General features: G+C 39.8%; 1 protein-coding gene across 1 annotated transcript; it reads left to right on the top strand.

Annotated features, from left to right (window-relative positions):
* The first annotated feature begins 43,466 nt into the window (after positions 1-43,466).
* CHN2 (chimerin 2) lies at positions 43,467-68,145 on the top strand. Its single transcript, XM_008920411.3, has 7 exons — positions 43,467-44,158; positions 50,261-50,345; positions 52,720-52,893; positions 54,703-54,780; positions 61,586-61,723; positions 62,680-62,785; positions 66,293-68,145. The coding sequence occupies exons 1-7, from the start codon at positions 43,721-43,723 to the stop codon at positions 66,462-66,464; spliced, it is 1,191 nt and encodes a 396-aa protein (XP_008918659.2). The 5' UTR covers positions 43,467-43,720; the 3' UTR covers positions 66,465-68,145.
* The last annotated feature ends 2,441 nt before the right edge of the window (positions 68,146-70,586 follow it).

Here is a 70,586-nt window from a genome sequence, read left to right as displayed (position 1 = left end):
AAGAGTCTGTTATTAAACTGAATGAAAAATTCAGTTGTAACCCTAGCTACAAACTCACTGCCCCTCACAGGTGCATATCCTTGAAAATACATCCATTCCTTGCTTAGCTGTGTCATTCAAAACCTGCCCGCGCAAGTCTTAAAGACACTGTGGGTTAGTGGCAAGAGGACAAGATACTCAGTTGGGTTTTAACAAATCAAACTCATTGGCAATAGTTTGCCAATTTTTATAGCATTATTACTTCTGTGAGACATGAACAAACTAAAAGTCTGCATTTTTACCCTTCTGCTGGTAAACTAGGAGGAAAAATCCTTTAAGGACTTACCCCAAGTGTCTGTGATACAGTGCTGAAATCATGCTTAAAATTTGTATTGATGTGCAGATGGTAAAGCTGGAAAAGCTAGTGAGTCATGTCAACTAAAAAGTGGTGTAAATTAAAACCAACTTCTGTCAGCTGAAAAAGAACAAACACAATTTTTTAGGGTTTTGGAGAGAGATTTCAAAATAAAATGTTGAAAAATATACTAAAGGATGAGAATTGTGGCAAAATGCCTATTGTTTTGATGCAACAGCATGATTTCTAAGCCCATCTGGATAATAATTTGTAGAATCAAAAACTGAATTTGATTATAAATTAGGAATTCATATGAAAAATGTGGGTGAAAAATAAGAGACTTAAACACTTTGATTTGAATTCCTAATAAAGTATGCAGAGACATGCAGTTTTGATGCAATATAAGGACCGTTTAACCCAATATCATATCTTTGAATCCTTTAAGCAATAGTGGGATTCCAACCTCAGTGTTGCAAACTGAATGTGCTACTACAGCACTCTGATTTTTAAAACACTTTAAAAAAACCCCAATAGATTACACCTGCCATAAATAGGACCAAAGTTTTCCCACATAACTTTAGGTATTTAATTGGGCCCTGAATTAGGAGCTTGGTGTCCCTAGCTTCCTCAGAGAGCGTGATTCAGGCCCTTAGAATTTGAATTACTTGCTAGAGATGCCCATCTCTCTTCATTGAGTGTAAATATGCCCATGGTGGTTAAGCATGGGCTTTCTGCACCTCAAAAATGATTCAGGATGGAAAAGCCTTTAATACAGTTATGCATCCCAGTGTAGGGCCTTGTCAGTGCAAAATGCCTTTTCAATTGCTGTGCTAGTTCCCATAGGAGTTAGATTTAATCACGTACATCTGGGTCACGTAGCTTGTTGAGGAGACTTGGCCTCAGCTCTGTGGTCCAGTCCATGTGCTGCAGTCAAGTTTGGGTTCAAACTTGGGTTGGTCTCTCCACAGAGATCCAGTTGCAGCTGTGTGCATGTTCCATATGTAATCCAGACATATAGGTTTGTCAGTGAAATCATCTCCTGAGTGTTTTGCCAGTCTGAATTCTCTCTCTCTTTCTTCTCTCCCTCCACTTTTTTTTTGGTGTTTGCAGATTTGGTAATCAGACCCTAAACTACAGGTTGTTCTATGATGGGAAGCACTTTGTTGGGGAAAAAAGGTTCGAATCAATCCACGATCTGGTTACAGATGGCTTGATAACATTGTATATAGAAACAAAGGCTTCTGAGTATATTTCCAAAATGACAACAAACCCCATATATGAGCACATTGGATATGCCACTTTGCTTAGAGAAAAAGTGTCTCGGAGGCTGAGCAGAACAAAAAATGAATCCTCAAGAAAAGCAAGTGTAACGAGTGAAGAAAATACTCCAGTTGAAAAGGTAAGTATTCAGTTTAAAATTTGGGGAATTAATACCAGTCTTTCTATCAAATCTGAGAGGAATACTTTGATAAGTATTGCTATCTCACTGAAAAGTTTACATCCTGTTAATATGATATTGGCTCCAGACTCATATTTGACTGGAGCTTATGGTGAAAACTTTCCAATAAGTACCAAATGCAAATGTTTTCACCATGAAAATATAATGGTATATACCATTTAACTTAAGAACTGCATCTAAAATTGATCACAAGTTATATTTATCCATGTATGCTCAAGCATTTTCCACAGTAGGATTGTGAATCTGGTTCCCACTGACCCTTCACCACAGCTCAAGTTTGTTATCTTTCTGTACATGGTCCAAAGCTCCTCTTCTCTGCCAAGCCTTTGGTGGATGGGTCTCAAATTGGAATACTGTGTGTTTTCTTCCTTTTCTTCTCATGGATCTTAAATTGGGATGTTATCTGTTTGCTTCCATTTCTTCTTGCTCTTCTCATTTGAAGTGGGCTTTCCTTGATCTCCTTCTGTCATGCACCTGTATCCCATAGCATTGTATGGACTAGGACTTATTTATAGGATGATAAATTGAGAATTCTGTGCAATTAGGAACCATCTGAAGATGTAAAATTAGGAATTATTTTACATATGAGAAGCAGCCTTGTAAGCAGTGACGTGGATGTTTTCATTTCCCGGGTGGTAAGGCAGTAAGAACTGTCAAAGAAAACTTTTTTTTGAGTCTGGTCCTTGTGCTGAATTGACTTACTGACATTTGTTAAGTGCACTTCTGCAGCATGACTGTTGATTTTAGTGTTCAGTACGGTGGCTAGCTAGTTGGGAATTAGAGGCAGTTTGGGAAGCAGGGAGTGAATTTGCTGTCATGCAGTCATGAAGAACATGAAAAGAGATCAGCTTCTCTGTATGTATCCTCATCTCTCTTGGACATTTCTGGCAGAATTATCTGTTGGGTTCACATATCTACATTGGCTGATTATGTACTGGTTTGGATTTCTCAGTGATAATAATTGCTTGAATGACATGTAAACATCCTCTGTAACAAATGAATTCCATTAACAATGACATTTTTTAGGAAAGGTGTACTGACACAGGGAAGGCCTTTGGAGAGTGGTACAACAACAACTTCTCCATTCACGTTTTATTTCAAAATTTATCTACTGATGACAATAGCTTTTGGTTCAATTGAATGGTATTTTAGTATCTAAGAGGAGTAGATGCCATTAAAACATCCAATGCTCCTTCAGTTGATTCCTCTGATTGGACACTAATTGATATTTAATTCTGTAACAGACATAAGAAAGGGAATTTTTGCTTTATTTAAGGCACAATAAGAAATAGACATAGTGCAGTGTGACAAACTTTTTTTGTGTTGGTGTTTTTGTGTAACAGAATGGTCCAGAGGTCGTTCTGGAACTGGACCATCACTGGGATGATTGTAAATATTATTACATTACTGTAGTGTAATAAAGCAATCCTGACAATCGAAGATCATGCTGCATTCTCTAGGAAATCAGGAGAATTTGTTTTGTGCAAGGAAAAATACAGTTTCGAAATTGTTTCATTTTACTTGCAGTTCTTGCAGTTGAGGAGCAATGGTCTTTTGTAATTCTCAAAGGCCTCAGAGGGGTTTGCTCTAGTACTGTGTATTTCACAACAGATTGTCTTTTCTGTTGTGCTCGGGGTTGGATGTCATTCTTAAGTACTGTGGTACATTGGTACTGTAAAAACTCTTTTAGGCCAACAGAAGGCAAACTGTTGCTGAAGGGACCTGTGCCCTCTCTCCTTCATCACCGCCTCTTTGCTGACCTACTGTTTTATGCAGCTACACAATAGGTGATATCAAAAAATGGCTCTAGATTAAAACTGACCCAGCTAGAAGAAAAAACACATGAATTTTCAGCCAGATCTGCTACCTGATCCACCTCACATGAGTGGAAATGCAGCACAGAGGAGAAAGTAAGACTCTTCTCTCATTACAGCTCAAAAAAATTATCATCTTGGCTTAAAGTGAGTGGAGTGCTGCATTCTTAGTTCCAGATACCTGTGCTTGAAAATGTTTGGACTTGTAACACACTGTCAATAGTGAAAACACATCTCTGGACCTCATTAGTGATTGTATTAGGTCTTCTTTTGCATTGTAGCTGAATGAAATTTAAATGTTTAGAGTATTATTTACCTCTGAGGTGGTTCATGATATGAAAGGCAGTACCCCAGGTCCTTACCCTGCAAGGACTGGTGCTCATATAGATTTCTGTATGTGCAGGCAGTAGCAGCCTGCAAGGCTGGGCTGTATGGCTGTGCTGTCATGTAAAAATAGCTGGCTTCAGTTAAGCCACTATATTGTTGGCAACCCTTTCTGCCTTCTTCCCACTGAGGGGAAGAGCAGAAGGAGGAATAGCAGCTGTTTCTAACATATTTTCCTTGCCAGGAGAAGTAGGAGCAATCACAGCTATAAGAGGAGTGGGCTAAATAGGCAAGGGAATCTACTGACAAGCTGAAGACCTGGTGTAGCAGCTGAAGCCTATGTTGATGGTCAGGACTCCCAGTGGGCTTCTCTATTGGTACCAGTTCTTTTCTAGCATCTCATGTGAAAAAAAGATCACATCAACTAAATTATTAGCAACTGAAAAAAAGCTCACAGAAGTCTGTATGGTGAAGCCTACTGTAGCTGCTCTTGATTCATGTGTTCCTGGGGGAAGCTCATGATATGTTTGATAGCAGACAAAGACTCAGGGGTCATCTTCCCATTTGTTCCTTTCAGTAGACTCAGATAAAGTATGGACTGGGCTTTGGAATAAACCAGTGAATTTTTGAGCATTTGTTAGTACTAACATATAGGGACTAAGGAGGATAAAGGGAATGTAATGTTTGTTTTTATATAAACTTTAGAAGTCCTCAAATACAACAATATTATGGGGAAGTAATAGTTCAGTGAGAGCTGTATCAGATGTTTTGCTTGAGGCTGCCGTGTGTTGTACAGCATTTTAGGCAAAGGCCATGGTTTGTCCACAAATCACAACCTTCACTCACTTCAATTACTGCAATAAATTTCAGACCCCTAGAAGTAAGTGAATGAATATTCAGCATGACGTTTTTCTGCAAAGCAAATTCTTTGCTGCATGTGTGAAAAATCATTGATTTTTTTTTTCTCTGGCCAGTTTAACAGGTAAAATGTTGTTTTTCAATTACTGAGCTGGTTTATTTGAAAGTGCTAGCTAGAGTATTTTGAATGTTTCAGAACTGGTGGGAGAAAGCCATACATGCAGGACAGAAACTTTCATTATATCTCAGGAATAAGATGAGAATTCAATGCTTTAAGGTTAAGCATCAGTACTCCTCTTACCGATTAGGCTCTTTTACAAGTGAGATTTTGTTTCATACTGAAACAAATTCCAGAGTGTGAAAGTGCAGCTGAAGGCATTCATCTCCTTAGTGGGTTTGTTAACGCCATCCAGGGAGTCTGTTCGTTCTGTCACCTCCCATGTTGACAGCGGAGATTATTCGATGTCTCAGTCACTCCAGTGCCACCGCTCCCTATGGGGTAGGTCAGTGGAGAGGGGCCACCAAGGCACAGGCTGGCAGGAGGAGCCAGCATTCAGATCAAATGTCTTGGTACTGCCTGGGGTACCTGTCTGTTCCCATAATGATAATTTCTTTGAGGTTGTAATTAGTGGAGTCATGCCCATTCCAGAAGGGAGATGTGATAATTGGGCTGGATTAAGCTGTTGTTGTTCATGTCTTCTTATCCAACGCTTTTTGCAATAGGCCTAAGAAAACATTTATGCTTTAAAGTATTTAATGCGGGTGTTTCATCCAGAAGTTATTTCTGTCTGACTTTAGGAAGCTGCTTGATTTTTAGACACAGATTCCAAATTTTGGTCTGAATAGTTTAACAGATGTTTAATCTGAAAGGAGCCATGATGATTTTAAGGAATGAAGTGCTGTGGGAGAACAGGGTGCTGCAAATACTTTCTTACTGGTGTAGGCACTTGTCATTTTAATGGGATCCAGCTTCAACAAGGATTTTGGATAGAGAAATTGGGTTTTTTTGCAAAGAACATTTGAAGATCACATGTTGTCTGTTTAGGGTTATGATTTAAACTTGGGCAAGTTGTGATCACCTGCTTTATGTTTGTTCTGCTTATGGAATGCTGTACTTGCGTCAAATAAACACATAATAGAAGATGTAGAGCAGATAAGTACCTGGTACTGGTACATACTGTAATTAATTGCCAGTAGTTTAAGTTAATGGTGAATGTAGAAGAATTGTAACTTGCTGTAAGCAATTAATCTTCACATTTAGGCGAGAAAAAATTGCAGTAGACTGTCAGTAAAATATGTAGTTCTGAAACATTTATCGCTGTTACATTTTCCTGCAAATGCTGCTCTTAACAGCGTCAGCGGTCTTTGTGTCCCAGACAAGGGGAAAAAAAATCTTCCATTCTAATGTAATCCTACCTCAGCAAGTGTAATTTGGGAAAATATATTCAAAGAATTGAAATGTTGGAAGTAAATGCAAGCTGGAGTTTCATGAATGCTCTGATCAGGTAAAATCTGTGGCAGTTGCTGATGAGAAGTCGTCATGGTTCCCTGCTCTTGCACTTTTGATCCCACTCCTGTGACCTGCCCTGTGCACTACTGCAGCCATCCCTTGCCTTGGGTGGGACCTGGATGCCCTGTGTCAGGCAAAGGCTGTGCCCCACACCTTATTTCTTTGCTAAGCTGGTCTGATGAAAACAGTAAGCTGGAGTTAAAGAAAACCTTTGGCAGCATTTGAGCTTAATGTGTTTGCAAAAAGAATGATCTTAACCTATCTGACAGGGGACAAACTGTTGGTAAATGCAGTAAAGATTAAGGAAGGCTTTTTCAGTGCCAGGTCTCTGCTTACATGGATCCTGGCAAAGCTCCCATCAACTTCTCTCCTAGTCAGATCTGGCTCAAACATACCAGCTCAAAAATACTGGCTCAGTTCAAACATACCGGTTGTACATGAAATATGAGTTTGCTTGAAGCCTGGACTGGAGTGTTTGTTCTGCTCTCTGGATGCAAGTATATGCCAGAAGCAGCACGAGACATTTAATGATGATGGTCTGTACAGAACAGAGTAGCAGTTTGAGCTAAACCAAGAGCAAGCTGTATGTGGAGTCTACACTTCACAGAAGGACAATGCAGAAAACTGTTGCTGTTTGACATGATAACCTCTGTATCTGTTTTGCTGTAACTCATAACTGGACCTTGAAGTGCAAATGACAGAGCCCATAGCTAATACTGCAGCTAGAACTAAAGAGCTGAAATGATAAGCATATTATGGAGTCTGGGAGGCTGTAGATTTCCTTGGCAGAAAATCCAACACCAGTAATAGACAGATAAGAAAGCTATTCCTGTTAAGGCAAAGGTGACAGAAAAGGAAGAATAACTTTGCTAGCAGTTGTAGTTGATATTACTGTCCTCATTAGTTATGCTGCTCACACACAGTTTCCCACAGAAGAAAATGCAGGACTTCCAGGAAAAAATATTTTCTAACATCCCTTAATTGGAGATGTAATCTGGTTTGGAAACTATATTTTAGGGGCACTGCAGGTTTTCTTACATCAAAACTCTACAAGAGACAGTCAATTTTAAGACAACCTCTGGTTTCATTCAATTTTTGTAAGTATTTGCACTTCTACATTGTTATTCACACCACGTTCCTTTCTGAAGGGTTTTTACCCTCATACTTGCCACTCCAATTTTGTATCTTCATTGAATTTTCTAACTGCTGTTAGCCAATAATAAAGAAATCTTTTCAGTCTTCCATTTATTCATTATTCTTCCAATTCTGCAGCTCCTCTAAACTTCTAATGGTCCTATTACAGGTTGCTAGATAGTGTTTAATTCTCTGCTGGGATGTCTATCCAGATGCTGAGCATTTCCTTCCACAGGAGGGCTGCAGGGTACTGTGCTGTCCCAGCAGCAGATCTTGGGGTTAAGAAGATAATGAGCAGAAACATCTGTTCCTGCAGACTCTGGGCTAGAAACACACTGATAATTTGACATGGTGTGTTTTACATTGCCTTCAACTCCCTGCTTTTTGCAGCATGCTTGATCAGAACAAATTAAAATGCTCAGTTCTACATGGTCATTAACAACTGACCATCGTCTTTTATTAGAGGCTATAATCTCATTCCTGTATGCACAACCACAGAATTCACAAGGGACTTCTCCCTGGCTGTACTGATTTTGCCTAGAAGATACTCAGACACCACACTGATAAAAGCAACATAAAGCCTATACACAGAGGTGGCCTTTATCTGCAGAGTTAAGTAATACATGCAGGGATAAAAGGTGTGTGGCATTTTTGCTGCTAGAAGCAACAAACTAATACATCAAAATGACTTTGGGAGTAGTGAATTCCTCTCATCAGTCACTCAGGCTTGTCCTGCAAAAGTAATATTCTACACACAGGTTACTTACATGTACATACTTAATTGTAGCATGTCCTGACATGAGTACTTAACTACATACCTGACTGTCTTCTTTAAATAACTGTTAGCAATTCAGCAGTGATTCCATCCAGAATATTCTTTGGTATTATACCACAGCGAGAAGGAGTTTATATTAATACAGTAGATCTACTAGCATATGTATTTTAGTAAACAGTTTTGTATTTCAAATGACAAATATCATCACACTGAAAATATAGTCAGCTGATAGTTTTCTTTTGCCATTCAATATTGGCATTCTGTTGTGTTTTCCAGCTGTGTGTTTTTACAGCTTTTTGTTTGTTTAAAGCATCATAAATATAAAATGGGCAATATATAAGACATAAAAATAAGAAAGCTACCTTAGTACAATCATGGAAAGCATCTTTCAATTCCTTCCCTCTAGCTGTCTATGTTTGTGCACAGTATAAGGGACACTGCTTTGTAGTTGACTGCGGCACTCCTATTACCTAATATTTTGCCTCATTAAGCAAGGATTTTTGAAAGGAATAATTTGGATTAATTTTAACAGTACTGGAAATCGAGGGAATCAAGAGAAAGAGAGGTTCCATTGCAAAGTATTTGCTTACTTTGCTTCCCTGAACTGTTAACATCTCTCCAGGTTCCTGGTTTATGTTATGTTATTACTGTCAGCTTAGAATTCATTTTTGCCTTAAGCATATAAGTGATATGATTATGCCTGAAGAGAGCTTGTAAGTTGGAGACAATACTGATTTACACAAATGACATGATGCAGTGGGTATAATCTGATCCAAATACTACTGAATTAAGGGGAAGACCCCTAAGGATTTCACTGAGTCTTGGAGCAATTCAGGGCATCGCTAAGCATATGGAGCGAAGGTAAATATGAAGTTTGTTACTACCAAAGTGCTTCCCAATCCAGAGTTTTTGAAAGGTAGTTGAGTGGAAGTGATGTGAAATCTTCATGTCTGAATACCACAACTGTAGATTGAAATTTTCTCGAATGAGAATGTCAGTTTAGTACTAAAAAATTATTCGATACACCAGAAGCGCTTATAATAGTCTTAAGGCAAATGCCACTTGGCTCTTCAAGTACAGTACTATATCTGCAGCTAGGCTCTGCTGAATACATAAATTAATCTTTTTCTCCTGGGTATTTTCCTGTTATGAGCATGTTAATAATTCTACCAAAGCTAAATGTTTGTTGCATAAAACCCATGCTTGCTTCAATGTATTAAAAATAAAAGCTTACATGAGGGTATTTTATCTTAGCTTTTATATTCTTTACACAGTTTGATTGCATTAAATTCGTATAAACAAACTTCCATAGGGATTGGGGTGGAGCCTTCAGCATAAACATTTCATTTGTCTAGCCACTGGAAAATGAAAAGACATTTTTTAAGTAAAAATCTATATTTGATTATCTTGCATGAATCTTGAGACACTGTGTAGGAATAGGCACTAAAATTTTATAAGCACCTTTGAACTGCCATGTTTTGATCTTGGAAGACAAGTGTTCCACTTCTTAAGTATAAGAGAGGTATTAATTTTTGGTGGTGGTGGACTTTGAATTAGTGTCAAAAGGAAAGTATTTAAATAGTGACTAGTATTTTTTCTTTATATTTTGATTAGAAAATTTTTAGTCACGTGCATGTTTAGGTTATACATTTTCTTGGCTAATCATAAGGAAAAAATAATCTGTCCTCTGTGTTCCTGATGGACATGACAAGAGATGATAGAACTGAAATACAGTGACATGGACATTGCAGGTTAGCTATTAAGGGAGGGCAAAAAAACCAACAGTGAAACACTGGGAAAGCGCGCCTGGGAGGGGGTAACAAAATCACCCTCATTGTAAGGCATAGAAACATGTTAGAAAACATCTGGAAGAAATGGCATGGATAGCATGTGTACCTGAGGCAGACAGGAGAAAAACTGCCTACAGTGTCTTCTAGTCCTTTTCTCTCTGTTTTTTTTAGGTGTGAAAATACATTATTTAGGCTCTGATTCATCTTGACTAGATCAAGACATCTTACTAATAAAGCTAAGGAGCAATTATTTGATTCCTCCCAATGCGAGAAGGGTACATTCCACCTTCAATTCAGAATTGCCACTGCACTAGACAGGAATTAATGGCAGCCACAACCCTAATGTCCAAGACTTCCACAAAAGGCTTAATGCTACCCACGATACACTAAGTTCTTCCTCTTCTATATCCTCTGCAGACCTGCCAAGGAAAGCCTGGTTTTCTATGTCCCTATGAGCTGACCAGCACTTCTCCCATCATGCTCTAGATATTATCCTTTCTGACCATAAAATGTGTATGTCATATTCACAGAGTGTCTTCTTCCATACTCCAGGTGCAGTAGGTTTCACCCCTGAGGCATGTGGGTACTTTGCAGAGCCCCAGCAAATGCCCTCTTTTTGTCTGGGCTCTCACCACAGTGAGCCAGGTTAGGAGCCTGCACTCACACCCTGCAGCTGGGATACTGGGAATCCAGGTGTAGGTATCTCCCTGGTCACCTTCAGGCTGGGTCAGCAGCTGTCAGTCGGGCACGGTCTCAGGTAGTAGAACTCAACAGTGATGCCAGGCAGGAGAAGGCAACAGCCTCAGCAGAATGACAGCTAGTACTGACCATAGAGAAGCATGTGCTGTTGACTGTTCTCAGCTGAGTTTTGACTACAAAGGTCAGGAACCAGTGTTTTTTATAACTTCTCATATTTGGAGAAGAGGACTCCGTGGTGTGAGAAGTACAAATCGTAACAGGGGGCTCTTTCTTGTAATGTATTCTCAGCCCTGGAGAACAGTGGGACTGCTCACAGTCATCAGCATGGCTTATAAAGAATGAATACTGCCAGTTAGACTTGATTGCCTTTTTGGTAGATTTACAAAAGTACGGAATGAAAAGAATGGAGCAGATGCAGAATAATTGGATTTTTAGCAAAGTAGTACAATGTCTCATGAAATCGCACTCTTGACATTAATTCAAATTGGTTGGCTCATGAACATGGTTTCATGGACCAAAAATAGGTAGAGGAATTTCAAGCAAAGAATAGAGATAGACAACAACGTGATAAGCTGGGGAAAGGTGGCTGATGAAGTACTGCAGGGACAGGAGTTTCATTTAAGATTTTTATTGATCTGGAAAAAGTGCAAATAAGATATTACCAAAAACTCAGGATGGTTTGGCCTATGATGTCACTCAGTATAAGAATTTAATCCCTAGGAACATAATACATGTATATGACAGAAATATCAAGAGAATCTCAATTAGAATTTGTAAGAAGACAATTTGGCATGTTTTAAGCACATAGAAAGGAGCCAAGCCACATACCTGCAGTAGCTTTTCTTTGGGGAGAGTCATTTGCATTTAAGCCAGGTGTGCCACTATTAAGCAGGGGCTGGAGGTGACAAAGGGGAACATTGCCATACCTTCAGGAGAAATTGTCTCCACTGCTTGTGGAGATGTTACACTTTGAAAGCCTCTTTCCCTGATTTTCTGCTGGTTCATCCATCCATCAAAACAGTACCTATTGCTGCAGTAACTCATCCCCTTTTGGCAAGCTGTAAGCCAGAAATAGTGCTTCACCTTCTCGGGTTAATTGTGCTCAGTACCTGTAGGCAGGGAGAGGTGGAAAGTCCAGGCCAGGTGCCATTTGGCTGATAGTACAAGGCAGCTTTTCTGAAGTCTATAAGGCTTGTTTGGGACCTTGACAGCAGGAGTGACTCTCCAGGGTCAATTTTCAGTGCCTTCTGGATTTCTCATGGCAGTCTGAGCTGTGGACTCCTCGAAAAAGAAAGATGGGCTGGGAGTGTAGCTTGGCCATTTGTCAGAGTCCATCAGGAACAAAATATTCCCTCAACAAGAAGTTGAGATGGAGCTTTTTGGGGAGGGGAGGGATGGGACAAATCTGAAGAAGGCTTCTCCATATAACTCTGCTAGACTCTATACAATCTAGACTTGCGGGGAACAGCTTGGGAGGAATCAATCAAGATGATTTGTGAATGAAATTGTCCCAATTAAACACTAGGTGGCATATTTACGTTAGAGTTTCCAGGGACTGAATTAGGTGCTGACACCCATTTGTGCTTGTGCAATGAGTGGTTTCATGGGAACATGACCATCTGATGCCTTTTTTTAACAACAAGCATTCATCTTGTTCTTAAAAAATGTGACACGAAGACACCATTGCTTACTTCAGCCTTAAAGTTAGTCTTTAGCTTCTGAAAGTCACTTTTGTTTTAAAACACAGATTATGAAATGTGCAATCGGGAATAGGTATGTACACAGCAACAGTCAACAGAAGGGCCCAGTCTGAAAGGACTTGTGTAAATAGTGAGAGGGGTTAATATGCAAAGACATAGTATGATTTACTTGTTTTGCTTGTCTGAAAGACTGGATATATAATGCACATATAATGCATTTAAAAATTCAAATGAAGAAAACCTAATATTAATCCTTATGTGAATGAAAAGCACAGCTTTTGATTTCAGAGCTGGTGTTTTAAGGTGATGGCATCCAGTGGTTAGGGCTAAATGCTCATTGGCAGAAAATATGCCTTTATTCTGCATGTCTGTGTGATACTTGCTTCATCAACCGGGCTGCAGTTTTATGTACGTTGTTGCTTCTCCATCAGTGAAAGAATAAAAGCAGCTCTCTTTTGTTGTGTGAAGAAATGCCTTTTCACAAAGTTCATTGTTGAGAAAAGCCAATGTCACAGCCATCACCAGCGCAGAGCACTTAGCCTCTATCAAAAAAATCCTGAGTTTAGTATACCTGGTCTGAAAATTCTTATTTCTTGTTATCGATATTTTAAGAAGACAAATAGATACTTTAGACTAATTGCAGATACTGTGTAGTTAAACTTCCTTAGTACAAGAGATATCTGTATTGCTGCTTGCACAGGTTATTGCAGCTCTCCCTGGAAGGGAGTTGTAGGTTGCTGACCCACATCCCCCACCAGCCAGAATTCTGGGTTGAACCCTGCCATCTGTCAGCCTGCTTTGCCATAACTCATGTATGGATCTCTTGAGTTGACAGAACTGGTTATAGCTATTTAGTGTGAGCTCTTACAAACAAAATTGACCATGTAAAAAGGGGGCTAAATATATAGGTCTGAGCTGGGGTATGCTCATGCCAGTGCTGAGGAGTGTGGCAAATAGACCTTGCCATGGGAACAGGATTATGAGGATACATCCTTGTCTTGCCTAACACTAATTGTACCCCAGACATGCCTGTCCCCTTCAAAGGTAAAACTTTTCCATCCTCTCCTCATGTGCAATAAGTCTGTAGCTATTACACTATGTGATGCCAGGGAATGTGGTAGGGCAAAAGCTGGACCTAATTGCAGCCTGCCAATACCTGAAGAGAGCCTACAAGAAAGATGGAGAGAGACTATAAGGGCATGTAGTGACAGGACGAGGGGGAATGGCTTCAAACTGATTAGATATTAGGAAGAAATTCTGTACTGTGAGGATGTTGAGACACTGATAGAGGTTGCCGAGAGAAGTGGCTGCCACATCCCTTGAAGTATTCAAGACCGAGTTGGATGTAGCTCTGAGCAACCTGGTCTAGTGAAAGGTGTCCCTGCCCGTGACACGGGGCTTGGAATTAGATGATTTTTAAAGTCCTCTCCAACTCAAACCATTCTATGATTCTGTGATTCTACGATTTTAACAGCTTGCCTTAGGACATCAAAACTGTGTCCAAAACATCTGTGCTCTGGCATCGGGAGAGTCTGGTCAGGTTTGTACCACAAAAATGAATTGATGCCTACTTCATTTTCAGTAGTTTTGATGCCAGTGTTCTCTAAGGTTTTTATGGCTGTTGTTTTTGCAGGTCTCAGAAAAATACTAGTAGACCAGCATGTAGTTTGGGCAGTGAACAGCTGTCCTACATGCAGTGGCTGGATCCCTGGCTGCTGCTGGGCTGCATTCACAAAGCTGTGGTTTACAACCTAAGTACATAGAGAAACACCTGGGCAACTCTTTCAAATAAATTAATTCTATTTATTGATATATTTTAGGAAGTAGGTGAAAAATAATTTCCCTTTCTTTCCCTCTTTCCCTCCCTTTAATTTGATCAATGCAACCAATGCACTTTCCTAAATCCATCTGGTCTATAATGCATTGCCGAATGTGAGGCCAAGTGAATTTACAGACAGAGCTTAAGGCACTTCCAGAATGACTGAAAATGAAGTATACTGCCAGTGATTGGACTAAAGAGAGTGTATTTTCAAGGACATTGTTCATATGATTTGGTTTCTTGTAGACCTCAAAGTACTAGGAATTAAGGGAAAAGTCTGGATTGTGGTTTCTTTGTGGGCTGGCAGAATCCCAGCTGAATAAAGTCAAGTCATCATGTGATATAACTTGCTTTTTATGAGACACTGCATGCAATGCGGGATTTCATGTAACTTCAACATGATACTTTGTAGGGTATTTTTCCATGTGTGGTTTTTTAATGAGCTCTCAGTTCAGTGGCTTGTTTCCTTCTCCACGCGCGAGCAGTGCACAAGCTCTGTATCATCCACCTATAGACAGTGAATTTTGTGAGAAAATACAAAACCTTCTATAATTTCCTTTGTTCTGTTTCTCACTAAATTTTATGTAACAAATTTAAAGGAAAAAAAAAAAGAAAAAAAGTAGCTAGGGTACATGTAGCATTTTTTTCCTTTGCAGGTCACAGTGTATGCTCTCCAACAGAGGTGTGATACTGCCCCAGTTGAAATGAGAGCAAGCCTGCATAGCCATGGGTCGAGGCACATTGTTGTCCCATTAGAGCTGCCCAGAACTAGAAATGTGGACAAGTATGTTGTGATATACACCCACAGAGTCCAGTGCCATGGGGCTGTGGTGAGCCAGCCTGCTAAGCAGTTACAGCACAGGCAGCTCGTACAGCCATTCCAGGCAGCTTGTTCAATCCATCAGCTCAAGTGCAGTTCACAGAGCATGTGGGTTAATGCTCTGACCAGGTTACCTGGAGATTTTGGCACATGCATCTTACTGGGTGACAGTAATGGAGAGATTAAAGCACTGCACATTAGAAGTGTCTTTTAAGTAGAATTTTGTACCGGGAATAAATCAGTCCATTTAGTTCAATTTAGTATCTAGAGTTTCTACTACACAAGCAGAACATCTCGCTTACAGTAATATTCAAGATTGGACTTGGGAATTAACTACTATATCAGCTAGTGCCTGAGCTATCTACGGAGTAACAAAAATTCATATCTTCTCAAACTCAGAAGAACCCTCTTTGTTCTAACAGATGGAGATGGTGAGCTTGATTCTTCTGCAGATTATATTTGAAGTAGAAGATGGCAAATAAAGGGACAGTGACTGAAATGTTAATATTTTTCCATTTTATTGCCTGTCTATTTTCCTTTTACATGAGTTCAAATACTTGAATAAATATAAGAATCATGACATTAATAAGAAAAAGGAGATTAAAAATTTCAACCATCAGCAGCCTTTCTGAGTGTATATAAATTGGGTTAACAGTTGTGGAGGTTTGCACTCTAACACCACTACCTACTTTTATTTTGTCAGGTGCTGCTAAGAATAATGTAGTATTTTGAATAGTTGTATTTTTAGAGACGTGTGCAAGAATCTAGGAAATGTCCTTGAATATTTAGTATTCTGATAAACAGATGAAAAAATAAGTTAATTCAGTATTTGATGGCACTTCCAATCCATCATAACATACTCAGAACTAACTGAGAAAAAGAATATATTCCTGTAGATTTTTGTTATTTTTTCCTTCCATAAAAATTTAAAAGATAAATTTGTGCATAGAAAATAAGTCTTGATTTCCTCATTTTCATATTACTTTAAAGAACACAAGTTCTGCATTATCTTCAAGGGAAAAAAACCAAATACAGTAGAATTCAGTAAAACTGAGTATTTATTGCAACAAGGAAGATGCATTTTTCACAAGACTTAAAAAAGAGCTGAGGAAGTGGGAGAGGGTTACTTGTCTCCCTGCAAGAGAGAAATTGGCAAATAGGAAACAGTTCTATAATAACTCATGTGGGACTGTGGAGCATTTTGGATTAGCTAGGCACCACAGGTAATACTAGTTTATCTTTTTATTATTGTTGTTTTGTTCACAATTCAGTGTATTTCAAGATGCTGTCCATGGCCTTTTGGGGTATAATTACATTTTTCACTTGATCTGTAATTTAGTAGCTGGAACAAGAAGACAAAAGGTTATTTGGAATCAGACCTGACAGCCAGGAGGCCGAAGTGCTTACATTAGTCTGCCTTCTGACAGGTCTATGCCTCATGTTTCACCTATGCATGTGTTTGTGATATATCTAAAAAGCAAGAAACTTAGTAAAAAGGATTCTCAGCCCACACATAGGTACAGGCAAAACACACAATAATGAGCATTGAACTGTCTTATTTTCAGCAGGATACCTTTATTTTTTTTTTTGGCTTGCTTTCACTGAACCTGATGAAAACAACTGTCACACAGAGCATCAGAGGATGCCTTTTTCCTTCCATTAGCAGTGCATATTCTGTTGAACTTGAATCCATGTTATTGAGCTGGTTGTCTGCCTCACCATTTTTATACAGCCCAGTTGGTGGGTTCGTCAGTGGTCCTGTTGCGTGGTGTATTGAAAATCTGTTGTGTTGATGTGTTTGGCATTTGATAGCCAAAATAGGGGGAAGTTCTCCACTATCCGCCCTTCACCACTGTAGAGTTAAATGCTGTACCCAGATGGATTAATGTTTGCATCTCAGCAGTAGGAGAGATCCCTTCTCCTGGCTTCCACTGAGTCCTTATCTCCTCTGCTATTGCACAAATGGCTTTACATGTTGACACTTTCTTCGATTTCCAGAAAGGAAGGCAAAGATACACAAACAGAGACTTTAGGACAGAAATGCAGATCTGTCTTGTTCAAGAGTCATGTGTCAGTGGCTGTGGTAATTAGGGTTGTTTTGTAAATATGGTCTCATGATGGTTTATTTGTAATAGTGATATTGATGCACAATGTATTTTGTATACCTAACTGCCCTCAGAAGTCAGTTTGTAGAGGAGTGGGTGTGGTGAGAGGATGCTAAGGAGACGCACTAGTGGAACTGTCACTGAAGGTCAAGGTTGTGCCAAAGCATGTGTCCGTGACAAGACAAGATCAGGCCTATTTTTGCATAGTAGTCAGGGCCAGTGAGGTGTTGCAGCCAAAGCTTGGGATAAATCCCAAAAAAAAAGTACAACCTCTAGCAGATTTTCCTTTCATTAACATCTCTTTGTTGATCTCAGTGGCAAACACAGAAAAGACAGCTATTGGGAAAAAAGTACAGAGCCATGAGAGACAGAAACAATAGCAGAAATGGCATTAAAAAGCTTTAAAAAAATTGTTTAGTGTTCTCAATCATCAGCCTTTTTTCCTTGGACATTCTTCTGTGGCACAATGTCAAAGTCAAAACATTTTTCCTTAATTACGCTTTTATAGAGGTCTTGATAGTTGAGACTTCTGGATCTAAAAACTGCAGAATTTTTAAAACATCTGTAGAGGCAAGGCTAAAACAAATGCAGAAAAGATAGTGCTAGAAATTTCATCAGATTTAGTTGCCAAAGCCTGAATTTCCAAATTCCCCTGACTTTAAGGAATCTTCACTCAGGTGAGTAGATAAGCATGTGATTTGCATTTAAACATAGCAACACAGGGATGTGGTGAGACACTGACTGTGGACAGTGAGGTAGAAGCAAAGCACAGGTTTGAACGTAGCAGCTTTTGGCTCTTAGTTCATCCCTTGGTTCAAAAGGTCCCACTACCTCAGCTTTGCAGCTCTGAGTAAGATTTCACAGTGTGTGCTTAGGAGGGACTTACTAAGTAGAGTGTCCTTTTTCTAGTTAAATATTTTGCAGCTTTCTCATCTATGACTTTGCTAAGGCCTCATGGGTGTATCTCCGGCAATGGTGCTTTGAGCTTTACTTTCTTTAGCTTTGGGCCCTTCCATTCAGTCTAATTACTTGCTTTTACAGGGCTTTACTTTTTCCTCTCAAAATCAAGCTTGAGAACTTCTGGTGGTGTAATAAAGGAGTCCAGGGAACTTGTTCTGGCAAAGGACACCGTCCAAGCCAGAAGCTGAGGAGAGTGGTTTTGAAATACAGTCTCTGAAAAGAATTACAAACATGAATGTGGTTAGATTCCACATCTTCTGAAGGAGACACTTCAAAACAAGGAACTATTGTTGAATCTGAACATGTGGTTTGTATATGTTCAGCCTCAGTAATCAATTTTTTCTCTATTTTAAATCTTATTAAAAATGCAAGAGCTGTACTGTCACTTCCGGGGAAGTTCTGCTGCTCTGTTCAGAGCAGCAATAAAATTGAACATTGTCTTCCAATAGCGCAGTCACCTCAGGCGGTGCTTCAGCCTCTTCCACCGGGCAAGATGGACAGGAGAGGCAGTGATTTGCAACCAGCCTGTCTGCACTCCTGAGCTGATGAGCAACAGGAATATTAAACCTCTGGGTTTTTAGAAAACCTCATATACTAATTGCTACAAAGAGTCACCATCAGTTTGCCCCAGAAGACGAGACATTGAATTACTTCCATTGCCACCCTTCAGTGAAGGGAAAGCTTCAGCAATTGGCCATCACTGATAGAAGAAGAAATTCAGATGTCTGGACCTTGGGAAGAGGCAACACCAAGTTCTGACATACTGTTCCATCCTTTGCTTGTCCATGGGATGACCAAACTTGATAAAAATTGTAGCTGTGTTGTGGCTAGTCTAATCCCAGAGAAGGAAAAGGGTGTTTGCACCAGCTCTTATTTTTACCTCTTCCCACTGGATATTTGCAAATCTTTCCTACTGTTTAGATACCACCATGAAGAGCAGGAGGTCAGCCTCAGTCCCACTTCTGAAACTTGAATCTCTCACATGGGATGAAATGACAGATAATTTTGGCACAAAAGGGACTTGAGGTTTATCCAGATTCTGTTGCAAAGAGAAGCACATGATCAGAAATGTGACTTCCTGTTGCTGCTACTAAGGAACAGAGCATTAATAATTTCTGAAAAGTGACATCACTTCCAGAGAAGCAGTAAGAGAAAAAGTAAACATCAAAAATATGAAATAAATAAATATCTGTCTATTGATAGATTTTAGTATCCGTTGACTTCTCTTTTTGTTTAAACAATGTAGACACATCTCTAAACAAGCTATCAAGGATCAAACGTGAATTATGGGAGGATTTACAGAAATTGCCTTCTTATCTGTCTTTAGTCTTAAGTGATATTGAAGGCACAGCAACAAGTAGAAAGAAGTCTTCCAAATTCAGAAAAAAATGGCTTTATCTTACAGATATATACATAATATATAATAAAACTAATATATAATAACAGCTAATATGTTATATTAAGGTACAGTATTTATTTTCAGGAACAGCCCTTTAAAATATCTGGGAATGTTGATAAATGCTGTGCTTACCATCATTTAAAGTAACAAGATTATTAAGAAATAAAACTAATGATTTTTGGCCTCAAAAGTATACCATAACTATTATATGGATATCGAATATCACTAATATGTGAATGTGAAAATTACAGGAAGCAAAAGAAATTCCGGATTAAGAAACTGTTGGAGCAGGTTCTCCAGCAGCTTCCATGAGCTAGAGGCTAGTGTAAGATCTGCCTGCCAAAAACAGACATTCCAGAATTGGAAGCATTATTTTTGTGGAAGATATAAAATATTTTTTACTTCTTACAATAACTTTTAAGGAATTCTCTGTCCATAACATCTCTCTTTTTTCTAGAAAAGCAACACTTTTTTTTTAGTGTGTATTCATACACATGAATAGAGAAAAAAGCATCGGCGCTATTGTCATTGCCCTTTTTTAACTTCCTTAACAAGGTCACCCAGGCTGGTTGTGGAAAACCCTCACTGGGGAGTATTTTAATATTTTGCTTTAGGTGTGTGGCAATCTCAGCTTTTCCCTTATTAACTAAGGGAATTATGGGCATCACAACATGTTGGTCGTTGTAGGATTAATCAGAGCAACATCAGAACTGACAGTTTCTACAAGATTGCTCAGCCCTTGCTGCCTTGTTTCAGAAGTCAAAGTGGAAATGGGGACACTCCTGAAGATCTGGAGAAAAGAATGCTCAGGAAACATATATGAAAATCTTTTTAACCCAGTACATCACTGGGTCTCCTTCCCTAAAGCACATGCATATGAGGAGGCATGCTCTTTTATGTGTAACTTTTTTTGGAAGAGGAGCATGGAAGGAAGAGGAAAAAAAACTGGTGACAGCAGCGATCCAGACTGGAAAAAAAGGCAATTCAGAGCTGCTCCATGGAAAAAAAAATAAATGCACCTCTTCTTTGGGAGCCAAAAAAATCAGGATTACTGAAAACACAGGTTGCTTTGTGTTTTTCTCAGCCTTCTTCATTCACTGGCAGCAAGCAAACATGTTGAGCCTCAACATTTCAGGTCTCAGATTGGGATTCTATGCCGGAATTCTGCCTGCAAAGTTCTCAGGTGTTGCTCTGAGTAATCTTGGAGTAAATGACATTGAAGACAACTTTTGCCCCAGTCAACTGTGATAAAGTGCAGCAAAGGTTCCAAATTCAATTCCTATATAAAATGGTCTCTCTAAAGCATCCCCCAGTAGGGATTTCGCCTTTACACAGTAAGAATTTAAAGACAGAGATCTTCTTGTAAAAATGTCACTTGAGAAACCAACAGATTTGTCTCCAGTCTGAGGCACTGAAATATCTCCCCCCTTATCTTGTGGTTTTTCCTTTAATCATTTTTATTTCTTTTATTTAAGCTATCACCATAAAAACCACGCTATGCCACCCTTAGTTTTCCTCATTATTTCCCCTCTTGCCTTCCCAGGACAAGAAAAAGTCTTTCTTTTGGCTTTTTCCCACTCTATGCTTCAGAAACCCCAACACAGATACCCTGGTTTCCACCTATGGAGCACCGGCACAGCAAAGGAAAACGGTCACCTTCTGCCGCAGCACAGAAGATGCAAGAAGGACCAGCAGCAAAGGGGTTAAAGGGAGTCCCATAGCAAAGATATGCAATGCCTTGAAATTTTAAGCACTAAAATCTATGAATATATTAAAGAATAAATCTCTGAAATTCCAGATACTTTTTGTTGACACAAAGCACTTGGAGCCAGTTACAAAAAGGGTTTTTTGCTGTGAGCCCTGGAATCGGAGATGCCTAGTTTCCTATTCACTAGTGTTATGTCTTTCTGCACACCTTACTCCCACTTCAGTCAACCCAGTCGTCCCTCCAGGCCTTTCACACATCCATCCCTCACCCCCATTTCTCCTCCTTTACCCTCTTCTCCCCTTATTTCTTTTCACTACCTGTGAAGGAGGCAGAAGACACTGTTGCCAGTCTAGTCAGGAGAGAGAGATCCCAGCAGCTCAGACTGCATCTTGCCTCAGTCCAGCTACCAGATTTCATGGTACTTATACTCTTGCTCCATCAATTTCAGCTAGAATCAGTCAGCAGGTTCAAAAGTTAGTCAGGGCAAGTGGCAAAAAAGATTGACATACACTTCAATCACGCTTCTAAGGCAACCTGGCTAATTTGAGGCTGATATTACTTTTTAGTTTTAAAAATATTTTTTTAAAGCTCCTTAGGTACTGTTTCCAGGCATGTTTTTTACCTTCCTGAAAGTGTAAATGTAGTGATAAAATACACCTCTACCTTTTTCTTTACCCTATCTTTGTAAACATACTGCAAAATACGTGACTGCAGGGGCTCCACTGGTTTCCACTAGTGCCATACAGTCTGCTTTTGGATGTTTGTGACTTGCCAACTTATTATATCCCACAGACTGGCTTCAGGTGGCTTAAAAAGAAAAAAAAAAAAATCCAAATTTTGCCTTTCCCTGAATATCACAGCTGTAGTTGACTGCAATTCTCACTACTTGATAGCTGCTGGGAGAAAATGTGCCGGTGTGTGAGCTGAGCACCTCTCCAACTGTCTGAGACCTGCTCATTTGAAATTGTGAGGTGGCTGACTCCCTCTCCAAAAAGTGTCTGGTGTTTTTATATGGGGGGGAGGCTTTATTCTAGCTGTTCTTTGTGCTGTTGAGTAACACAGGGCTCCCAGACTCCTCCTCTCTTTTCAAGTGGACTGAAAAGAAAAGAACAATTGCTCCTGCCTTTGGCACCTGGGAATAGCAGCTTTCAAAGGGGCAAAGAGCCCCTGTCTTTACCAGCAGAGGATAAAATTGAGACAATCTCTTTCCTTTTCCTCTTTTATGAGAGATCACTGAGAAACTTCTCATTTTTACCTCCTTCAGTCAAAATGGGGACTCGGAATAGATGGGTCATCACCCTTCTGTGATTGAGTTAGGTCCCTAGCTGAGGAGCACACACTGCATCCTCACAAAAACAGTAAGAAGGGACTCCAGAGTAGATCTTTTCTTTGTACCTGAGTAGACTCTGTAACATTCAAGACAATCTGTTTTGAACCACTTTGCAACATCCAGTTCCCCTCTGAGTTCCATGTACTCAACCATACAAAAAAAAATATCTCACAAAAGCATGCATCAAGTGCCTCCAGTTTGGTTTGCTTTCATTCTCCAATTAGGCGACTTCTAAAACTTGTTCTCCATTTTTCTTACTGCTCTGATTTTGAGATAGATTGAGCTTCCTTCTCTTCTTTAATGAGACTGTTCTCCCAGTGAGTTACTGTCTTGGTTGTGCTGATCTCCATTTGAAAAATGCTTCTGCTCAGCCTCAGCCATTTGGCTAGGAGGTTTCCACATCATGTGTCAAGCTGGCTTTTCTTCTCTGACTGCAGAAAACTGCATACATGAGGTTGAGGGAAAGTGCAAGGTTTTGACAGCACATAGAAGATTCCAGCTAATTTAGTTCATTGGGAATTTTTCTACACAGCGCTTTTCTGTTGGAAAATGCCAACTCCTTGTGGAGGAGGCTCACTTCAAACAAATTGCTCACTGTAACAGATACAGCCTGAAGGAGCCCAAGGTCGAAGAGGCCATGCTCAGGCTGATGCCCAACATGGTGGTATTTGTACCCCACAACTCTCTCCCTTACAGGGCTTAAAAATTCTGGGTCCTAGAGTCTCATCATTGCCCGACTGTCAGCAAAAAAATTGTGAAAATTCATCAATGCCTTCATGCTCTTCACGTGATTCACCCATTCACAAAGTTATTGCCTGCTCCTTGCTGAGCTGCACTGGCTCATACTACAGATGTCTGTCATCTTTTTAAGCTTTGGTCCAGTCTGGGCAATTAACTATATTGGGGTCATTGGGGTTCCCCAGTTCATATTTTCAGCTAGGGAAAGAGGTTCACATTGTTGCAGGAGTCCAAAGAAAATAGATGAAAGAGTCAACATTAAAAGAGCTTTGAAGGCACAAAATTAAGTTAAGGAATGCCAAAGAGGGGGTCACCAGTACAACCTCAGCTGTACCTTTACATGATGGTAGAGGTTTTAGTTACAGAATCTCGTTTCTTTCATGTGAGGTTCCTGCTTCGCTCAGTGAACTGGAGAACCTTTGCTCAGCTAAAGCAGCGTGGTTATATAGTTAAACATGCTGCAGTCCTTGGGTTGCATTCAAGGAGTTTAAATGCAAGAAGAATTTCCACGTTTTGCCTTCCTCTGAATGCCACAGCTATAGCTGACTGCTATTTCTACTGTTTCCACTTCTTGGTGACTATTAAGTCACGGCTGTGGGTGAGTGGGTGACTGCGGGTGAGCAGTTTTGCATTGCTATTTATGGAAGTGAAAGGCATGCGATTAAAAGAAAAAAAGTCTACTGCACTGATGAAACTGGTTGAAAGTTGCACAATGGGCTGGATTACATTCCTGCCCAGAGCCCTCATTTTGTTTTGGCAAGTAGCTCAAACATATTCAGAGGCTAATGAGTCTACTTCTGCTACTGAGTGCACAAATTAGATTCTGCAGAAGTATTGAGTAAATGCAGGTGAAACTAATAGGATCTGTTGTCTAAATATAGAAAATAATATGCCCTATTAAATGTTATTTAAAAAATGCAAGCTGCAACTCCAATTAGGTGCCAAAAATGAGAAAATATTAATTTAATGAGTCAGCCTCTTGTCAATGAAACAGGAATAATACCAGCCTTTTGATGAAAACTGTTGTGCAGCATCCAGACTCCATGGCTTCCCAATTCCCCATTGAGCCAGGAGGCAAAGAAGGGTCGTCAACATTCAGGATTCAGAAGAGTTTGAGAGGAATGCTCATGATGTGAACTAGCTTGGAAAAAAATAGTCTGCGCTCATGTAAACACAGACAGCATCGTAAGACTTCAAGGGCCATAGCTCAGCTTGAATTAAGACAGATCTCTCTTATTTAATATTTAGTGTTGGGAGGATGAAAGAAGAATTGCCCTAGAAAAATCAGTTTTAAAATTCTGCCGGATGCTGGGATTTCACTTTAGAGATAAATAGGGATGTTCTTTTCTTTGCTTTGCACTTCAAAGATTTACATATGTGACAGGGAGTAATCAGCTGTTTGCTGATTGCAAGTCAGTGTGATGGAAAAATAGCCACCAGTTTGCTGCATAAAGTCATGGGAAGAAACAAATAAAACAAATGACACAGGGAATGTTTGATGTTTTTTAAGAGCACAATATGGCTGTGTAGACCATTTCTTACCACTAAGGGTAAGACAGTGGTCTACCAGCTTTGTGGTTGCTATATGTAAAATTTTTTAGTCAGAATATTGTAAGAAAAAGAAAGGAAAATGTTCTGAGTTGGATTCAAGGAATTTAAATGCAAGAAGAATTTCCACATTTTGCCTTCACACAATTTTCACATTATGCCACAGCTATAGCTGACTGCTATTTCTACTGTTTCCAACCCAGTTTTTTTCAGAAAATGCTTTGGAGGCTTTGTCCCTAGACCATGCTTACTCCCTCGGTTTGTCACTTCCTATCATCCAGAAGCAAGTATCTACTCATCTCATAGATATCCCAAGGATTACTATTAATATTTTCTTCTCTTACTAATATCTCTTTTCTATAAAAGCATTGATGGGTACTCAGCACTTTACATACAAATAAGGAAGCGAGTTACTTTTCCTGGAAACTTGGAATCAATTGGGGTTTGCCCGAAGTGGGGTAAAATGAATCTATCTAGGCTGTACTTATTTATCTGTTACTTGTAACAATTTATCTTTCATGCCCAGCTGTGACAGGTCTTGTTTCATAAAAACTAAAAATGTTGTAGGTGATCCACAGCAGAATCTAAGCATGACCTGCAGCTGGAATGGTATTTTCAGGGAGAAAAAAACAACCAACCAAACAAACAATAAAATCCCCCAAAAAAAGATGTTGATGGATCAGTCTCGCTTGGTACTTTTTCTTGCCATTCACTCTCCAAAATCCAGCCATCTCAGAAACCCATCCAAATAGATGTTTCTAGAGCCTGCCAAATGTATATGTTAGAAGGAAGTGGAAGAAGCAAAATTCCCAGTGCTGATGGAGAACCAGTGGGAAGAAGTGAATCGCAGAGAACCCTGCAGAGATGCTGGGTGCTCTGAGCATCCCATCCCCACCAAAAAGGCTGGTGGCTACAGCCAGTCATGCAGAGCCTCTGTTGGATGCTCCAGGTTTGCTCCTAAATGGTGTAGAAGCTGGTTCATCCTGAAGGTGGTAAAACAAGAAAGTCTCCTGCAAAGTCTACATGAGAGAAAAAAAGTTCACATCCTCACTGGCATTTTAAATTATATAGGGCACTACTCTTCCCTGATGGCTGAGCAGGAATACTAGCTCTAATAAATTCCTCTAATTGCTGATTCATTTTAGGGAAAGGTGATTTATCTTCCTTGGGTAGACAGCTTAGGTTCTTATTTACCAAACTCTCTTGCTGACACAGCTGCTTGAGATAGCTATTTGAATAGTATAATTCCTAGCACAATCTTTTTTCAAGCAATAATGTTTGAAAAGTATGCAGGAAGAATAGGTGACATGTTTTGCTAGAAAAAAATCCAGCTTTCTTTTGATTTGACTATGAACTTAAATCCATATGAAAAAAACATGTCAGTCTTTCTAACTGCTGTCCTTTTCCCCCATATATCCACTACTACAAAGTACAGTTGTGTGGGACTGTAATATCCAAAACTGGAAGACCAAAAATCTAAATATTTGCATATTTCTGATGAAACATCCTGATAATTATATTTTACCTGTACACAATTTAGCACAATGACGTCTGGTTTAGAGACAGACTGGGGGTATGTGAGGGTGGTATTTGCTGTGCATGGTTGCAGTTGACCTGCCAAGTCTTTATTTTGTCTTTAATACATTTTTCAAATATGGAAAACTAATTAAATTTAGATATAGAGATTTTTCTCTATTGATTTAGATACAGATATTTTTCTCTATACATATATAGTATGTGCATAGGATTTGAAAAGATATATACATATGCAGACGTACTAAAGACAAATAGTTAGTGTTATATTACATGTGCATAATAGATTCATAAATATAAAATCCTCTCACTATTCTTTGGTTTCTATGCAGATTTACGGTCTATCAAATGTATTAAAGCCTGTGGCTGTTGCATAGTGAAGTAGGCAGCTGCTCAATATTTATTTTTATCTTCATTGCTGAAAAAGTAGACCCACTGCTCATTAAATTAGTCCTGGTTCTTCCAGTAAGCACAGTCTATCTCCTTCAGCAGGAGTTCAGGTTAGAGATATTTGGAAGCTTTCCAGCAACACCTAGGGTTTCTTTCTTTTTTATTTTTCAGAAAATGTATGTAAGAGCCTGAAATGTTTCATTCAAAAGAAAAAAAAATATTTTACTGAGTTAAGAGACCATATGTATTCACACCTCACACCTCCACCCTCAGCATTCACACCTCACCACTTCCTTGGATTTCTTTGGGTGTCCTCAGCCTTGGTTTAATCTGCCTGATAGATGGGCTAATTATGTTGAAAGCTAATGATGCCTGGGCCTTAGGCAGTCTGCCATTAAGCTGAGAACCCAAACCACGGTCTGGCTGGCAGATCTTCCCCAGGCACAGTGGACCTGAAACTGGACCATTTTTGCCAGAAAACTCCTTCCATCAAAAGCCCACCATTTCCCCAGGGGTTTGAAATTTTGGAAAAAAAGACAAGAAATTTTACACAAAACAAATCCCTTGGTTTTTAGCCAAATCTAGTCCATTCACCCTCTGATAAATCATCATGTTAATCCACAACACCTTTATAATAACATTTGCCTTTTTCTGTTATGTTCGTGGAATGACAGACTCTATGAATACATACATATATATATGTATATATGTGTGTGTGTATGTGTATACATACACACACAAAATTAGACAAAAATATGTTGTCTGTAAGTAGGTAGATTTCTGTTGTGCCCAGAAGGGCAGGGAGGGGATTCTTCAGATAGTTCTTAGCTTTGGTATTTCTTGGCTTCTAAATGTTTTAGTTTGCAATCTATTTATAAAGTTATAAAGTTATTTTAAAGATGTATTTTAATGGAAAGTCTAAGAACTGAACTACTTGTGATTTTTCAGTAGATATTCTAAAAATATTTTAGTTGTGTATGTGATGTGGACTGCAGAGTTTTGCAATAGCAAGGGTTGGTTCTCGGGTAGATTGGGGTTTGTTAGGAATTACAAAATGGAGCATCAGATTATAAAATAATCTGCATCCCATATTAATACTGAAGGAGAACTCTAGATTCTTATAACCATTGAATATATTGACTGGCCTTTGTTGTACACATTTCTCTCTTGAAATTGTGCTGGTTTATTCTCTGAAGAAATAAGGGATCTGGTTATTCTGGGCAAAACAGGGACAGCAAGGAGAAAAACCTTTAAATTAAAACAGGATTTCTACTTCTATCCTCTGCTTCATTTGCGTATTAATCAGAAATTCAGCACTTAAGCACAGACAGGAACTTTATTACTTGGGGTATTACATATAGTGCACTTTTAAAATACTCAATTTACTGTTGGGTCCTTGCTCTGATATTTGAAAATTCTTTACAGTCTTAAATCTCTTGTGGTTATGTTTCATTTCATATTTTTTCTTTTGTGAAAAAAGTCCCTGTTACCAAGGTGGGGCAGCTCTCTAGAGTGTAAGCTCTTTAGGGCAGGGAACGGTCTCTTAATCCATGTTTGTACAACATCACTGTTGCCTTGACCTGCTGAAAGGCTCAAGTTCCTGTGCACTATTGCAATGCAAATAATAAACACTACTGAAAAATAAAGAGTCTGTTCGGTCAATTGGCGTCTTACCCAAGTATGAACAGAGGGAAATTAGGTGTCAAAGTCAATGCTCTCTGTTATGGGTTGTTTAGCACACAGTGACAATTTAAAATAGTAATGACTTTTATAAATTAGCTGTGCAGCTACTTGATAATTTGCAGACTTTAGAAGATTTGCTGATGATAAATATGATGACATTTCTTGTTAACCATAAATAGTGAGACTGTACAGATTTACCAAACAAAGGAAAATTCTTACTCTCTGAACCTGCCCTCAAGGGCTTTGGTAAGTATAAATCACTGTAAACTGCAGAATTGCTAAAGCATACAATGACATACTTCTGTAAATGTAGAGCATCTAATCATTCAATTCACTACATGAATTCCCATGCAGGAAACTGAAGAGGGCTTTTTTTTTTTCTAAAAAAATAAGAAGTTTTTCTAGGCAATGATTTATGTGTAGTAGTGATTCCAGACATCTTAGAGAATAAAAATGAAACTTTACAAGCCAAATTAGCTCAGCAAGTATTTTTCTCATTTGATGCTTCTTATGGTTAGGGGACCGGAGTCATCTCAGCTGAACATGAACAAGAAATTGTGGGAATATTGATAATATGGATAGCATATGTAAAACTGCATTGAGAATAGCGGTCCAGATGTGTTCAGTAGGATGGATGGCCCATTTCTAATGGAATACAGGCAATTACACAAGGGCAGGAAGAAGAAGGTGAAAAATATACAGGGTAGAAGTCTGTCATAATGAGATGGTAGAGATCACCGTTTAGAGCTGGTGCCGAAATACAAAAGAGTCTCAACTGAACATTCACAGAATCCTTCTTCCTTCCAAGTGGAATTTTTTATCATTCAAAAGTAGGAAATAAAAGAACGGCTGTTGTAAGTTGTCTTTGACATTCTACTTTTGGAGGAGGAGTGTTTTAGGCATTACTCTGTCTACCCAGAACAACTTTCTGATTGCCTAGATAATCTGATATGGAAAAATCTTCCAGAATCGCCACTGTTCTTCACTTGTAGGTTAAACTTCACACAGCATTGGTCCATGTGAAACCAAGGAGCTAATCTCCTTATCGCTGATTGATCTCCAAGGTTCTTCTGATGTAATTTGGTGCTTTTTAAGTGATGCCTCTCTGCCCTCGTCCCTTTCCCTTGCACATGATGTGCCAAATCCTGGTACTTGGCCCTCACTGTCTGGATATAAAGAGGTGCTACCTGGATGGTTCCTAACTCTTCCCCTTATCAGTAAACATGTATGTTTTTCACACTGCTGAGATCGTCATTGATGAGACTGTCAGTGTAAACAGCTGGGGGAACAGTGTTTTTTCAGTGGCTTTGTTGTTAGCTGAGCAACCACTTGTTCATTTCCTGGTGTTACTTCTTTGTCCCGGGGCTCCCTGGGACAGATGTCCCCCCTTGTCTCTGACCTGCAGAGCCCATGCAGCTGCAGCAGTACAGAGATGTAGGGCTTTGTTTCACCCACATCTGCTTTATTTGGATCTTGTAGATGGAGGCAGTGATGTGGAAGTTAGATTTAGCTCCAAGTTATCTACAACTTGCCTGTGCCACTGAGTGATGTGGTGAAGCCACCTGGAAGTCTAATGGGGATCATAGCTGCTCCTTCAAGTCCTGGTGTTTGTCTGCAGAGTATTACTAGGGCCTGCAGCTGAGGGTATTGCTACACCCTCCACTGCTCTTCAGCATTTATAGGCACTTAAGGGCTCTTGTTTGTTTACCCTGCATCTACCTGGGGATTGCAGTGGTTCTCGTTAGAAACATTTGTTGCCACCACAATCTGCCCCATTGCTCCTACCAGCTGCTTGTCCCTAAAAACCAAGCTAGAAACTAGTTTTAAAAGCAACAGCCTCTTCAGTGGCTTGTGCATTGCAGAGCAAGTGGTACATGTGTTGTAAGGCATGTTTTGCCTGTTGGTTTGCAAGCAAATTTGCAATGTTAGGTCTTAAAAGGCTTAAACCTGTAAAGCTTGAGGCAATTTTTGAGTTGTTGCCCAGGGAAGTAACCTTTCTCTTCACAACATTTTGCCACTGCTGAAGTTAATGAAGAAGATTAGTTCAAAAAAAAAAAAAAAAAAAAAGCCCAACTGGGAAGAAAAGTCTCCAGCTTTGGTGCCCTGCAAGTACCATGCAGCATGGAAGCCTGTGAAACTGGGATGTGAATGAAATGTGGAGCCCAGGGAAAACGGAAGCAACTGGCTTGCTTTCCATGCCATTCTTGTAATTCTGTGAAATTACTAAGAACCCAAATTGGCAAGTAGCAAAAAATTGCTATAAATTAAAATAAAACAAGGGCAGCATGCAATCATGATGATGCTGATAGAAGTTGGCAGGTCATTTAATGAAATCTCCCTGTATTACAGCAATAGTAAACCAACTTGTTAAACTACTGAAAGCAAATTAGATGGTTTTTAAATGAAGTGAAAATGCGTTTAAGTGATAAATTAACTTACTTTGTTTGAATGGACAATACAGTGCTCAGCGTATTTTTCAGAATGTAGAACCAGTGAGCTGTTATTTTTAGTGTTGCAATAACAAAATTAAAGTTTTGTCTAATTTGGAAATTATTGCAATATAAATGGAGACAATTAGTGTGGTGTGAAAATGTAGCGGCCAGAAGGATGTGCATGAAACTATGGTTTTCTCTCAGTGCGGTGAAGTCTGATTTGTCTTGTGCTCTGGCAAGTTTTTTGACTGGTTTGTGTAAATACAAGGTTTAAAATGCTGTGTTGTTGGCTCCTGGCTGAGTAAATTCTTCATTAATGCCTTCTATTTTAAGTGTGTCTGTGCCCCCCACGGGGGCTGAAGTTCGATACTTTGCAAACAGCTGAGAGCCTTTCTAAGGCATTCCTTCAGGGACACTTCTCGTCCATCAGCCTTCACAAGGGCATGGCTGTGGTGTGGCTCCTTCTTCCCTCACTGGCTAGGTTAAGCCTGTATTTCAGCTGAAGTCCCAAGAGAGCAAAAATGAAAGCAGAAAATGGCCATGATTCACATCAGCCTTCTAGGACACAAGTCTTTTGTTATGCTTTTCAAATAGGAGAATGAGATTCTTTTCTGCTTGAAATTATAAAGTATTTAGAGATGTGCCTTTTGTTTTAATAGCAGAAAAGGCATTCTTGGTGGGACTGAGGCTGTCACAGCAGATTAAAAGAGCCCAGGGGAGCAGCTGATTAACAGAAAGAAAATTAATGAAAAGCCCTTGTGTCTCTCTATTGAGCTCGTACAGAGGAATACAACTTGCTCAGCAGTCATCGTTAGAAGATCACCTTTGAAACTAACATTTTATCAAAGTGGAAGGTTATAACACTAATGGGTAATTTCTGCTCGTTTGTTTTTACTTTCTTCTGAATTGTGATAAAAGTACAACACTCAACTTTTCATGGCCAAGCATGGAGGAAGCAGGATAAAAGGCAGAAAAGGATTTAAATTAGATTGACTGAAACTGTTCCAACTACTTTTAATGTTTTATTAACTGCTTTAAAAAAAAATGTTTCAAACTTGAAGCAGAATATTGCTTTTTAAAATATTTCAAACTTGAATGTTTCCACATTTTAAAAAAAATGTAATTTGGGTCTTGGTCAGAACTTCCCTGTGCAAAGTTCCCGGTCTGATGAGTCACATATTCTGCAACGAAGTATTTCCCTGCAAAATCCAACCCCAGGTTCAAGCATACTGACTGATAAGATGTTCTACTCTTCAGATTAGCAAATAAAACATGATAGTACTTTATAAAGCAAATGAGTCATCACTCTTTTTAATCATCATCTCTGGTCTAACTCTACGGTTTGCTGAATGCCTTCAGCTCTGAATTAGCGGCAGTGGAAGATGTGCAGCATGTTTTCGGTTCAAGGCCTTCCACTTTATGCTGGTGTTGCCATCATCATTGCTGAGACAGTAAAACTGTTTGCTGGCTACAGCTGTGCAAACCAACTGAAAGCCACAGGTTTGTTCTAGAACTGTCCCAGACAGAACTGATTCGTACAGCTGTGGCTGAGGGAATAATCTGAACCTTCCTCTGGGTGGTTTTATGCAAGAAGAAAAGGCTCCACTTGGTTCTTTGGGCAAAACCACAAACAGACCGTGACATCTCCCTCAGATGCTGATCTACACTTCAGAGTAAAACCATCCTCAGGTCTGAGCCTGGTTCAGCTGCTGGGGCGGGGGCAGGAGCTGCACTGGGCCACTGTCAGGTGGCAGGTCCCAGCCCCAGCTCAGACTGTGTGAAGTGCATCTCTGCTGTTTGTAGATACTCCAGGAAAGAGGAAATTGCTTGTTTGGGAAAAAATAAAAACAAAAAAAACCCTGGAAGGGTCTTTTTATTCTTTATATTCTTCTTCATCTTCACGTAGCAGCATTTCTGCACATCTAGTGCCTGCCAGTAATATAAAGGGAGTGGTAGCAGCTATGTGGCCACTTAGACAGGTGTGTTCAATGAGACATCTGTTGCAAAGCAAAAATCCCTGCTCTGCAGAAAAATATTGGAGCAGATGGCACCAAGTACCGCACATACACAGAGACCAAATTCCCCTGTCCCAAACAGTAACCAGGTAATGTACTTAAGATAATATATAAATTCAGATAAACACCTTTGGTGTCTGGTGATCACAAAAAAAAAGAATTCAGTGATTTCATAGATCTGGAACTGAATTCAAGGCAGAAAATTGACTACAAAGCTAACTACCAGAACTAAAGATTTGTACTTTTTTTGTTTTGGTTTGACTTAAGTCGGGCTATGAGATATGGATGAAATCTTTTACCTACAAAATGTCATAGCAAAATTGGCCCTAATAGTGAAAATCATTTACTCTGATTTATGTTTCCCAACTATATCTTATGAACTCCTAATCACAAGTGAAGCAAAATTAATAAGCTTTAAACTAAGTTACTGCAGTTGAACAACAGGCATGGATAGAGGTAGGGCACAGTACCAGCCTTTCTTTTAGAGTACTTTAGAAATGCTGCTGCTGATAGGACAGTATCTATTCAGATTTACTAAACAGCTGTTGAAGAATATAAGTATTAGAGTGATGGCAACTATATATTTCAAAAGAAATGTCTTTCACTCTGCAAATGCAAACTTCTTCCTTTCTTGGGCAGAGTCAACTGCAGTCTGAGTTCATGCCAGTCGTAGCCCTGCAGGTCCCATGAATAAAACCCCAGCCTGGGGAGTGATGTCATTCCCTCAGTTCTTTTTTAATCTCCTTTTTGTGCTGAGAGCAGCCATCTGTCCCCCTCCAGACAATGACAGAAGCAGCTGTGCACGGTGTGCCATCAGGAACAAAAGCCTTTGCTTTATACCAGAGGGCAGTGGGCTGCAGGTCAAAGGGGGTTATAAGGATATCAGGGTCAAATGACACCTGTACAGAAAAATAAAATGAGGATTATATGGCCTTTATTCACTAGCAGAAAAGTGGGGTCAGTCTTTGTCTGAGTGTTTCTCTAATGGCCATGGGAATGTGTATGTGTTTTCAAGGATAGCCGCACCACAATTTACCCTCAGAGTAATCGAGTAACAAAGACAGCTTCAAGCAAAGGGCAAAGCAAACACAATACAAAACAACTATTTTGAAGGGAAAACAAAACAGCTTGGATACATTCTGGTGCTTTTTGCAAGTTCAAAGAGTGTGATTTCAAGTGGTTTGCGTATCCTATAACATGCCCTTATAAAAGCACAGTGAACCATGCTTTTCATGTGCAGTCCGTAGCACACCGTAGTTCCCTTGCTGCTTTGTGGGAAAAGGGAAGCTGAGTGAGGGCCACGCTGCTCAGAAACCTCATTCAGGAGAAGAAGTTGGTTATGCTTTGAGTGGCTTTTTCTGCAGGGCGAGCAGGAAGGAGCTAGAGGAGAGTACATACTCCATAGAATGAAATTGCCCATTCCTGCTTGTGCCTTTCTACTTTTCCATACGTGGTGCTAGTCCTAATCCTAATCCTGTCCCAGATATTCTCTCTCTGTGCTGGGTCCATTACAGAACAGAAGCTGATACAGGTGTAAGCTATAGGAACCCTTTTAAATAACAAGGAATGTAAAACTGGGGTAAAGTCCAGGCATATAATGAAATAGGTAAATGAATTTAGCAGAGTACAGTCTTCTGTATTTTGTTTAAGCCCTTGTCACTTTTGTTCACATGGATTCCTTTCTGTTTCTAAGCAAACATGCGTTTTGAAGCCAGAGATATACCAGGGGTCATGCAGCCTTACCACTTCTTTTGGGATGACAGTCCAGGATTTGGCCCTGTCTGTTATTAACAGGGTGACATTCCAAGAAGTTGATGGGACAGAAGTACATATTTCACAAACGGGTAAGCTGTAAACACTGTATGCTCCCATCTCCAGGGAGCACGTCCTGGGACATTCATGGATATGCATTTGAGCTCAGACAAGCCATGAGACAGCCATGACTGGGCCATCACCAAAAACAGTGATCCCTTCCATGCCACAGTTACACTTATGGATGTAGAAAATGGTTCCATATTACCTTCCTTGCTTTTTTGCAATGCAGTTCAAAAAGGATACTGAAATAAAAATTCAGTCATAAAGCACAGCATTTTGATAAAACTAGCATTTCTCCCTTTTTTTTGGTTAAGGGCTGTTGGTTCAGGCTTGTTAAAAAGTATTCTTTCAACCTGAAAACCTTGTTAAAAAGTATTCTTTCAACCTGTTGTGTTCTTATTTGCTAATTGCCTACTTTGTTTCCTAAATGGTATGAATAAGTCCTTTCACGTTACATTGTCTACCTAGTTTATGCTTTTTTAGGGGAAAAAAGTCACAAGATGCTGCAGTAAAACAGGACAGAAATATTACTAATGATGGAAAACACATGACTACTTTTCTAGGTCATTGTACTGTGTAGTTTATCTGAAGGTGTTGTGACTGCTGAGCAGCAGTGTAATTCAGTCATGCGAATTAAGTTTAAGACTGAAGCTTTAGAGTTCTTTTATGCCACCAAGAAACTGCTAAAACTTGAGAAGAATCCTGTTTGTCACTTGATGCTGATGTTGGCACTCTCCTGCCTACAAATTGCTTATCATTCCCATCTCCCTGTGTGTGCTAAATGAGCAGAGCAACACACCATTGAGAATCCACTCCTGAACATTACTGTCCAGGAAGAATTTTATAGATTTCCAGTTTTTTAAACAAGATGATCACCAGTTCATGAATCACTGCTTCACAAATTATTTGTTCTCTTTCAACTTTACATAAACCTCTATTTAACCCACAATAAAGTCTCTTATTTTAAGCTGTCTTAAGCTAGGGCAAAACTTAGGGCGCTGTTGTTGGTTCCTGAGACTGCCACAGCATACTTTACATTCTGGCAGCTCTGCCGGCGTCGCTTTACAGCTCCTCCAGAGATCAGCCAGCTCTGCTGAGCGGTTAGTGACTCCAGACATACATGCCATTGCTGTCTGACTCTGTTCTTTCTGGGAAACTTTCCTGAAGTCTGTTTTCCTCTGTGTTTCATCATAATCCCAGGAGGGGCAGATTTTTCTCTCTCTATATGAACAGTCACTTTGACTGCAGTCTATATGACCCAGCCTGGAGTGTGTGCTGCAAGGCTGAGTTGGTCTTAGTCTGAGAGAAGTTTACTCTCACCAACATCTAGTATCAGAACTCAAAGTGAGAAACAGAAGAACTTTCAGGCTTTAAATTCTTATATTGTGTTTATTTTTGTTGTGTTAGGTTTTACTGTGTAAGGAGAAGATAGCCAGTTATTGTGCTGCCTTGAGATAACACCTGGCTGTAGGGGTAGTAGTGTTTGAGACAAAGAAATAACAATTATCCCAAAAGTGAAGGTATAGGTGTTAGTGTAGAGTCCTGTGTATATATTTACGTATTTGGGAGTGTAACAAGGCATATGGTCTAACATCCAGGCCTTGTGCCCACCATACAATACAGTAGCTGTATAGCACAGGGATTTATTATCAAGCTGACATTAAACAGACTTAATGCAGTCTCACAAAACATGGTCCCCAGTGTAACCCTGTGATTGAGCATGTCATCCAACCAGCTCCTTCAAGCAGTTATGGTTAATAACAAGCAGTTACAGTTAATGAAATCCCCACATGAGCAAGCCAGATGGGCCCCAAGAGAAGGACCACTGTTGGCTACAGTGCCTCCAGCCCTTTTGCCATCTTTTCCTCTAATCACATCCTTTCAAGGGCACTGTGCCACACTCACAGGAGTCACCTTTTTCACAAGGGACATTCTTGTCTCCTGCCCTCTCCCCAGACAGGGAAGTAAGTGTGTTAACTTCTCCACTTCTCTTTGTGGCAGCTCAGTGGGTTTGGCTCTGGTTCAGGCTCTGCAGTCTCCTTGCAGAGCAGTGACGGTTTTAATCAATGGCAAGCTGACTTTCCTAAACAAAGTACTGTTTCTTCAGAAAGCAAGAACTTCATAGTGAAAAAGTTAAAATATCAGCAGGTCATATAGTTGTATAGCTTACAGAGTGCTGACCCAGCATCCAGGGGGTCTGGATAAAAACTGTAATATTTACGCTATTTTTTTAAATCTCTGTCTCTTGACTAATAGTCCTATGTATTGCAGACAGCATGAGTCACTTCCTTCTTAACTCATAGAGGCCACTGTATGTCGTATTAAGTTCGTTACGTTGCTAAGCTATTTCCTCTGTGGGTGAAATGTCAAAATACTGGCTACCTATATAGTCAGCGTTAGGAATCTCTATCAATTAGAGACTGATCCCTCTACAGTTATACTTCTTGAAAAAGTTGATTCAATGAGCCCAGATAAACCCATAAAGGTGCATGAAACTGTGTAACAAATTATATAGTAAACTGGGTATTCCATGTTTCCAGATCATGAATCTTAGCCAGACTAAAGTATGGGAAGTATTGATAGCCAAAACAAAGTACAGTTATTATACTGGTTGAGCTGGTAAAATAAATTCTCCCTTATTTAATTTATTCTAAAATTATATAGATAACAGAAGAATAGATATAGAAATAGATATAGAAAATAGTTCAAAGAGATAATAATTTTACCTGTTTCTATCTGAGCCATTGAATTTTCTTATATGATCCATAAATGTGCAGCAAGAAGGCAATTCAAGCTTACACATTTTAGACTTGACCTGTCACAGAAGAGGATGAATCACTGTCTGGAGATTTCTGTTTTTCTCCTTTGGTTGTAAAGCAAGAATAGGGTACTGGTTTAGATTAGATGCCTGCCTGCCATCCATCCATCCATCCATCCATCCATCCATCCATCCATCCATCCATCCTATTCTTAAGTATCTATTTGTTAGAAAAATACTCTTAGTTTTGTTGTAAAAAAAAAAACATCATTGAAAGAATAAGAGTATCACTGCAGATTTTTTTACAAATATCAGGTTAAATGTTATGTTTGAATTTTGTTTACCTACAGACCAGATGTTATCATAGAGACAAGTTAATTTATAGATGTGATATCAGTACTCATTCATGTACATTGCAGGCAGTCAAATTCAGTCAGTTACATGTGTTGTGTCCATACAGTGAACAAGAAGTAATTCAGAAATCAATTCAGTGCAGTTACCCTGAGAAAGTCCTATTGCAGATAAAGTGGCTCCTGCCAGCCCCACCGTAGGGGACCTGGTGTTCCTCTGTGGCAGCAGCAATGGCAGTGGTATCCAGCTCTGCTCTCATCTGCCCCTCTTAGCCCTCATGTCTCCCCTCATTCATCCCTCTGCTACTGTTTTGGTCATGAGCATTAAGCACAGAGGAGAGGATCATGAACTTGGCCAGGAAAATGTCATTAATAACCTTGACAAGTATGGAGATGGATTGGGAAGGATAAAGGAGAGAGTGGGAGGAAAGGAAGTCGAGACAATAAATAGGCTAGACCTGCTGTTACCATGTTAATCTCTACAGGGTTATTCAAGGGAATTGCTGTGTTACTTCATACTATACCTAGATCCTTTCCTTATTTCTGCACTATTTCTTCCTTGATATTGACATTGTATTTGTAACATAATGTATATTTATTACAGTTTACAAAATTAAGAAATCAAAACACAATTTCAAACATATTCAATACAATGGTGGAGGGGAAATACACAACTTAACTCGTTAAGTGATACAATTGCCTGACAATATAAAAGCTTTTAGTCCACTCACTTTTTTAATTGAAGATGATTATGTAATTGCATATCACTTAATGTGACCTCCAGTTTTTGTTCCAAAATAGACCATAGTTTATTATATTAATACTCTATAAGAGGCTTACAGCAGCTATTATTTTTAATAATAGTCTCACTAGTGCCTTCCTGATTCTACAGTATTTCACCTTTGGCTGTTGTATTGTTTGGTTCACTACATTGTTTTGAGAAATATAATCATGATGCATACAAAAAAATCTGTTTGAGGATGATTTATAAAGGGGATCTGAATTTAAGGGAGATTATATTTCCATTTGCTGTACATAAATTGTGTCTTTTATCTGTGGGAGTGGGGACTGAATACTCTGTCAGAAAGAATTGCATATATATAAGAACTGGTTGCTGTGATGCTAATAAATAATCAATCACATTAATTTAGAAGAGGTAAATATTACAATTTTAATAACTTTAATGTCAGAGCATGTACTGCAGGAGTCCTCCTAAATGAGCAGTTCCTTTTGCTCTGAAGTGGGTTATCTGCAAAAGATAGGTGTGATTGGTGGTGATGGAAATGCAACCAGGCTTTCCAGAATAGGAGCCCAGTGTAGATAGTCTGCTGCCATAAACACTTATGCATGTTGTTGACAGCTGCTCAGTCATAATTTGCAGAGTTACTGGTGGTTATTAGAAAAAAAAAATTGAAATTCCAAATAGTAAAAAGCAAAACTGTAGATAAATCTTAATCCTTTAAAAAAACATCGTGGTTGTTTTTTTAATAACAGTGTCCAGTTTACCGAGCAACAGCTCACCTGAAAGGAAGTTTTATGTTGGAAACAAAAGACTGTTGCGTTTGGGGTAGGGAAGAGACACCCTTGAGGAGTCCCAACAGACCTGCCTTTGGGGAAACTCTCAGCAGTTGCTGTTAGAGCTCTATTGAACAGAGGAGTTTGGCAGCCAATTAATTCTAATCAGATTTTTTCTGGGTTCAGTTCCCTGCGAGCAAGTTGATGATGTTCCCCCAAAAGCAAACTGGAGAGCAGCAGCAGCCTGGTTGCTGTGTGGTCTGTCTCCCTCTTAGGATAAGCTCCTGGCCTCCTTTTGTGTGTCTTCCCAGCCCTGCTCACCTAACTGACATCAGGAGTCTTCCTGCCAGAGGGAAGGTTTCTTAGGAAAGAGGGTTTTAAAAGATCAGGTTGGCAAGCTCTGCAGGCATTGTGCTTGGCTTTGTGTTCAGCAGGTTTTCTGCTTGGAGCTTATTTCCTCCCACAGTTTCAGCAGCACAGAAGCCTTTTAATGGCAGCTCCCAGTGCCATGGCAGTGGGAAGCATGGACTGGCAGCATTGTGGTATGGCAAAGGCTTTGGCTGACTGGCCTCCACCACCATTTCCCCTCTGTGCCCTGTGTTTTGCTAAGAGGTGACTTCTTTGACGTGTTCTGAGCATGTCGTGGGAAGAGCTCCGTAGGAGAAAACTAGGAAAAACCCGATGGCTGCAAGATTCTTACACTGTGTGTCATCTCCACCACATGTTTGCAATTGTGCAAACATAATCAGTCTGGCAGATTACCAAATATGCCGTGCCTGCAAGGAAATAGGCCTCTCTTTGACTTATGACTGTATCTATGTGCAGTGTTCAGTGTATTTAGTTAGAGATCAGTCATGGATTTGTCGCAGTTCCTCGTCACGGAGCAATCTCCTTTTCAATTGTGGTGTCATCAAGGGAGACATGACTGTGCTTCTCCTCTTCTCATCATAGTTGTGTCCATCGGTGGGCAGAGCAGCGAGCCAAGAACCTGACACTTGATACCCCCTCCCTGCCAGCCATGGGTGGGCATGGTGGCAGCTCAGGGAGGGGAGCCATCACTTCCACAGCGTCTCTTCCCATCACAGTGAAGCTGGCACAGAGGAGCTGGGCGGCATGCAGAGTTCCCCCACCGCTTGCTTCCAGCACATCCTCTGTGCTGCCCACATGACTGGAATAGAAATCATGCCACATGTGCAAAACTGAAAACTTTTCATACAGCAATTTGTTCTTTCCTACCCCCGAAGCCTTTGTTAGCTTACAAGACGTTAGTCTTTGAGGGGAGAGACAATGGTGTGTGGTTCAGCTCGTGCTGTGGAGGCACGCTAGAAATGGCGCAACAGCTGAGTCACCCTGTGACCCCCAGCCCCCCTCCTTAATTTTATTATTCTGGTTCAGTGACATTTATTTTGCTGTAAATGCCCAATTTCCTATACAGTACATGTGTTTTACAAAGGAACTAGTAAACTAAAATTATATGTTATGCAGAAATTCTTTGGTCTGAAAACACAGATAACCCATATTTGCCTTTCAGTCTTCATGAGCTTAGACATTCAGTGACAACCAGCAATAATATTTTTAGCCGCTGGCATTCTCTTCAGCTTCAGGCTAACTCACTAACTTGATCAAGAGATGCTCCTTAAATGAATTGACACCATGTGCAGTAAATTATGTATTAAGGAAAAGAAAACGGATAAAAGAGAGCTCTGGGATGAGTCTGTGGTATCACTGCATTGGAACTGATTGCGGCTGAGAATTTGTCATTGCTGAAGTTTGTATTATACTTAGAGAGGGAAAGGGTGGTATATGTTGTCCAGCTCATCTCAGTTTTACAGTGCCATTTTAGACACCAAACCTGATTAAGCTTCTTTAGAGGACATAGTCACTGCTGGCCTTCTGCACACATCCTGTGTATGCAAGGGATCCCACTAAACAACTGTCTAAATGAGGTGCAAGCAAGGCTGATACCCAACAGATAAATAAAATTTCATATATGATAAGCAGTAAATACTGCTCTATCTTAGTCATATGAACTGGTTTGGCTGAGTTGTCCTCCCCCAAGTCAATTAAGTTTAATACTTATCTGTGAACACTCAGAGTTTCCATTAAATATGTCTGTATGTCTGATCCCAGGCTGAAACTCTGATATTCCAAAAATAGTTTAATAAATTGAAATTCCAAGATGTATCATCATAAGCCTGTCACTTGAGTATCAAATCTGCCATGTTATGTAAAAAATATTGGTTATATAATGGGATTTTTATCAGTCGAGTGACATAAATGCAAATATTAGAGCATTATTAGGAAACCAACCTCTCTCTGACTTTGGATCTGTTATGCTGGAAGTCAGAGAAAAAGTAGATTATATATATATGAGGATTTAGGTGCTGTAGCTTCAGAGGTGTCTGACAACTCTGAGTTACTTTGGGGGTTTTCTTCCAGATAAATGTAAATACATTTTAAATGGCACTGAGAAAAGAAACTGGAGTGTGAAAAGAATTTTGAGCAACTCCAAGGTTTCCTTTGTGATACCCCAACTGCAACCATTGCTGCTGGTGGGGTCAGAGATGTCCCAAACCCCAGTACTTCTTACCTCTTGAAATAGGTGGAGAGAGAGCTGGGGAGCTATAGTCTGTCTATCTGCTGGAAAGCAGATAAAGGTCCTGAGCTGGCAGAAACTGGGACTCACTAGCAGGAGGACATATGGAAGAGCAGCAGGGATTTCCTGTAGGCAGAGCAATGTTCATACATGCATCACAGCCAGTTGTCACCAGTGATCAGATAGCAGTGCCAAGCCCTGGGGAAAGGCTGAATGGGCAGCAACTGCTCAGGGAGCAAAGGCATTGTGTGGAAATCCACACTATTGGGGAGCAGAAGCTTTGAAGTATGGGAGCATGTAAAGAGTGGTGTTGTGAGTTACCTGAAAAAGAAAGGAATTAAGTATACTATACATAGAATTAAGTGCATCGTTTTATAACTGATAAGCTGATTTTGCAGTTTGCACAACTTCTTGAAAACCCTAAGTAGGGTACTATCTGAAATTGCACAGCCTGATGTTACTGATGGACAACAATCTGTCCCCACGGACTTTCAAATTAGGAGAGCATCACTTTTACTAAGAGCAGGCAGTCTGTATGGTGGAGGGTTTAGTAAGTGAATTAGATGAGTCTTCTGCCTTTTCAGCCTGAGGTAAAAGCAGACTGAAAAAAATAGAGGCAAGGTCAACTTCGCAAGTTAATATAAGTGAAATAAATATTTTAATTTCACATATTTTCTGGGTTAGTTGAAGTAGAGCAGACTGTAAAAGGCTGATGTGCTCTTTAATGTTTCTAGTTCAAAGAGGCAGTTTTCCCAGTAGCACTGGTATCCCCCCAGTTGGCTCTGTCACAGCACCTCGAGCATTCGGCACACTTTAGAAAATTAAATCTCACAGTGCTCTGCCAAGCAGGTAACTACTATCCTTCTCTTATGGATGGAAAATTGGCATATTCAGTAAAGGAGTAGAAGCTGGAGGGAAGGAAACTAGTGGGAAGAGAACACTGAATGTGCTTCACAGGGAATTCTCAATATCACACATCTGTGTCCTGGGATGGGGAACTACCTGCCTTTAAAGAAGTGGATCACATGTCCAAAGTAACACTGAAAGCTGTAGCATAGGCTGGTCAGGGTTCTGATACCTCCTGTGCCTGGGCTTTAACTAGAAATCAGTTCCCCCCAAAATCTATAGATTCAGGTAACGAGAGAAAGGACGACCCTCTTCTGCAAGCAGGGGCTGTGCATGTAGGCTTCCTACCTCAGTGTGAAGTTCCTCTGCTGCCTTCACAGAAGCCACAGGGCTCCAGGGCTTCTGAGCCTGCATAGTCCCAGCTGAGCTTTCACCTTTCCCTGACAGTGAGCTACCTCAGTGCTACTAAAGTGCACGCTGACAAAATGCTTAGTTTAAAACATGGCATAAAAGTGCTATTAATGTGTTGCTGGATTTTTCCCCTTGTATGGGATATGAAAAGGAAAAAGGGAAAAAAAATTTTTTTTGCCCTGTAAGATTAAACAATCATCATGGTTTTAAGGGCTTAATCTGCTGGCATGCAGACTGCTGGCTGATAAGTCTCAGAGTCTGAGTGTAATTGGATGCAGCATCGGATTCCGTTGTGTGGGCTTTCCAGGGGCTTTTTGTTTGTTTGTTCATTTTTAACACACTGCAGAGTTGAAGTGATCTGTCTCTGGAAATGCCTTTCGGGGTGAAGCTGTAATGCTGTGTCCCCCCAGCTGGTATTTGGGCAGCACCTGGTTGGAGACCACCGCTCAGGGAGGGCAGCGGGGGAGGCTGCTCAGTGTATGAATTCGTGCTATTGTTCGAGAGACACATCTGCCTTAAGAAATCGCACGGCACAGGCCGTTACTTATTCAGATGCAGAAGCTCCTTCCGTCCCCCAAGACGGCCCATTCAAGTCACATGCCAGAGGTCTCTGCAGAATGGGCTGCAGCTGCTTCAAATCTGCTGTCTAACATCAGAAGCAGTTGGACAAACTGTACCGTGCTGACTACAGTCAGGCTCCCTGGCACCAAGGAAGACAGGGAAAAGATTTGGGATCCCAGCGCTATGTTCTCAGAGGATCTGTGGCTGGAAAATGAGAAAAACTGTGCTGTTGTTCACAAGTCGAAACGAGGAAGGAAGCGCCAAGAGCTCCTGGCCGTGGCCCTGGGGGTGAAGGTGGGAGTAAAGGGGGCACTTTTGTGGCAACCTCTGAAACTCTTTGCCTATTCACAGATCACCTCCTTGGTCAGAAGAGCAGCCTTAACTCAAAATGACAACCACTTCAACTATGAAAAAGCACACAATTTTAAGGTAAGCATGCCTTCCTATAATTTTCAGTTAAAAAGTTCTGTTGAGATGCCTCACATTTTGGTTTTTTGCTGTGATGAGTTTTGCACACATCTATTTATACTAGCTCTAAGGAAAGTGTTGAAAAAATGCATTTTTCTTTTTATTTTAAGTTCTCTTAACTGCATTCTTAGTATGCTTTATATAGGGACTTAATCCAAATAATACTTTTGCTGCTCACTGTACTACTTGACTGGCAATTTAGCTCTTTTTCCAGATTTGGGTTTCTTTTTTATTCAGAAACAAAGTACTTCATGTTGATTGTCTTTATCTTAAGTGTGTATGTACTTTTCATTAAGAAAAAGGCCCCTTTTCAAAATCTAGCTATTATCAGAAGCCAGTAGCATTTTATCAAAAAACATTTTGGACCGTTTCTATTTTCAGAAGAAGTTGAGGGGGCTTGGGTGCTCCTAACAGTGAAGCAAAACACAGCAGTGGGTATTGTCTCCCAGCTTTTGTTCCACCACCATATGCTAAGGAAATGCTCTCAGAGTCTCACTGAGCTATACGATGTGAGCTTGTGTTTGCTTGTCAAACTAAAACAAATCTCTGGACAAACACAGGGATGTTTAAATGGATCATCTTTTTGCTGTCTTATACATACAAAATCAGATTCTTAGGGATTTTTTCCCCAGCAGCTGTCTCTGGCAGACTGCAGCAGGGAAGTGACTCAGCTTTGGAAACGGACCTTCCAGGCAGCTTGTATTAAAATGTTTTGCCAAAAGGACTGTGATGGTTTCAGAGTGTGCCAGCCAGTTACCGTATCTAATGCTGTCAAATTGCGGTTTGATGCTTATCGGGATAAGCATCGAGAATAAGTGGCAGTAACAAGACAAGAAAGGAATGTATCTCAGCTTTGAAACCTCAGTTTAGTTAAAGCTCCTTGAGGATGCTGATCTGGGTCACTGTCAGAATAGTTCCACTCATTAGCAGAACAAGAATTTTCTGATATTCATCTAGAGCCTGTCAAAAATGGAGAAACACTGATTAAAATTATTTCGGTTAGCAAAAAGAGTTTCACTCCTTATTTTTCTACATATTCTGCTGTGCAGACATGGCTTTCCTCTGCAGTACTTCTGCTGTAGTTGGCAAATCAATAATTTAATATTAGTGGGCAAAGCGAATCATAGCATCCCTTTCCTCATTCCCCTTCCTTGACCCAAGCTACAGAAAAGTCAATATTTATCTCTCTGATAGGCACTGAAGGAAATAGGGGAAATACTCTGTGTTTTCTTGCTTGATTAAGCCAGCTTTCATTCTTTCTGGGTTTTGCCCTCATTATCATTTTAATATCAAAACTATTTTAGTTTAACTAGAAAGTATTTTCTCATGACTGAGACTTTTTTCCACTTTGACCCATGCATTCTTTCCTCTTCAAAATTTCCCTTGTTTTGGCTTTGATTTATAACTGGACATGTGCCCAGTTAACTTTGCATTTGCACAATCTAACTGTTGTACGGTCTCTGTTCCTTTCTGTTTCAAGAGAGTCATAGTTTAAATGGAAAATCACATGATTAAAATAGAAATGTATTCAAAGACTTGACAGCAGCCTAGTAAGGGCAATGACAAACCTTAGGGAACAAGCATTTTTAAAATAATTGCCCAGAAAGGTCAATCAAAAGTGTTACATTTGCTTAATGAACAAATATGTTCACTATGCAAATACAGTTAGTTTTCCAAAGGAATATATTAGAGCATGTCTAGTTGTTGAACAAAAAATGTGGACAGTATATTCAGAATAGAGTATTTAGATTTAAAACATGTCTGAATTCAAGGCTAATATCTTCTATATATTCCATATTCATCGCATAAAAGAGTTAAGAAATTATTTAGAAAAGAATGGCTTTATGGGTCTTGGGGCAAAATTCTTAATGGCTTTTGCCAGCATTCAAGCTATAATGGTATAGGTTTTATCTGAAGGACAGTGCTATTTTGCAGACATTCAAAAAGTTGTCTTCCCCATTTTTCCGTGAATACTGACATGTACTGTATCATTCATCTCCGTTCCTAGAGATAAAGGTTACATGTCAGACTGTCCCTCATAATCTTGTCATAGGCAATTCTTCATGAACAAACACTCTTTAGCTCTTGTCCTTTAGCCGTGAAGAATCTTAAAAATGAAGGGCACATTTTTAGTGAAGTTGATGAGATTTCTGTAGATCTTACACCAAAGATCTTCCCTACTAGAAGAGAGAAGGAACAAAAGGAAGAACAGATTAAAGGCACAAATTCAGTGCAAGGACGGCTCTCCCTCCATCCTTGCCAAACTAATACAAAAATTGTAAAGTGGTGTTGAAGTTTGGAGCATGAGGGCACCAGGTTATGCCCTTCTGTGTATCCATACTTTCTTATTCAACCTCTCTTCCAAGTTTCAAGACACTCACAGCAAATGAACAAAAAAAGATTTAGTATCCAGGCTGATTTGTTAAGCTGGGTTCATCCTGAGCACACCACGTAGTCACATGGATTTAGGTTTGGAGCTGGCGTCTGTCTGGCGGGACAACTTTGCATAAGCCAGTGTAGACATACCGTAATTCAGGAAAGAGAATAAATCTCTGAAGCCTTGTTTAGAAAAACACAGAGGTATTTCTCTAGCTGTGTGGGTATCAGCTTAACTGGATCACAAAGTCCTCATGTGTTAGGATCCAGGAGGCTCTTTCAGATGAGCTTTACCTGCCAACTTCAGTGGGGTCCCAGCTGGTGGTGAAGTCAACCTTCTGCCTGAGGGCAGCAGCATGGAGTTTGGGGACGCTCCACGCTCTTTGTTCTATGCTGGGAATTCATGAGAGGGCTTCTGTGCTGCTTTAAGTGAGCGAATACAGCAGAATAATGTGCATTTTCCACAATACTGTGCCTGTTTGCCACTATAGAATGGGGCAAATCCCATTTGCAGGCAGGCTAGTAGAGCAAAGGCAGCTGATTACAGACAAGTCAGATCTGCTGGGAGAGAGGAGGCTCTGGGATAAATTTCCCCTTGTGTTAAGCACTGCAGATAATACTGCTTCTGGGAGACAAAGGGTTTGGGGAGACATTTTTTACATACATCATGAAAATTATGTGTATTCATTTAAACAAAAATAACAGCAGAGTTAGCTTTTCTTCCCTGCAAATGGCTCAGGTTCAGCAGGAGTCCACAGGAGAGTGCAAATGTGCCTGTATTCAGGCAAAAGTCTGTAAAAAAAATCTTCTCTGGAGGCAAATAGAAAAGTCTTCAAACCCAACGACATAAACAACAAAATTTTCTCAGAAACAACACTATATAATGCCAATAAAAAACATGTGTTTCAATTCAAGGCAATTTTTTCATCCATTTCTGCAATATTGCTTAAGGTATAACTTTGTTTTGCCACCATACCAGCACTCCTTAAATTTGGTCTCAGTTTCTTCCTCCGTGAAGACAACTCAGACACAAACTAGAAGTCAATATGGTAGCACCCACTGGGGGAATGCCACCATTTTAAAAAAAAGAGCACCAGATGGGTGAAGGGCAGAAGTGAGAGCACAGGAAGGAAACAACAAGAGACATGCAGTGTAGTGTTGTGTGAGACTGACCAGCAGAGAAGAGACATGGACGTAAGAAACAACTTTTTATTGAAAGAAGCTGAAAGATGGAACAAGAAAATTTCAGTGTATCATCTGAAACATCATGATTTTAGCTTATTTGGAGAAATAATTCCCTGTAAATTCTTTTAAAAATTGCAATTATGTGTCAACCGTAGCCCAGGCAGCCCAAGCCTATGTTTTCTGCGCACAGAGAGTTCTCCTGAGATGGCAGGATGGGGTTGGGACCAGCAATAAATAACTCAGCTGCATCATAATGATGCGGCTACAAAGGATGGGGCAAAACCTAAAACCACATCTCAAAAACCTAAGACCTGCTGTTACGTCTCACTGTTTAAAACAGAAATAAGGCCAATCTTGCAGGCAAAATTCCCATTTGCCATTCAAAAGTGTTCCTAAGAACAGAATTCCTCCATTATTTCTTTAAAATTAATGTCAAGCCATAAGAGACTTACTTCAAAACTGCATCTTAGGAGACTTTTTGCACCTTCATCTAGAAACTTTTGAAAATCTCCCTTTTTTCAGTTAGTTTCAACTTGGCCAGAAACCACCAAGACTAGCTTTTCACAGGGTATTTCAGCTGGAGACTTGCCATTTGAGCTAAAATGCAGATCCGTGAAAAATTGAAGTGAATGAATAAAGGAAACTCAACCTTTGAGGGCCACCAAGCTGAACGGAACAAGGCAAGGGCGCGCTGTCAGCACTTCTGAAATGGAGCCCTCAGCCAGCATTGACGACTTTCCAGTTAATGACAGGAGAGATCAAGGAATAATCAGCTACCATTTTCAAAATAAGCCACAGCAAGATCAGCTGAAATAAGCTTTATGTAAAGTGTGCAAGTAGGCCCCAAATATCCTAGCAACTGCAATGGACTTTATATATGAAATGGTGTGTTTTTAGAAGTCCTGACTGAGCTTTTACAGCCCTTCTCACAAGGTTAGCTTTTGTAAACTGCTGCAAAGCAGAAGACACAGCTATCTTCCCACAGCAGATGATTTTCGCCCACAATTAAGTGCAGGTGCAGACCTACTAATTATGTGGCTTTCAGTCTAAAAATGGTATAGATGCAGGCATAATTAGTAGTATCTGTAGTTTTGTATCCACTGAAGGTCACACGGTGCATGTGACTGAAACTCAGGTCACCAGCTGATGTTATGTACAGCTGTTTACCACCACAAAAAGCCATGTCTGAAATTCATGCTACCCACTCTGCAAAATAAAAATGAAATGAGAAAGTAGTATATGGCTATATTTATTAATATATCTAAAACTTTGTTGCAAAGTCTTGTTTCACAGATATACACATTTTTCTGAGAGGTAAAATACCACTTCAAAAAATAATCATGACCAGTCAGACATTCCAGTTTTGACCTTTCACTGCCAAAAGGGAGGAAGAATTACTGTTGCTTTAAGTTTATTCACACAATTATTTGACTGAGTAGTTGGTCAGAAGCCATTTGTAGTCAGGCTCATGTTTTTATCTCAAAATCAAAAAGAGGTAAAAACATCTGTATTAAAATCGCAATACTTCATCTTCCTGGACTCAAGAGTACAGGCTTGTGTAAGTGTGATTCTGCACAAATGGAGCAAGAACCTTAGCAAGCCAAATGCTTGGCCTAAAACTTCACAGTTTATCTGAAAAGGGCAATGACCATTTTTTTACTCTATGGAAAGCAGAGAGCATCTTTCCCCATCCCAGGGGGTGGAAGTGGCCTTTCAGCCGTTCACCCAATGGGTAAACAAGAACAGAGAGAAATATAAAAGGACGGGTTAGCAGCCAGAGTGTGCATGATTTATGTTTTGTTAGGCTCAATTAAGTCTCTGGCTAGAACTAGCTCATATTGTGTCCATTCACACGGGCATGGACCTCACTATTTACTCTTTGTTTCAATGAAAATGAAATGCTTACTTTACCAGAACACACATCTTAAATAAAAAGGTCTTCCGCTACAGCCTTTAGAAAAGCAGTGTTGGAAGCAGCGGTAGTGTGCAAAACCCGGCTGTGGGTTCTGTCACCACACAGGTCATTTTATTCCTCCTTATTTACTCACGTGTGGGCTGTAGCAGAATGAATTTTGGTCTGCTGAAAAAGAGTCTACTGACATCTTTTCCCTATGTGAGTTCAGTTTACTTACTTGAGTGAGGAAGGTTGTCATTTGCTTTTATCTACAGTTCCTTGGATTATTAGTTTTACTTTTTTAATCCTGGGTTCCTCACCTCCCCTATAGTTAGAATGTCAGCTAGCAAAAATGATTTGTTTTCAGTGTCATACACAGCCCAGTTCTCTTTAATGTTAAGCCTATTGAAAGATAAACTACAAGATCAAAGCAAATTTATGTTCCCATGGTTTATTTCATCTAGACTTTGGAAGGATGTGGGCACTGTATGCTAAAGATTTACTCCTACTGAGTCTTCTGTTGTTTATCCATTTCAGTTGTTCCATCTGTCAGACCATCTGCCTCCCAATGACCCCATTTCTTTCTCCCACTCCCATTTGTATTACAGGTCCATACATTTCGAGGTCCGCACTGGTGTGAATACTGCGCCAACTTCATGTGGGGTCTCATCGCTCAGGGAGTGAGATGTTCAGGTAGCCCTTCAGCATTTTCTGTCATTCTCTTGAACTGCTCAAACATCTGTCCCATCCCAGCTTGCACTCCTTGCAGGAATGGGGGCCAGGATTTCTGTACAGAACAAAGCAAGAAATCCTCCTGCAGAAGTTAGAACATTTTCATTTGCCTCATTAGCTCGTTTAGAAATGAAACCATAAGGCCTTGGTTGCTGAGAGTGACATCCTTTTGGTAGTACCTTGGTCCTGTCTGTGCCTTGGTGTATACTTTAAAACTTGTTCTACGGTTAAGTTATCCCTTAATGTTTTTATGTCTTAAGAAAAAAGCACTGTAAATGGCAAAACCAGCCAGCAACTAGGCTTCATAACTCATCTTTTTGCCACCAATTGCTGGTAAGTGCCCTTGTCTGAAAAAAAGACTGCCACCTGTTCCCATAAAAAACCATGCATTGCTGCAAGCCTGAAGTATTCCACCTCAAGATAAAACCAAAAAATACAACCTTCATTTTCCAAGGGGAATTGGTTTTCTGGTGCCTCTATAGCTGTATTGGCATTTTAATAGTGCCTTAATTATTTTAAATTTGTTTGTTCTTTTGTGGGAAAAATGATCTTGGAAAAATACAATAATCATCACATCATGAGCTTTTGTAGTAGCAGTAGTGTATTGGTGTATTGCAAATGGGTTTTCATATCTTCTTTCTCCACATCTAGAATCACTTCCAAAAGTTGTTTGTCTTACCTCTGTCTTACCTCTCCCTGCCTGACCTCCAGGCATTCCTGATCTCCGACTGGCACCAAACACATCCAACCCTGACATCTGCCTTCCATCAATGGAGGAGGTGGTTTTTACCTAAAATTTAGACTGCAGTTTGAAGGATCAAAATACCTTTCTCAAATGCACTTTTAATAAGTGCAGTCTCAGCTACTGCTATATGTTGTCTGCCTGTAGATGAATAAGGGTAACACAAAGAATATGAGAAGGACATTAAAAAGGAGGAGTAGTAGTTTGCTTCTCAAACTATTTGATCTTAAACACAAGTGTGCAAAACCTGGCCTCACTAATGCATAACACTATTTGTTCACATACATAAAGTATTAAACTTATGAAAAGGCTTGTTTATTTAGCATGAAACATAATACACTTCCTCATTAAATTACGAACATTTAACTCTAGGTAGACAGATGCATTTGGATTTAATTTCACATGCTTGGAGAACAGCACTGAAAACAAGCAGGGAGGATCCTAACTACAGCACTCACATTTGTTTAGATTTCACAGAACAACAATGTATTGTGCAGTAATAACTTTATGGAGAAACCCAAAAAACCCACCCAATTCCATGAAATGTTGAGGTTTTGTATATGTTTGTTGAGGTGTTTGTATATGATTTTGCTTGATTAATATTTTATACAGCATAATACTGAAACGTGCTGCAAGTAATAGGGTCATGTTTACATTTTTAACAGATTAATGTTAACTCAAAGGGTACCATCAGTGATGGGCATGACTGGGAAGGCATTAAAACAGGAATCAGAGTTGTGTGAAATAATGCAACTCACGATGGTGGTGTTTACTGAGGCTTATAAATTCATTTGGCTGAATATTTGAGTCTATTAGAAAAATTAAATTTGTGGAGATGAAAAAATGATGTGTAAGTTAATAGAAACCCACCCGTGCAACTGAGAGTAGGATTTGACTCTGGAGTAAGACAACAAGAGCGATTTGTAAAATGAGTCACTTTTTTACATCATGCCTTTCACAGCATTTTATATGCCTAAACTGACCTACAGACTAAACACAGGGGAGACTTTAGTCACCACTGAAGTGATGAGCCAGAGATGAGGAGTCTGCTGATGTGGCAGAGAGAGCCAAAATGTGACACTGCAGGAATGTGGGAGGCAGAGTGAGGCATGCTAGCTCAAGGCACTGTCCCAGTTTGAGGGTTCAGGTGAATCTTAGGTTCTTCAACCGTGACCAGTGCTAAGCCTCACAAAAACCAGCAGAAGACAATCATTACTGTGCCAGTTTTATTTAAGGCTAATCTAAAATACCCAGAAGTTAAGCCTCACATGTTCAAATGCAACACCTTGAGCTATGTGTCCAGTAATGAACCAATCCAGACTGCATCAGCGGTCACCTACAGCTCAGAGGGATGTGAGGGACATCCGGAGTCTTTATACCTTTTTAACAACTCTGCTGGAGTTCACTTCTCCCACTGTAAGATTTTTACACATTTCCGTGCTCATCTTTCTCATCTGCATCATATTTATTTTATCTTTGCTGACTGATGGGAAAGTTGTGCCCCTTGCTTAACGTGGACCAAGGAAATAAATTGTTAGGGAAGGCCTATCAGCATCATCATTAATTAATTAACCTGGCTAACTTTGCTTACAGACTGTGGGTTGAACGTACATAAGCAGTGCTCCAAATACGTGCCCAACGACTGTCAACCAGACCTCAAGAGGATAAAACGAGTCTACTGCTGTGATCTCACCACACTCGTGAAAGCCCACAATACCCAGAGGCCCATGGTCGTGGATTCATGCATTCGGGAGATTGAAGCAAGAGGTTCGTATGCTTAGGAGAGCAGCAGACGCAATGAAATGAAGATGACTTGAATTACCTGCTAAGCTCACACAGGGTAGTATGCTCATGCACACTGAGGACAGGATGAGAGAAAGGTTTTTTTAGTGCAGGTGATACATTGCTTTGCATTAGCTAGTAAAATTAAATCATGGCATTCCTTAATGCAATTTCCTGAAATGCTTTCTGAAACATGTCAAAACACGTATTATGTTTCACTTCTGAAAGGGGTAAACTTTAAAGTGAACTTTAAGTTCATATTTATGTGTCTTTTTTCATTACTTTATTTTAACATACCTAGGGACACGTCCAATTTTGGAGTAATCAGTTTAAATCAAATCTGTTCTTAATAACCTTTACAGACATTGTGGGCAAGAGAACACAAGTGACTGAAAGCGACTCAGACAAGTGAGGTCACAGGCTGTGGTGTTTTGTGGTAGGACACTTAACTGCTCACGGTTTCACATGATGCTCTGTTACTGACTGATGGATCCCGTGGCACAGGCAGCATGTCACAGCCAAAACTCAAGCTTGTGACAGGTTTTTGGTAAACAGACCTGTGCCAGATTGAAGGAAAAACATGTCCCCTCCAATAATCATGTATCCCCTCTGTAATAATCATGCATTTTTGCTTTGGATAGCAAATGCGTATGTTTAATGTGCTGCCCAATAAGCCAAATTTTCCTGTTAGTCACAGCTTCAGCACAGGAATCTCATAATGTGGAATTCATAGCATCCCAGTAATCTGCATAGCAACACACTGATACTAGCCACAGGGATTTCAAAGCCACGCATCATCTGATGAATTGAATCAAAGACTTACTAGTAAATCCTCTGCACTGCTCCGTAAAGCTCTACCAGGATTATATCATCATTGCAGGGACAAATAAAAAGAATAATATAGACTAAGACAGAAGAGCTTTACTCCAATGATATAGCAGGAAGCTACATTGCATTTGAGATTTAATCACTTACTTGTACATGTATTGACTAAGATAAAATCTGTTGCCTGCTCTCAGTTTTTTCAATATCTTTGTATTATTTCTTTAATTGTCACAGAACAATGAAAGATTCTGATTTTGTTCTGAAGAAAACAAAGTGTATTGGAACTTATAAGTAGGTTAACAAGGTGCATAGTTACAATAAGGAATTCTAGGATTAAAATAAATAACCTGTGTGTAACTCAACGTGCTGTGCTGGGCTGCCCTGCATTTCATGTCGGCATGGAGCACTGTGGGGAGAGCTGTGCGAGTGAGCAGATTGCTTGTGTGAAAGAACTGTAGAAGGGATGTACTGATGGTGAGAAGAACTGTATCCATTGCATCTTTCAGCTGTGTATAAGTAAAAGCTGACAGCAAAACAGGGAAGAAATGTGCTCACAGGAAAGGCAGTCCTTTACTTGAATTGCTATTTATCATTAAGCAACTGGTAAAAGGAAGGGAGACCTCTAAAGCTTTATTAATTATAGCCAAATCCAGGAAAATCTCCTACATAAAAGGAATAAATCGTAATAATATCACATGCCTCACCATTAGCAAATTGCAGTATTTTCCTCTAACATAATCAAATCAACCATGTACCTAACAAAATCAGAAAGTAAAAATTCTAAAATTCTTTAATCCTTTTAAGAAACAATTTAACATCATCTTGATCTTTCCTTAAATGCTCTGGAGTTTCACACTGCAAAGAATATTTTGCTACACTTAGTAGGTCTGTTGTTCTTGCTTTACTGTTTTTAAGCCTAAATATTTGTTGGTTACTGAAGCTAAGTTAAACAAGAATTTTTTGTTTCAGGTTTGAAGTCCGAGGGCCTCTATAGAGTCTCAGGCTTCACTGAGCACATTGAAGATGTGAAAATGGCCTTTGATCGAGGTACACCATTTTTTAATTTTGTACAGTTTTAATCTAAGCTTTCAGTTCTTTTGGGGGTTATATAGGTACCATGGTAATGAAACTGGCATATAAACAGAAGTAGAGAAAGCAATCTGTCTTTTCTAAGTCCTTAAATTGATCTCCAGTCCTTTTCATAAGAAGAAACATGTTTCATAGTTGGAAGGAATAATTAAACACTAGGAATTGATGGGTAGAAGGCTAAGCTGGTGACTGGATGATTGCTCAGCCTAGCAGTACAGCCTCAGCCCCAAGTTGAAGTACGAAACTAGATGGTGCCAGGGAAAAGTTCTTAGTCCTGTCTTTGATAGACTCAATGCTTTACAATATGATAATCTATTTATGAGTTTAAGGACCAGGAACTCCAACTGGGAAGTCATTCTGCATGTAGCCTTGTAGGAAACATTGCAGCGCTGTGCATGTGATTCCATCCGTGCAACAGACGTGAGGAGCATTGAGGAGATTGGTTGTACAGCATATTGAACAATTAATTATTAAAACACTGCCTGATTACCATTCTCATAGCCCTTCTGAATTGATTGAGCTGATTATGTTGGTTCTGGTTGCGCACACAGTCTTTGCACACAGGACTAATTTAAAGTGGTTATGTAAGCGAGTGCAGGGTTAGAGCCTTCATCAATGGAAAACACCTTTTCAAGTACATTTAAGAAGTTACATGAATATTCTTCTCCTTTCCCATAAATAGTGTTTTCCTTCCTACTTAATTTTTTCAGGTATTACCTCTGCCATATTAGGGAATAGGATCAGACACAGTCTAGTGGTCACAAGCTCCTGGGGGACAAGGCGGGTCCAGGTTAAGCCAGAAAGTCATCCTGTGGGTCAGGGTTGCGACCAGAAGGGTGCATGGGCACACACCAGCATGGCCATGACGCAGCTGGAGACAGCTGGAATGTCACTCAGGCAGGGACTGAGGGCCCTGGCGGCCCGTGGGCAGGAGGTCTGAGGGCTCCAGGGCAGGCTGCACAGGCCAGCAAGGTCTGTGGGTGCCACGTCTTACAGTTTGAGTTTGGAGGCAGTTTATCATACAGATATCACCGTAAAGAAAGTCCAGCTAGCAATTTCTAAATTGACTGTTTTCATGCTGAAATATCCTTAAAATATAATACATATTTTAAAATATGTTTCAGGCTGTAGTTGTGAACCTATGCACATACGGACATAGGTCAGGCATTATTTGGGCAAGAGAGATGCACAATGATATGACTGCTATCATAGGAAGGTAGTGTTGCAGATGTGCCACAGGAATCAATGCTACTGAGAGCATCATGGTCCTCACAAGTCCCACTCTGCTCCCTGCAGGTAGATCTGGCCTGGCAAACCCTTTTGTTCTGTGTGTTAATTCTCCTCTAAGTGTACCAAGCTAAATGAAACCCAGAAGGAGAGGCACAGGTTGTAGAATTGGAAGAAAGCAGATTTAAATTTATGTCTGAGCATGACTTCAACACTGCTGCAGCTGTAGTTCCTTTGCAAATGCTTTGAACCACTGGAGCCACTTCAGTTTATCGCCTACTTATTGCCTATATTCACAGCATAATTGATGGCAATACACACTTGAATTAGATCCACAGCAAGGAAGAAAGTGTGATTTACTGGCAAAGGCAGCAGCATCTAGAAACAGGAAGAGTAAGGTTACTAGCAGTTTTGGATTTCCAAAGGAAAAAAAGCATGGATAAACATGGAAGCAGAGAAAGCAAGAATGGAGTTTGTATACAAAGGCTGTGGGGAAGACCATTGGGCATAAATTCAGAAGGAGGAGAAAAGGCTAACAAAGGAAAGAGAGAGTGTTGCCATGAATAAAAAAAAAAGCATAAATAAAGGCAGCAGAACAATGAACAAAACCTTGTTATGAGAATTATAGGACTACAGTATTGTGGAGACCAGAAGCTGAGAACTTTCAAAACTTTCCAGGTTTGAAAATGTTTTCTCCCTGAACTGAGATGGAAGGGCAGGAGGAGTTGAGGTTTTTTGCAGGAAGGGATTTAAAGAAAAAGAAAGTAGGGTTTTTTTGTTCGGACTTGTCGGCTGTGCAGCTAGAAGGTGGTTGTCAGCTGGCAGAAGTTTGAATTGGCAAGATACTTCCAACATGACAGCTCAGGGCTAGCTTCCCTGTCAGATTAAAGTTTACAGAGGCAGGGACACCACCCTCTCTTTTGCATCCCAGCCCCATAGGTAGGAACATTGCTTTTCGGCTGCCCTGTTACCCCTGCTTAGCACTAGAAGCTCAAGCAGCATGAAGTGAACCATGTGAGGATGAGGAATATCCCAGTTTTCACCTGGAATATACCAGGTGACAGAGCTGGGAGAGAAAGGACCTGAGAGCCAGGTGGCAGGTCTTGCCTCCAACACTACCTGGGAGTTTTCTGTTCAAATTTAATTTTCTGCCCAGAATGTGAAGTTTGTGAGAGTTTTACAGAATTCATATTTCCACGTTCACTACGGGAAATTAACTTTTTTTTAAAGTTAAAAAAAAAAAACAAAAAGAGAAAATTTGTGTGTGAAATATAAAGTGGAAAATTCCTGATAAGTTCTGGTTAATAGAAAGGTGTTGCAGCAGAAACAGCTTTATCTCTGGTCACATCACTATCTCAGATATCTCTGGAGCACACTGCATAGCAGAAGGTAAATGTGTTTTAAAATAGCTTGGGATAGTCAAAGGAGATGCTTATAGCAGAGGTATGAACCAGAGAAGAGAACTCTTTAGTCTTGACACAGTACTAGAGGATGTACACTGGCCAGGAATAAATTTTGTTTGACAATTTAAAGACCATTTTTTAACTATCTGAAAGGATGTCTTTGAAACAACCTTCCTGTAAGAGCAGGGATAAAAAACCTTTACTAGTTTTGGAAGTGGAAGTTGCAGGGTTTACCAGAAGGGTTATATGACATGGTGCCTGCAGTAGCAGAACACTGCACTCGGTCATTACAGAGGTCACTCCCTGCCCATCATTTCTGAGTCAGCCCCCTGACTCACTAAAATGCCAGTACTTTTGCATCTCCAGAAATACAGCTTTTAATAAATGGGGTTGAAAATAGAGAGGCCATTTTAATGCACAGGATGCATCCTTGAAATAATGCCATCAAGCTCTTTGGTTCCCATGCTCTTCATCAAGCTACAGGGGCCAGAAGACAATATGATACAGGGATGAAGCATGGGGGCTGACTTGGCTGTAGGGTACCTCTCCTGCTGATCCCTTGTGCAGCTGAAGGGGTGCAATGAAGAGAAGCCAGCCCTCCCTCTGACTAATTCTGCTTTGACAAAGAGACACTTGTTGCTTCCAAAGAATTAGAGCAATAACAGAAAAGCAAAGGCAAGTTTGCAAAGTTAAAATCTTGGGAAGAGAATAGCATCCCACATAATATTACTTGGGCCCAATGACACTGTGATAGTTGGTTTTAAAACAGGGTGAAGTTGGTCCTCATCTGATTCAAACTAAGACTGCCTTCCAAAGCCAAAGCAGTGTAAATACCCTACTGTAAATTAGCATTAGGCTCTCTGAGGCACTGACAATGTTCCATTTTAGTGATTTTTGTAATGAGAAGGAGGGGAATAATGTGGATTTATTTAATCTGGTGAATGTTGGTGCTATAGAATGACAGTTGCTCTCTGTCAGCGTTGTTGAGCTGTGGCGTTGTGGCATCCAGAAAACACCCATTGTGTGCTTAATCCACAGAGCAGCCATTGTCACCACTGCATTCTGTCCTCCCACTTGTTTGTATGACTGGCTGGTACAATACACTTGCTAAAAATATTATGCTGTTAAATATTACATGAGTACTTAGAGGCATCCTAATTCATACTCACTCTTTTGGCAGTGTAGATGAAAAACCTGTCAAATGCCAAATCCAAGAAAAAACACAAAGAAGCATGTTAGAATGGTAAAGGTTGTGCAATAAAACCAAAGCATTTAGGAAAAAGGAACTTAAGAAAAATCTAATTCAGTATTCAGAAGGCATAGCTGAGGCTTTAAGAATGTAACACTTATTCTATTTCATTCTCTAATAAAGTATTGATATATTTCTATGGCATCCAAAGTCAGCTGAAACCTTTAAAGAAAAGAATAAAGACCTTCTTTGTCTTGAGATATTAAAACTTCAACATAATGCAACAAAATACATTGAGAGTCAAAGTAACAAGGGAAGATAAGTGATGGGGTTTGGGTAGGATTAGGTTTGTACAGCTGAAATGAACTATGTGTTTGTAAGCCAAAATTTATGAAAAACAAATACTGTATTAACATATGGCCACTGCAATGATACAATCTGATGAGAATTCCTATATTGAAGAGTGAAAAAAAATTATGGTGGCAATGCAGAAGGTAGTATATAAACCACATGTAGTTCATACAGTCTGCTACTGCAGAGGATCCTCTGTGAAATATGTGTCATGACTTTTCTGGCAATTAATTAACTTTTCTTTCTTAGGGCTTTGAATTTTAAGTGTGTTCTAAAAAGAAAACAAATCCAGGAATTTGATGAGGATAAGAAATAACTGCAGCCTACCAAGGGCCTTCCATTGCTGAAACCGAAAGGAAAAAAAATTCCAAAATCTATGAAAGGAAAACAAAAATCCATCTCCCCTACACATCCATTGCAGAAGTGCGTAGAGTATATATTATAGCAGATGTATTGTTGTGCTCACTTTAAAATAAACTTCAGTGCATTTCTAATGGATGTGTATTTGTCTCTGAAGTGAAGAGAAAAATGTTTGACTCAGGAATTCATGCATTTTTCCTAGAGTAAGCAAATATGTAAATAAGAGGTATGTTTGAAGTACATTGTAGTTCAAAGTACCTCAATCTGTAGAGCCCCTTTAAGGAAGCTTGTTGGGTTGCTTTGTAAAAGAATTAAATAAATAACACTTCCATTTAGTGTACTGGTGACCTGGATAATAGATGTAAGCTTCTGCTTTGCTGTATCTGTTCTGATGCAGCTGCTGGCTCCTTGGAGGTATCTGTTTTCAGTGGAGCATTTTGCGTGCTCGGTGTCCATCAATTAAATAGAGGTCTCCACACAAAGCTTTACAAGACTAATGCTACCGTGCCTGGAACGTGTGGATTAAACAAAAGATTGGGGCAGTGTAAACATCCTCCCAGGGCTTATTGATGCTGTATTAAATTAAATGCTGATGGATGTATTCAGACTGTTCAGCTGCATCAAGAAAGGCTGTTTGTTTTAAACACTTAAGCATATAATCTCCTCTTGATGAGAACATGTAGTGCTATTAGTCTTAATGAGAATTATGTGCATACATTGGACAGGACGTATCCCGGCAAGATTAATGCCATAGGTTTGTATAAAATGTCTACAATCAATATAAACTCTTTTACTCTGCTATGAAAGCCTTTATCTCCATCTTAGATGCTGTGTATCAAGCACACCCATTCATCTGTCTGTATCAGGGCATGTCTACAAGCACTTGTTATTGCAAGACAAGCAAGGCAATGGCTTTACAACATGTCAGCGCCTCGGTGGTAACAGCCCAAGCTTGTCCTTGCATCTCCTGGCAGACACAAGCAAACCCCTCTCTGCCTTTCAAGCAAGCATAACCCCACATCACCCCACTCACCGTATGGTCCTAATCTTCACCACCTGCTGTCAGGGAAGCACTAGTATCCTTAGTTGAATGGTGGGAAATAAGGACTACGGGTTATAGCTAATCTCAAAGAAGCCTGAAGTAAAGCTGGGAGTTAAATCCAGACAGCCACAGCTACTTGACCAGTGTCCTACCCATCTTTCTACTGGAAGACCACCAAGGACAGGTCCCAGGAAAGGACAGCAAGATTTCTCAGTCTGGAGAAAAATGTGGGTACGAGGGTCCTAGGTAGTACAGAACAGATGTAGTAATTTCAGCTTGAAAAATGCTAGTGATTCAGCCTTGCTGCTACTTCTTGCAATTTCACTCATTGCAAGCCTTGCATTAGTCAAGGACTTACCAGCAACACTTGTAAACTTTAGGCTCATGTGTTTAAAAGTGCTCTGTAACAGAGTTCTGACTGTGTTATAATGTGGCAAACAAAATGTATGCCATTTCAGTTGCATAATTCATCTGTTTAGCTGTTCATCCATTACAAGTATCCATATTCATTTAACAAATTGCAATCCGCATTTCAGAATAAATTGTATAGCTAAATGCCTTGGCATGCCAATTTAAATTCAGATCTTTGCTATAAATAAATAAGTCAAATATTAAGACATTAAAGGTTATCTAGACAATAATGCAGCTTCCTTACTAGCTAGTCACTATAGATACATTTGGATGTTTACTCTGATTTTTCCTACTGGTCTCCTGATGGTCATTGGAAATTTGTATTATTTCTCTGTGCCTCTGGTTCCCCAAGCGGAGATGAAAAAAATGGTTCGTGCTCCTGGGCACTGATCTATGGATAGAAAATTCAACATCAGAACAAGTTATTAATAGCTTCTTTTCAGTGAATAAATGGGCCAAATGCAAGAAATATATTATTAACATGGTTTGTCATCCAACATTAAAACAGTATGCTTGAGATGGTACACTGCAGATATAGATGATGTAATGACCAGCCCCTCCAAAAGATGTAAACAAATAAATTGTTTACTAAAACATATAGAAACTACCATTCCTCATTCATATATTGTAAAGTTGGTAGCAATATATTCTCATTTAAGCCTTCCAAATGCTTTCAGGTTGTTTTTTCCTGTCAGGTTGCATACAATAAATCTGAGTTAGAAGTCTAGCCTTGCTTAAAAATTAGTGTGGTTTCAAAAAGATTTCTTCCTCCTTTTCTAGACGGTGACAAGGCTGATATTTCTGCCAGTATTTATCCAGACATAAACATCATCGCTGGAGCACTGAAGCTATACTTCAGAGACTTACCAATTCCCGTTATCACCTATGACACCTATTCCAAGTTCATAGAGGCAGCAAGTAAGTATTGCATAGTGATTTGTACCAATCTTTAATTACATTTCCCATCCACAATGTATATCGATAAGCAGCAGGAAGAGTAATCTGTCTGTGTGATTGTGCTGCCTTCCCTTTCCCTCTGGCTTACTCCAGCTTTCACTCCCCATGCAACCACAGATACCTCCTGTCTTGCATTCTCCTCTTCCTAATTCCTGCTGGGCAGAGAAATTATTCTTGCTTGTAAAGAGTGTGGCCAGGGGAAGCAGTTCCAATCCATGCACCAACCTCTTAAGAGCAGGCCATAGAGATTCTTAATCTTCTAGTATTTTGGGCTCCTGATGCCATTTGAATGAAAAGCCATGTAGCAAATATGACTGATTTAGTTCACAGCTTGGGAATCTATATTTCTCATGTAAAATACGTGTAAATCCTGCTCAGATTTTTAGAGAGATTGTCAAACAGTTTTAAATGAGTGCTGATACTCAGTATATGTAGGTATCACTGATACCTACATATTTAAATATGTTCAGAAATCTTGAAGTAATTCCATGTCACTTCAACCTCTAGCTAAACTTACATATTCAAGCATAGGTTCTAACGGCATATTCCCATCTGGTTTTGAAGACTAATGGAAGTAGTTTTATGTAAGATTTTAGTGAGAGAGTTCTGGGCAGAGTAATATTATGAAGCACTTAACAAAGCTCGGGTACTGTACCTAAACAGACCTGCAGATAGAGCTACAGACCATGGAGATAACTCCTGGGTGGTCTTTTTTGCTGATTTCTTTGTAAAGCCATTTTTTTTTTGAGGATGTAGAACTTGCTGATAAGCTCCACGTTTATGAGTTTCATATTTATCCCTCCAAGCACAGCCAATGGCTTGTAAATGATTCCATAATAATAAGTTATCTTCCTGATTTATTGCTGTTTACACATGGAAGGCCCTATTAACATTAATCCTGTTTGGTGTTTTTACAGAACTCTCCAATCCTGATGAACGACTAGAAGCAATACATGAAGTGTTGATGTTACTCCCTGCTGCTCACTACGAGACACTTAGATACCTAATGATTCATCTCAAGAAGTGAGTTAATTGACATGCAGGATAATTCTTGAAGAACTTAACAATTTTCTGCTTTGAAAGAGAAATATTACAGAAAGTACCAATAAAGCTCCCATTAGGACACTGCCACTAAACCAGTAACATTACAGATAATCAGACAAGCTGTTTGTATAAGTGCATCTAAGCTATGCACATATATAGCATAGGTCCTTTTGCTGGCATATTATTGCAAACCTTTGAAGAGTTAATTGAAAATTGTCACAGTTCTCTGAAGCAGATAATATCTGAAAAATACCGAATGTTAGGTACTTGAGAGATATGCTAGATGTGCTGCTGCTGTAAGGCACTTGAACATGCTTTGCTTCTGCCTCCCCTTACCTCCTGATTTGTCTTCTTGAACAATAACCCTATAAGGAAAGAACTGTCTCTTACAAGTTGTTTGCTCACATCAGAGTAAGCCAAGCAGGGCCTATTTTTATATGACTAGTAAAAGCAATACAGCCCCCAGTTATATCTCTTTTGGTTTTAAACACACGGCCTCATTTCCTTTTCAAAGCTTCTTTAGGCATACATAAGACACTCATAAGGGGCTTCATAAGGCAAACATAAAGCCTCACAAGGCATACAAAATTTTCTAAAGTGCCTAAATTTCATTTTTGAAAGTTATTTGGGAGTGTACTGCCAAGTTTTCCAAGTTTTCAGCTAGGTATCTAGGAGAACTAAGGAGTGCTCCAAAGAGGGTGCCTCACTTCCACTGATTTCAAGCAAAACTCTATTTCAAAAGCATGCTAACTCCACTTTGCTGCTTTGGGTATTTACATGCCTCAGGAAGTCTTCTTTCTACATATTTAAAAACTGAAGCTGAGTACAGACTGGCACAGTCATCTCAAAGCAGGCCTTCATTTATGGATATATTGCACGAGATATTCCTTGTCTTTGATTAAAGTTTGCTACTTGGAAACAACAGAAAAGGAGATAAGGGAGGAATAAAGCTACCAACCTTTTTATGCAGCAAAACCTTGATCTTTTCTTAGTTGTCCCACTTCTTGCAACACAATTACAAACATGGAGTATTTTCTGGATTTGATCTTCACTACTCTGTACTATTAATGCCAACCAAAAAAGAAAAATACCTCAACTCACGTAAAATTGCATCAGAGAACTTGTGTGAAGTGTATTTCATGCCTAGTCAGGTTCTAATTATGCAGAGACTTTTCCTCATTTTGAATCAGCTCAGGTCATTATAAATGAGTAATTTTTCCCTTTGATGAGACATTACCTGGGCATGTGAGAACTTCTTTGGACTCTGCAGAAATGAGACGTTTAAGTATCCACCCTTGTCAGCACATAGGCATGGACAACTCATGATGAACCATACTGGCTGTGGGCAAGTGAGCTGCACACAGAATCAGTACTTTCAGATCCCGGCAGCAAATTTTTAATACACATGTATTGACTTGCCTTCTTTCTTCTCCCGAATGGCAGTCCAGGCTTTAGTTCAGCTGTTGAGCTGAACTACTGATGAGACAAAAATAGTCCAAAGAGCTGATTAAGCTTTCTCTCTCGAATACCTGCAAGTCATGCAATGAATTTCATCTTCTTTCCCATATCATAGCTTTTGGCATCTGCATGGAAATCAACCATGTCGGTTCCTACGGAGAATCTATTGGAGAGATCTGAGTGTGAAAGAGGAAAGAATCCTTTAGGTTCAAACTATGCTGTTCTGTAGATTAAACACAGAGTTCCAACTTCAGCTCTCTAGGAGTCTTCCTGCATGGACAAAACATGCACCAGTATAAGGGAGTCTATGTAAAGACTGCAGGATCACGGCCTCTATACCACCACTGCTTCTCAACAGAAAAAAAACTACACTGAGTTGTTCTTAAAAGCACAGGAAAATCCAGCAGAGGCCAATGTCAGCAACGAAAAATGAGTGTTGGTCAATTTGTTGTTTTCTTCAGTTACCTTTCTGATAACTTTTTGCTCAAAATTGGAGGAAATGCAATGAGCAGTCCCCCCTGTGGTGAAATACATACGACTCCTTCGTGCTGATGTTGCAATGAAGTTGTGAATCTTCTTTGTGTTTTTTCACCCCTGGCTGGCAGCATACATGCACAGAGAGAAAGCAGTGCTAAACATACACTTGCACAGAGGTGGTTTGGGCTACACAGCCTGGGTGTGTCTTTGCTCCTTGCAAAGCAGAGTTAGTATATCTGTGCTAGATGATGATGTATCTGTGAGTAGGGGCACTAATGGACTTCTGTCCTGAAAGCAAAGAGGAACAGCATTTTTCTGTGGCAGAGCCATTCTTGGCAGAGAGACAATAACAGAAGCAAAACTGAGTCATGTAAGTACCTCACAAACAAGGGAAGACCAAACTACTGGTTTCAGCCACTTCGAACTCCCTTGATAGCATGAATGAATCCACTCACAATGCCCAGCTGGGAATTGCCATGCTAGGGAAGGTCTCAGCTGTTGCCAGGAGACCTGTCTCCAAAGCCAGATGTGCTCCACTCCAGCAGAGGATTTGTATGAAGGAGATGTGAAACTTCATCCATGCTGTACTTGTCACAGCAAATGTCTGGTCCATGAGGGACCATGACCCATCAAGGGACTGTGGCTGTCCTACACTGCAGTGCATGAGCACTCTCAGGACTGAACTCAATATGCCACTCAGACAGGATGACACTTGTGTGATCCAGCTCTATTACCTGGAGGGAAACCTTGAGCACACCTTGCATTTTCCAGCAGGTTTGACTGATTTTCCAGTCAGGGCTGACTTCTACACAGCTTGGCCAATCCTTGGTGGTCTTTGCTCCAGCCACAAAGAGTCTATCTCTTCTTGTATTTACATTATATGACCTATGTCAGTAAACAAAAGAGCCTGGGCTCCTTCCTAGAAGTGCCTCTGTTCTCTGTCAAGAACAGATGGCATTTACAGCAACCTGCTTTTAGCAAGCCAACTCTCCAGGCTGCTCCAGGATTCAGCCTGCTCCTGAAGTATAACAACTAATCGGAATCCCTGAGCTGTTGGTTGGCCTGAGTCAGCCAGCAAATCAGCTATGTGTGAAAGAGTGGGTTTCTGCAGACTGGAAGCATGTCTGGAAACATCGGTTGTCTAAAGAAAATCCAGATTTGCATTTGTGGAGCACACCCCCACTGCCAGAGTGATGCACACCAAGCACAATGTGCCAGAGAACTGTAGTTACTGTAGCATAGAGAACTGTTCCATACATCATCATTTAAATCATGATTATGCTTTTAAAAAAGCAATTGCCACTAATTCTTATACCCTAACAGATAGTCACGTGGAAAAATCACTTAAGGATCACATGAGAGTTCTTTAAAGACACTAGAAATCACAGCCCCACCATAGCTGCATTGTATTTGTTGTGGAAGCAGTTACTATGTTGAGTGAAAGTAAAAATTGTTACTGAAAAATGTCATTATCTACCAATGTTTGATGTGAAGCTGTGAAGCAAGACTACAGATAAAGCAACCAATTACTTTTTTTTTTTCCTATTTTAGGGTTACCTTGCATGAAAAGGAGAATTTTATGAATGCTGAAAACCTGGGAATAGTGTTTGGACCTACTTTAATGAGACCTCCGGAGGACAGTACCCTTGCTACACTGAATGACATGCGGTACCAGAAGTTAATTGTGCAGATTTTAATAGAAAATGAAGATGTTCTCTTTTAGACAGAGAGGCATATCTTCAAAGCCATTGGTTTTTAAATAATTAGTTTGAAGGAAAAACAATATTTCTTTAATTTTTTTTTAAACAGAAAGGAAGAGTTCCTTGACTGCACTTCAATTTCTGCAAAGTTGCAGATGGATGCCAAAATGTTTAGGGAAAGCATATGTCTCATAGACATATGCCTCTTTGTAGAAGAGAAAAAGAAGGTCAGAAAAAATCCTCTTACCTTGTATCTTTTGCCTTGCCTCAGATGTATATTTGTTTTGAGAAGTTTCAAACAATTTTATTCTTAACTTATTAAGAAACACAAAACGTATTTTAATATGGCTAGAGAAGCAAAAAGGTACTTAATCAGTGTTACTTGTATACGCCTATACATTTCCTTCTTCATGAGACATAATTATATATGTCAATTGTGAAACAGAACCTATATTATAAAGATATTTTTACTTTACCTGGCTGAAAGAATGGCATTTTATTTTAGCAAACTATAAATCAATGCGGTGCATTGATTATTTTCCATGTAATTCTTTCCTGCATTTTTGCTATGATATATTGAAAACAATTGCCACTAATGCAGTATTATCCTGACATACCTCTTTCATTGCAAGTGTTTTAAAGGAGAATAATTTTCTTGCGCGTATTTCAGCTTTCCTTAGGTTTCTTTGCATTTAGGCACTAGCATCCTAAGATTGTACACTTTTAGCCATTTGCCATTTCCAAAAACGTAGTATTTTCCTTTTTTTTGTTGTTTTTTTCTCCCATGTAAGATATGGTCTTGAGAATTTTTCAAAAGTCCTGGTGGTAGTATCAGTTTCACATGCCAGATTTTTCTTAGATCACAGAAGTTAAGTGATGCTGGGACACTGGATATTTTCTGGCCTTGTTGAAAAGTCAGCACTTTTTTGGGTGAATGATGAAGGATTTGGTTTTTCTGTAAAAATTGAGTTATGTTTTGTCACGTTTCTGTATTTATAAATGTACAGTAAATCTGCTAAAAATGTAGGTATTTATCTTGAATGTGTTTCCTGATGGTTTGTTTAAAAAAAAAAAAAAGAAAAAAGAAAGAATGTGTAGGACATGTGGGAGCTGGTAAATTTAATTATTACCAAATTTTAATATTTTTCTCCCCTCACAAACATTGACCTACAGAGTTCATAGTCTAACTGCAACTTATTCCTAATGTTAAAACTGTTTCTCAGCATGAGATGTTTCTGCAAGCATAGAAAATCAACATACTTTACTACCAAACTCAGTTTTCAATACAAAAAATATTCTAATACTCCCTCATCTTGATCATTTGTATCATATGCTTGGTAACTCAGTGATGCAGTTTCCTGAATTATTTCAGGGAGCACATTTCTATTCAAACTGAAAACTATCTGTAACTATGATAATGAAGGGAGGTAGAGGGTATGACTGTAAATTTGTCGTCTTCTAGAGAAATAATTAAGGGCTAGATAGATTAATCCAGGTTGCAGAACAAATGCTAAATAGTCTGAGTTCCAAATACTTCCATAGATCCTCCTGTCTTGTACAGGACTATTTGTTGTAGGTTATGTATTACTTAATACTGTCACAAAAATGATCTGGAAATGGTTTTATTTTGTGAAGTGAAATATGCTTTGTAATTTATGATAGTGTAAATGGAAGGAAAAATCCCATTAAATGTGTTAAAAGAGTTCTCGTGTCTGTCACTGACTACATGGCAAGCTGCCAAGTGAAAATCAATCGCTAATTATCATCCTGACATTGCTGGAAACTTTCCTACTCAAAAATTTAGAATAGTTTTACTGAGTGTCAGCAGTTTCAGGTTGGCACTTGGATGCCCATACCACAGCCAAGTCCATGCAAACATTTATTTTCGGAGAACACCCTGAACCACCGCTGTGCAAAACTTCAAGGAAGCAACGAATCACAATATCAATCCAATCAGTATCCAAGAATCAATACCATCAAAGCACTTTTCCACTCTCTTGAACTCAGACATTTGACTAACAACGATTTTCTTTTTTTTTTTTTATGATCAGTAATGAGGTTTTTTTTTAAGGCAGCACACTGGTAGCTTTAGCATGTCTCACTGTCTGGAGTCTTCAACACATGTCCCATCTTAAGGATTTGATGACAGTACAAGGCAGTGTGCTTAGAAAGACCCAGTGTGCTTAGTGCCTGGAGAGCAGGAGTTTCTGATCTGTTGGACAGAGAGATGGGTATGATTCTGCATCTTAAAACACAAATATCTAGTGAATTGTCCATGTCTCACTTGGCTAACTGATCACCTGACATCCAGCGTCCTCAGGGGCATATTGAGCATGGAGGCAAAAGGCCCCTGTCCCCTCCACACCTCATTAGTGCCACCTGGTGCTGTGCCTGCTTCATCTCTTATGTCAGACTTACGGTGACCATCACTGCTGCACCTGGGGCTGAGCTGCACCGCTGAGATCAGATCATTGCTGTTCCAGATTCACCATTCGAGGAAGTAAAAACACAGCAGACTTTCCTCTGCAAAACTGACTGCTAAGGCAGTAGAAAAATTCGTATTTACCTTCAATGGAAACTAATACTCTAATACACAGGAAAAAAAAATGGGTTTGAGCAGATTACACCAAATCCTTCCCTTCGCTTCAAAGGATTAAACAAGAGCACTATGGCTTATCTCACATGAGGCACTATTAGAGAGTAGTAAGACTCATTTGGAAGATGCTTCATGAGGCTGTGTTTGAGCTGATGTAACTTCCCTGCTGGGTCATTTCATCTTGAGTGGAACACAGTTCTGCCCCTCTGGAAGCAGGTGAGATACCACTGTCTGCCTGCAGCCAGGTGTTCAGCAGAAACCTTGTTCTGCAGCTGCTGGAGAAGGCCTTTGATGAAGCAGCAGTCCCCTCCTGCAGCCATCCACTCCCGATTGCCATATGCCATTCAGCTAGCCCCATCTTCTGGTGTAATGGGTGCCACTCTGTACCCCCTCACAGCTGCTGGGGTGAGACAACTTGCCTTCCATAAACCACCCACAATCAGTAAAATGTTAAGTCATGTTAATGGATTGTAAGGTGATAGCTTTCCAAAGTGCTGTGGAACAGTTACTGAGGAAGGAGAAGAACTTGCAGGGAAAAAAAAGAGAAACAAAGTGTATATAGAAAACTTTTTTTTTTTTTTAAAAATGAAGTTTCAGAGACAGAGCTTTGTGCTCAACTCTCCTCTCAGTTTAAGCTACAGAATGGGTCGAACAGAGCACAAAGCAGGGTGAATTGGTACCATATCCATTTTATTTCTAAAGAAGAGGTAAGACTACACTTTCCTCCACACTTAGCATTCTCAAAGCTCACACAACATTTGAGCTTAATTGATGGAGACAGTGCTGCAGGGGCACTTGGCCTAAGACTCTGGGAAGGAAGGTATCAGGTTTGGGATCTCTTTTGAAATAAGGTTTTTGAAAGGCTTAAGCTGTGTATTACTGTCAAATTCAGTACACAGGAGGGAGGAGCGATGGTGGGTGTGATATTAGGCTAAACTCTGGTCTTAGTGAGATCTTGGAGAGGTGCCAGGAATGCCTGGGGTAATAATAGCTGGGCTTGAACCACAGAATCACAGAGTAGTTTGGGTTGGAAGATTATCTATTCCAACCTCCCTGCAATGATGAGGGACATCTTACACTAGGTCAGGTTGCTCAGAGCCCTGTCCAACCTGACCTTGAACATTTCCAGGGATGGGGAGCCTTAAATCCCATTGTGAAGAGGCAAAAGTGAACATAGGTACTGAGAGTGGTTTGCAGAGCACGTGGAGCAACTATGTCATTTATGATAAGCTCAAACACTGCACAGGACACATCTGTGCAAATGATACACTTTGAAATGATTAACTGTGTTTGCACAAGGCCCTGCCTGGACTCACATGTCTGGAGGGAGAGCATTTTCCTAACCCAGCTAGGCTGCTGCTCTCTCCCCCTTCTTCCCACATGGAGATGTAGACAGTGACGACCTCTTCAGCTGCTGCCAGTATCATGCTCCCTCACACAGAGTACTGATCAGAGCCTGATCAGTGTTGGGCCTAGTTCTGTTTAATATCTTTATCGATGATTTAGATGAGGGGATTGAGTGTACCATTAACAAATTTGCAGATGACAC

Source organism: Manacus vitellinus, unplaced genomic scaffold (assembly GCF_001715985.3).
Source record: "Manacus vitellinus isolate BGI_N305 unplaced genomic scaffold, ASM171598v3 scaffold_3_pilon, whole genome shotgun sequence".
Classification (NCBI taxonomy): Eukaryota; Metazoa; Chordata; class Aves; order Passeriformes; family Pipridae; genus Manacus; species Manacus vitellinus.
Note: the sequence above shows the minus strand (reverse complement) of the source record. Positions and strands in the feature narration are given on the sequence as shown.

Coding starts and splice junctions, on each gene's coding strand:
- CHN2 (XM_008920411.3), top strand. CDS start 43,721: ATGCAGAAGCTCCTTCCGTCCCCCAAGACGGCCCATTCAAGTCACATG. Junction 50,346..52,719: donor TCAGGGAGTGAGATGTTCAG/GTAGCCCTTCAG, acceptor CTTTGCTTACAG/ACTGTGGGTTGAACGTACAT. Junction 62,786..66,292: donor CTAATGATTCATCTCAAGAA/GTGAGTTAATTG, acceptor TTCCTATTTTAG/GGTTACCTTGCATGAAAAGG.